General features: G+C 31.8%; 1 protein-coding gene and 1 long non-coding RNA gene across 3 annotated transcripts; both read left to right on the top strand.

Moving 5' to 3' along the window:
* The first annotated feature begins 9,906 nt into the window (after positions 1 to 9,906).
* LOC117925481 lies at positions 9,907 to 10,371 on the top strand. Its single transcript, XM_034844498.1, has one exon. It carries the CDS (start codon positions 9,994 to 9,996, stop codon positions 10,198 to 10,200), a length of 207 nt encoding a protein of 68 aa, XP_034700389.1. The 5' UTR covers positions 9,907 to 9,993; the 3' UTR covers positions 10,201 to 10,371.
* Positions 10,372 to 37,986: 27,615 nt separating this feature from the next.
* LOC117924661 lies at positions 37,987 to 48,340 on the top strand. 2 transcript variants are annotated; one of them, XR_004652848.1, is made up of 5 exons: positions 37,987 to 38,367; positions 45,390 to 45,553; positions 46,588 to 46,662; positions 46,799 to 47,094; positions 47,370 to 48,340. It is a non-coding gene; the product is annotated as an uncharacterized LOC117924661 (long non-coding RNA). The 2 variants fall into 2 exon arrangements; XR_004652847.1 differs by lacking the exon at positions 45,390 to 45,553 and having other exon boundaries at positions 37,991 to 38,367.
* Positions 48,341 to 62,364: the final 14,024 nt, after the last annotated feature.

Raw genomic sequence — 62,364 nt, 5'->3', positions numbered from 1 at the left:
TGAGCAAGAGAACTATTGCATTCAAAGCCTACCTACCTGTTCTTGATAAAAAAGCTCTCATTTTCTTTCTAAGTGCATCAAACCATCACTTGCATATTCTTAGTGCACTCTTGCAATTCATCCTAGCTTTCTCTTGTACTTAAGCCATCCTTAAGCTAGGTTGAGTGTTTCATCCTTGTGTAAACTGAGTGTGAAAGCCTTCAAGTGGTTCAAATCTTGAAGAGATTGTGTAAGAGCCCATTGGAGCCGGAATCCAAGTGTAAGACGATTAAAAGCTTGATTGAAGTTTCAAGTTAGTGGAACCCTCACTCGGTTAGGAGATTGAGGAGAGTGGACGTAGGCAAGGAAGGGTCGAACCACTATAAACCCGAGTTTGAATTCTCTAACTTTATCTATTTCCTTTATTTATTTTGTGCATATATTATTGTGTGGAAAAAAATTCTGAAAAACCCAATTCACCCCCCCCCCCTTTTGGGTATTTTCCTTAATTAATTCATAGCCTTTGTTTTATCAGCCTAACTTGTATTAAAATTTTATTTATATTATCTCCTATTATTATATACATATTATTAATTTAAATTTAAGCCTTTTACTTTTAAAAGAGTATAAGATAATAAATTTTGCCTTGGATTCAATTAAAATATTCCAATTTCATTGTATATGATATTGATTTTTTTATTATTATTATAAGCCACTAAGGTTGAACTTTGAAAATAAGGAAAGAAAGTAAAATTTGATCAATTAGAAAAATAGACAAAATTATAATGAAAGTTAGAAAGAAAAAAATAAGAACAGGTTTGTTTTTAAAAATAGTTTTTTATTTTTAAAAAATTAAAAATTTATAGTACTATTCGATTATTATTCTCTATTTTTTTGTCTTAAGTTTGTTTGATTTGGAAAAGATTATCTAATTTTTCATTTTTTACTTTTTTTTTTTTAAAAAAAAAGAAGCTTTATTTTCAATTTATGTAAGAAAAATTTTTAAATATTATATTCATTTTCTTTAAAAATAAAAAATAGAAAATAATGCATCTAAAATTTTTTATCGTTCATCTCAAAATGGGAGAAATGTTATCTTCAATCATTTTCCCAAGTTGTTCACGTTTGACACAATTCTCTCCCCTAACCCCACCCCCACCAACCACACCCCAAAAGCCCCCCCTAACACCATAAATTAAATAAAATAAAATCAATCAATTTCCTCTCTAGCATCTTCAAAAGTCTTTCAAAAATACAAAAGATTCTTAAATTTTTAATTAATTTTTATACATCAAACACACTTTTTCAAAATTTTAACCTTACTTTGATTTGAATCCTTGACCACATCCTCGAGTTAAAGCCTAATTGCAAGAAGCAAAGTTGAAATTTGCATGCATTAAAATTTGGACTTTTGCTCTTTGTCTCTCATGGGGGAGTGAAACTATATAGAAAATGTTAAAGACATTAGTCTTTATTTATTAGTGTGATGATTAATACAATGATTTTTTGTGGACTAAATTTTTTATCTTTTTAGTGAAAATATGTTAATTTAATTATTTTTATAAAAGGTCAGTATCATATTTTATAAATAGTTTCATTAATTTACTTTGATGATTATTAAATCAGAAGTTCATTAAAATATATTAATTTAATTATTTTCAATAAAGGGTCGGTGCTATATTTTATAAATAGTTTCATCGATTTACTTTGATGATTATTTAACCAAAAGTTATGAATATAATTTATCGGAGAAGTAATTTGGTAAATGATTTTAAAAATTAAACATCGAGTATGTCAAGTAAAGGAGAAAAAACATTCAAGTTTCAATTGATACTCTAGTCCATTAAATACAAGACTTTAAACCTAACCTAGTAGTAGAACAAGCATATTATTTAATTTTATAATATCCTATACAATTACTTAGTGAATAAGTAATCAATGATGCATTTTGAAAAATAAAACATTTATGTTGAAGATATGAAGTGAAACAAGTGGTTATTTGAAGTCAAATTGAACAACAAAGCTTGTTGAAAATGAAAATTCCAAAAAAAAAAAAAAAAAAAGGATTATTATTATTTATCTTTTTTTATTCTTTTTCACATGCATCAACTAGTGAAAGTAGATTTTTATAGTTAGGATTTTGTTTGAGATAGTTTTAGGCTATGTTTGGTTCCCTAAAAATTTGAAGAATAATGTCGAGGAAAGAAATAGATAAAAAAAAAGTGGGAGGAAAGAAAAAACAAATGAAAATAAAAAATAGATTAAAAGTTAATAAATTATTTTTATATATTTTTTAAATTCATTTCATTTATTCTTTTTAAATAATTTTAAAATGTATAAATTTTTAACAAATTTTAATTATATTTAATTTTCTTTCGTACTTTCTATAAAAAAAACTAAATATATGTAAAATAAAAAAAAATTTTAAACACTTTTTTTTTCTTTTTTTAATATTTCCTAAGAACAAATATAACCTTAAAGTTTTGTATTGAAGAGTTAAAAGAAAAAAAAAAGTAAAAGTAAAAGTAATTATTATTGTTCTAGGATTAAATTTTATTTTTGAGAGTTATTTAACTTATTTTTGTAATTTAATATTAAAATTTTATAATAAAAATATAATTAATAAAATAATTTAAAATTATTTAATTTAATATTAATAAGTAAAAGATAAAAATTTCAATATATATACAATGAAAAAGTTTTTAAAAATATATCATAGGCTATTAATATTTCCTGCAATATTTTTCATACAATTTTTGAAAAAAAAAATATAAATAAGGTATTTGAAATTATACTAAAATAAAAGAAGTAATTTTTTATTTTTTTATAGATCTATTTAATAAATCGGTTCTTAATTTGTTCTTTGGAAAATGCAAAGGCCATTTCAAAAAGTGTTATAATAATTGGGAAAAAAAAAAGTATGGTGACGTGGTGATATGACATTCGAAGAACCCCTCAATCATATTACCGAAATTATTATACAACGTTATATGAACAAAATTATTAATTCTTTTTATAATTTTTTTCATTATTTTACATTATCTTAAGCATGATTGGTTGTTAGAAAAGTTTTTTAATTCTTTAAAATAATTTATTATTTAAGATATTATATTATATTACCAATTTTTGTTATTTTCTTCATTAATTTTGATGTCTTAAGATCACTATATCTTCAAATATTAAAAAAAAAAATTAAAAATAAGGTCAAAATAAAAAATTGAAGTGGATGATCTTTGATGAATTCATTTAAATTATATATTGTGTATGTCATGAATTTTATTTTAATAGAATTAGTTCCCGATATTTTAGTTGGCTTGAAATTTTATCTTTTTTTAGTGAAAGAGAGCGTAAAAGAAAATAACAAATAAAATTAATAAAAATAATAAATAGGATATTTAATAAAAATTTAAATTAATAGAGATTAAATATATTTAATCAAAATCGGATAAGATGTAAGTGAAATTAATTTATATAATTAATATCATAAAAATTAATGTAATATTTGATCGAGTAATATATTAAAATATGTGTCATCAATTAGAAGGTGTCACGAGTAAACCCTGTGCTGATATATATCCCATTACTTTATATTTGATTCCTATTAATTTGTAATTAAATTCTTAATGTAATTGTTTATTATATTATTTTATATTTGCTTTAACTTTTTTTAATTGGATGTCCGGTATGTCACGTTGATTATGTACTTAATTTCTATCACTTTGAATCCCACACGTGATCTCATGGTCTTATTGTTTTATATCTCAATGTCATTATTTAATTATTATTATTATTAATTTATAATTTAATGTCGTATATTTACGTACCATCTTGTTAAAATTTTATCATATACCTAAAACATGTAGTTCGAAAGATAGATTTTTTTTTTTTCCTTAAAAAGAAAATGAAAAATATGATTGTTTCAAAAATTGGGATAGTGGTCCAATACCAATGTCCGTAAAATAATCAATTGTACACATCAAGCACGTGAATGGACATTATTAAAATATAAAATTAAGTTGGGAATGGAGAAAGCCTGTGCCACCCATGTGAGATAAAGCTTCCTCTCTGCTTCACCAAGTACACTGCCCAGAAACTTTGGGACTACACCTCTCATCTTATTTGAAAAACTATTCTAATGAATTAATTTATTGAAAAAGATATTTTCTTCCATACCTAGAGTGTGATGCAAGTTCAGCATCTTTCTGTTTTAGTGTACAAGATTTTTCAATGTTATTTTGTATAGGTGAATAAATTATTTGTTAAGTAGCTTGATATATACATCGATCTCAAATCTCGTAAATTTAAATTTTTAGAAAAATTGATAATTCAATATAATATTCAATATAATATTAGAATTTAGTTTCGTGAGAGGTTTCAACTCAACCCCATCTCAGCAATTCCCATTTTCCTTAGTTTATAAATTCAAATTTTATCTATCTGTTTATACCATGATCATTCAACGATTTAGAGGTTATTACATATTTTTATTGTCAATGTTACAAATTTTGTAAGGTTATCTATGGATATCTTAAAATTATGAAAAAAATTAATTTTCATGTATTAAACATTTACAAAAGTTATCCAATGGTTGATTTATTTTTCTTTTCAAGAAATGATTATATTTTGAAATTTAAATGATTTGTTTTCAACATGCTGCCCTAAAAAGTAATAATCAAATATTATTTTTCTTGTGTGATATGATTATATTTTAAAATTTGATACACTATTTTTTTTTCTTTATCTCTTTTCAATCAATATTCAAAATCTTGGTTTGACCTTCTCTTCGCAATTCACATTTCCTTCTGTTTATAAATCTAAATTTTGTCCATTTGTTTATACCATCATTCAACAGTTTAAATTTTACTATAAATTTTTTATTATTAGCATTATAAATTCAGTAAGGCTATTGATGAATGCCTTAATTTTTCTTAAAATTATGAAAAAATTAATTCTCATGCATCAAACATTTACAATAGTTATCTAATTGTTGATTTCTTTTTGTTTTCAAGACTGGATTATATTTTAAAATTTCAATGATTTTTTTTCAACACACTGCCATTAAAAGTAATAATCAAATATTATTTTTCTTGTATGGTATGATTATATTTTAAAAATTGATACATTATTTTTCTCCTACTCTTTTCAATCAATATTCAAAATCTCAAAATCTTGATTTGACCCACTCTCTGCAATTCACATTTCCTCTAGTTTATAAATCTAAATTTTCCCAATTTGTTTATACCATCATTCAACGGTTTAGATTTTATTATATAATTTTTATTGTCAATTAGAAATTTGGTAAGGCTATTGATGGATACCTTAAATTTTTTCTTAAAATTATGAAAAAAAATAATTCTCATGCATTAAACATTTACAATAGTTATGCAATAGTTGATTTCTTTTTCTTTTCTACACGTGATTATATTTTGAAATTTAAATGGTTTTTTTCAACACACTACCATAAAAAGTAATAATCAAATATTATTTTTCTTGTATGGTGTGATTATATTCTAAAATTTGATACATTATTTTTTTTTTCCTTTGGCTCATTTCAATCAATATTCAAAATATTGATTCAATCCCTCTTCGCAATTCACATTTCCTCTAGTTTATAAATCTAAATTTTGTCTATTTGTTTATACCATTAATCAACCCTTGAGATTTTACTATATATTTTTTATTGTCAATATTACAAATTCGGTAAGGCTATTGATGGATACCTTAAATTTTTTCGTAAAATTATAAATAAAAAAAATTAATTGTCATGCATTAAACATTTACAATAGTTCTCCTATGATGTCCCTACATCAAATATAAAAGAAGTTCATGAAAGTATATATATATATATATATATGAGTTCTTTTAACTTTGTAAACGTGTTTTAAAATTGTAAGAACCTCTTAAACTCAAAACGGACAATATTTATACGATTAGGTGTAGGTCATTTCATCTTTGATAGTTGATTTCTTTTTTCCTTTCAAGACATGATTATATTATGAAATTTAAATGATTTTTTTTTTCAACACATACCGGCATAAAATCAAATATTATTTTTCTTTCATGGTTTGATTATATTCTAAAATTTCATACACTATTTTTTTTCTTTGTGCTCCTTTCAATCGATATTCAAAATCTCAAAATCTCCCCCACCATGTGACTTTGTTTGGTAATTGTTATTAAAAATATTTTTTTTAATTCTTTAAGATTAAAAAGAGATTCACAAACTTTTAATTTAAACAATAGTTTATTGAGAATTCATTTTGAAAAAAAAAAAAAAGCTATTTAATTTTTTTTTTATAAATTATTCTAAGATATAAAGAATATTTTAAAATTTTTTATATCATATATAATTAAACAATTTCTTTATGAACAATAAAACAAGAAGATTGATTTTTACATTTTAATTCCTAAACATAAATTTTTTTCTAAAAATAATTAAAAATTGGGTTTACAAATTATTCTTAAAAATTATTATTCAAAATAACACTTTTATATTAGATAAGGATATGACATTGAGGTAGGTTTTTCTTAATATCAATCTCATTCCACCTCTAATGAGATGGATTTGATACGAATATAAATGAGTTTGAGATTCTTTTAAAACTTGAAATGTAAGTTTGATGTGAATTTTGTTATAATGTTTTTTATCTCAATATTCAATAAAAAACTATTTTGGTTTTTTTTTTTCATTTAAATTTTTTAACATGTATAAAATATTACTTTTCATAAAAACAAAATAAATATGTATAATATTTATTTATTTATAACCTGAATCTACGTTTAAGTTAATATTTTAAAAATAAGAAGATTGAAAGAAAAATGGAAATTTTTTGAAAAAAAAAAATTAATGGGGCCCACTCTATTGTCATCCCAAATACCGCATAACTTATCTTCTATTTTTTAAAAAAAAAAAATTAATTGTCAAATAACCTATATTAAACAATTGTTTTATTGTTTTAATATAAATTTTAGATACAACTTCTTCGTTGTGTCTTACGGAATTGTGGGATCAAATAGAAGTCGAAAATCAAGTTCGATACCATTTATAACGGTCGTACTCAACCATGTGAATATTGTTTATACTAAGATCGAAGAGGTCTCATAGCTTTAAACACGCCCACATGGTCGAAGAGTTCATAATTATATAGTATTATAAATTTTCTCATATTTAATGTGAGATATTACATTTAGAGCCCGATGATTTTAGAAAGCGTTTTTAATTTTTTTTTAATACTTAAAAATTTTCATTATTCAAGTGTTAAAAATGTTAAAAACATTTTCAATCCCGATCTTAAGTGTTTCCTAAAATGACTTTCATTAAATATAATTATAAACTAATTTAAAGAACATAAAAACTAAAAAGGAGTTGCTTTGAATAATAGTTTCACGAGATGTCTACTACTCAAATAAGCCAAATTGTTAAAAAGAGAGAGAGAGAGAGAGAGAGAGAGAGAGAACCATTTTTTTGAAATAGTTGCCAAACAGACCTCAAAACGAACCGTCTTTTAAAAACTTGATATGTTTGGTATTTGGAGATCTCCTAATCCTAAGTTGGTAGATGGAGGCAGCTGCAGAACTCATTGACAATTGAAAGCTGAAAACCAAAAGTGGAAAAAGATGATCCACCACTCATACTCCAAAGTCCAAATTTAGCGATGATGTCGAAATCAAATAAGAGATGATATCACCCGTACACGCACCCATGTTCCGAATACTAATTTAGTAATTTCAATAACAAACCCATCATCAGCAGAATGACAAGCTGTGGAGGTGCGTGCATTCAATGTCTGAGAAAAAGTGCTCTTTAAATTTGCTTTTTCAGATAAGTTACTAGGATTGGCTAAGATATAATCACACGTAATCACCACCGCCGCCACCAACTTCTCTATGTTTCGCTGCCGCTTACGCCACCAAACGGCGGCCCATGGCGGCGCCGCGTAGTTCCACGCGTGCGTTGGACCGCATCTTCTCATGAAACCTTGGGCGTCGGCCGTCGTTCTTAAAATCAGCTCTCACCCACAAAATATTTACCTTTTTGTTTTTGTACTATTTGTCTTTTACCATCTTTTTGAAGCACCGACTTAAAAAAAAAGTATAATATTTTATAAAGAGAAATAGACTTATTTTATATTTTTAAAATCACTTTCAAAAGTTGGTAAAACTTCTTTGAAAGCCTCAATTCTTTTAGACAGCTTTAAAAATTATCATCCTCCCAATTTAAATACCTTAAAGTTTTCATATCTTATATGGAAATTAATAATTATTTTAAAAATAAATAAATAAGAAGTTCATTTGTGTAGACATTTTTTATATACACACATATTGGATTATGAAGTTAAAATCTGAAAATTATTTTTTATTTATTGAATAATAAGTTTATCCATATTATATATTTAACCTTTTATGATTTGAGTTTCATTTTTTTGAGAGAAAAAAATTAATGTTACCACTATTGAGTAAAAATTTAGAGTTTTGATTATTATAACGCTTCTATTAATAGATTATTGAGTATTGATATATTCGGATGTAAGAATCGTATTGATTGTCAAGCCACATTATTAATATTTTTTCCTTTTATGGGTGGGTTTTATTATTATTATATTTTTACATTTATTCTTAAAATCTAAAAGCAAATAAGGCACATAAGAATAAAAAACAAAAAAAAAAGATAAAATTTTTAAAGTTGTTTATATGTCCACAAAGTGTACTAACACTCAATAATCCGTTAATCAAAACAAACGAGAAGAGTTATAATGGTAAAACTTTCGAAAAAAAACTCTTACGAATTAATTGGATAATTCGATTTTCGACATCCAAAATAAAACATAATAGACCTTACAATCTAATCTACTATACTCAAAAACAAAATAAAAAAATAAAAAATTAATGTGTGGTAGTTGGCATTTAAATTATAGATAACTGGGATTGGGTCATTGACTACTAGGCCATGCTATGGCCACAATGATTTAACTCAAGAATTAAAATATATATAGTGGGTTTAGTTTCATTGATAGCTCATATGATGTAAAGATGTTATTTTAAAAATTATATATCTTATTAATCATTTTTTTTTAGTTTATTGTGTGATATTCTTTATTTAAAGGAAAAAATTAAATTTTTTGAATTTTGAGATTTTTCTGAGTTTGATGTAAAGTTCTAAAGTTGTTTTAACCAAACCAACCTAACACAATAGCTAAGATAAAATTACTTTTTTTTATGCTTAATTATATCACAATTCTTTTTTCTTTTTCTTTTTTATTATTTTTTACAACATTGGCTTTTATTTCAACTTGTAGCTCAAGCCAGTAGAAAAAAAATTATTCTCTCCTTGATAATTTAAATTTATTATTTTATTTTTAATGAGTTTTAATAACTTTTTGAACAAAATCACAGACATTCCCTTAAAAATACATGGAAAGAAACACTAATAAAAAGAGATGGAGAGATGCTTAATGGGTTGGCATTAATTATTATATATTTTTTCTTTAAAGTACTCCATTAAAAATTAGTTTTTGAAATCCAATTAATTTTTTATTTATATATGTTTAATTAAAATATGTAAATTAGAAAAATATTCTTTGTTATAAATTTTAGAGAGAGAGAGAGAGGGGGAGAGGGAGAGAAAGAGAGAGAGAGAGAGAGAACTATGAACCAGGCCAAAGAGTATAAATTTTCAAACAAGTAATAAAGTCTTGTATTTATTTCTTTGCTTTACAAAATTTAATAATTTTTTCATATTTATTGAAGGTTTTAATAATTTAGAAAAAAAAAAGAAAAAAGAAAAAAGAAAGAAATTTAAATATACCATCATTACAAGTGTGGGCAGGTGGGCCACCAGCACTTTCTCCATCCCTCTGGGTCTCACCAGAGCATTTTCTATTTTTCCAAGCCTTTTTCTCTCTATAAAACCTCCAAATCTCTCTCTATAAATAGTCCCCCACATAGCCTCAAAAACCCAATTCAGAAGAACTGAAGAATTGAGGAAGAAGAAGAAGAAGAAGAAGAAGAAGAAGAATGTCTCTTGTGTTTGTGGGTAATTCAGAAGAGAAGGAGCTGGGGAGACAGAAGGCGCCAGGGATGTGCCCATACTGTGAAGGGAAGGTCACAGCCATGGATGTTGAGAGCCAGTTCAGATGCTGCTTTCTTCCCGTCTGCTACAAGATCAAGAGAAAGTATGTCTGCACTTCCTGTTCCAAGCAATTGGTTTTGTACTCTGAGTAGATGCTCTGACCCTCAAATGGGCCTCAATCTTTTCTTGTATTTTCCTTGGGTTTTTTTTTTCTTTTTTTTTTTTCTCTGTATATAAATTTCCATTGGATTTCTATGGAAGTTAGTGAGCTGTTCTCAGTTTTGAAGAACATAATCTGAAATTCCCATTTAAATTCTTTGATCTTTGGGCTTTTGTTTTTTCTGGGTTCTACCCGATTTGCATGACGGTGTGAGAGATCTGACCTGGGTGTGGTTCTGAATAGCCAAGAGCCATTTTTTTTGGTTGATTTTATTTCTTTACTTTCTCTGTGAAATACTGCAGATCAGAGGTTGGAGATGATTGATGAAAAGAAAAGAGAGAACTTGTGAAAGGCTTTTTGCTTTTCTATTGTGCCCAAAACGGCCAATTCAGCATCTTATTTCTTGAAACGGAAACAGGCCAATGCCATGGCAGTTCTTTTATTTTATCAAATTTTAATATATTATAATATTTTTATTTTTTATTTTTTTAGATTCTTTTAATTTCAATAATAAAATTGAAAAATGTTGCTTCACATTAAAGTTATTGTTTCTACTTGTTTTGGAAGTTATTTTTAAATGGAACTTTTATAATATTAATATATTATTTTAAAATTATGAGTTTAGTTTTCCATTGAAGTTTCACATAAATTAAAAATAATAATTCCCATTATACTTTTAACTTCGTAAAACTATTAGATAACCAACATTTATTTTTATGTTTTTATCTTTATATTACATTATTATTAAGGTTATGATCAGTCTCATAAATTATTAAGGAAAGAAAATAAGGGGTTCTTTTTTAAAATGGTTTTTTATTTTCTAAAATAAAAAAAAATATAAAAAACACATTTGACAACAAAAAATAGGGTGTTTTCAAATAACATCTTTTAATTGTTATCTATTATTTTCACTTGTTTTGTGAAGATTATTTTAATAAATAATTATACAAACATGTAAAATGATTAAAAATAAAATATTAAATATAAAAATTATTTTTAAAACATATTTAAAAATATAATTACGGTTTTCAAAATTTGTTCTCTAAAATTATTTTTTATAATTTTTTTCGAAAATAGTTACTTAGGCCTTGTTTGGTAACCCTTTTTTTTAAACGGTTCTAAAAAAATAGTATTTAATAATAATTTTTGAAAATTGTTATACGATGTTTTGCAAAACCAAAAGTTTGTTTGATAACTTAAAATTGTTTTTAAAAAAAACTGAAAACAACTAAAAAAATTATCTGAAAACACTATTTTTTTTTTCTGATAATAGAAAACAGTTTTTGATTGTTAAATATTTTTCAAATTTTTTGTTCTAAAAAACATAAAACTATTCTTAAAAATAGTTGTCAAATAAGGCTTTAGTCTATCCTAAATGTTAGGGAATTTTTTTTTGTATATTTAATTGTTATGCAAAAAACACAAAAAATTCAAATATAATTAAAATTATTTAGAAAGTTATGCATTTTTAAATTACTCAATCTATTTGTCAAATAATTAAAATATGTGAAATAAATAATATATAAAAATAATTTATTGATTTTATTTCTTTCAAATTTCCCGAAAACCAAACATAGGATAAATGTTTTTTTTTTTTTTTTTAAATGTGAGAATCAGTAGCTTTTTTAAATAGACATACAAAATAAATGCTAAAAGAAGAGAAAAAAATGTTGTATTTATTGCTATATTTTGAATTATACGGATTAGACTCATCCAGATCACTAGACAACAATTATTTTGATTAGATTGTTTTTAATATTTAATTAATTAAATAACTTTTAATAAGGTTTTGCTAAATTATTTAATTGTACATATATAATTATTTTTTTCTATATATATAATGGTTTTTTTTTTCATTTAAATGCTTAGTATACAAATCTTTGCCTCAAGATGGGAAGACACATTTTGACTATGACAGCTAGGTGTATGGACCATATTGAATGTCGCCCATTTTAGAATTGTTTTGCTTATGTTTTTGTGTGTATGTTTCTTATAAACATATAAATACACAATCTACCTTCCCTTCGTCGTTGCCTATAATAACAAATATCTGGTCTAAAGCATTACTATTTATTCTTGTCTTTTTTTTTTTTTTTTAATATATATATATATATATATATATACATTTTCTTCCAGAAATTGGGAGGTTTTTCCATGGAATCTACTTTTCGACTTTTCTGTTATATAAGTTAGTATTTTTTTATATATTGTTTTTATTTATTTGTAACTTTATTCAATGAAATAAATTGAAATACATGTCAATTCATTAATAAGTTTTATAAACAATTATTTTGGAGAACAATTTTCAATTATTCAAAACAAAAAATCAAAAAAACATATTTGGTAACTAAAACTTGTTTTTTTCTTTATTTTCAACTACAGAAAAAAAAAATGTTTTTAGATAATATTTTTTAATTATTTCCTATTGTTTTTACTATTTTTTAAGGACTGTTTTAAAAAATAATTATATAAACGTGTAGAATTATTAAAAATAAAATAATAAATATTAAAATTATTTTTAAAACATATTTAAAAATATTAAAAATATGGCAAAAACATTTTAGATTTTCAAACAAATTTTTGTATACAAAATAGAAGAAAACGATTTTCAAAAAGTTATCAAACATACCCTAGTATTTGTTTTTTGTTTTCATCATTTTTTAAATACAAAATAATTATAAAGTTATTATTTGTTTTTATAATTAAATATTGATTAGGAGTGAGTAATCCTACCCATATATTAGGGTAAAATAAATCTTATTAATTTTTCATTAATTTATAAAATTAGATAATAAAGTAGGATAGAAATTTAGGTGGGGGATTTTTAATATTTAATTTATAAGTGTGTTTTTGAAAACAATTATGAAAAATAGTTTTTGAGAATATTTTTTGAAATTGGAAAACCCTTCTCTGATTTTTGTAGAATAAAAATTAGTTTGAAATTTTAAAATATTTTTAACCTATTTTTAATATTTTTAAAAATAATTTTTATATCTAATGTTTTATTTTTAATAATTCTACATAATTATATAATTATTTCTTAAAACAATCCTTAAAAAACAAATAAAAACAACAAAAAATAAAAAGTCATTTTTTATTATCAAATACATTTTTAAATTATTATCAAATAATTTAAAAAAAAATATTTTTTGAGAACCAAAGATAGCATTAAAGGGGCATTTTGTACGAAGTGGGTGTAAACAAAACAAATAGAATAGAGTGGTCAAGAGCATTGTCTTTTTGTATTTATTTTCCAAATAAACTCTTTGAGGGAGATGGTAGCCAGTTTTGTGGAAAGTGACATGGCAATAAATTCGGAGTAAGTGGCGAAAAAAGGTTTGGCTACCGGAGAGAGCGGAAGGAATCATGCCTTTGTCAACACAAAAGAGACATAGAACGAGTAGATGCTGTGTGAAATGAATATTATCCCTTCCTTTTTTGACTTTTCTTCTCTTCTATCCTTTTATTTTTTTTTACATCATGTTGTTCACGTTTTTGTAATGGGATTAACTTTTGTTTAAACACATGAATAATTGAGTTTCAACTCAACAACTCTAACTTTCAAAATCGGTTTCCTTTCAAAAGTTAGGATAAATTATATAAACCGTTCTAAAATTTTAAAATAATATTAATTCTATTTCATACTTGTGAAGAACATGATATACATGTTGAACAAAAATCCGATAAATTTAAGTTATTAGAAAAATTCATAATTCAATGATATATCAAAATTTGGTTTGATTATAAAGTTTTTAAAATGTTTGGGATGGATCTTTTGTCTTCTTTTTAAAAATAGAGAATAATAGTAATTTTTATATAAAAGATAACATTTTTTTTTAATGAAAAATATCGATTTAGCTTGATTTTTAAAAAATTACTTTTAAAAATTTTTAATTATGAGGTAATGATTTTTTTTTTTTAGTTTTTAAAAATTATTACTTCTTAAAGATAAGTTTTAAAGAATTTTTTTATTTCATATAGAAGTTATTATAATTTTTATTTTAAAAAAATTAAGAAAAATATCAAAACTACATTAAAATAAGTCATTTTATTAAGAATTTTCATTAAAGAAATGGATTGCGATATTGGATAAATTATGCATTTTTTTAAGTATTACTTAAATTAGGAGTAAATGAGGCCGATTGTCAAAGAGGGGGCCACAAATATAATGTCGTAAATTTATAAATCTTTAGAAGAGTTAAGAATATTATACATTTTATTTGTGGTCCATAACAAAGACGTAATTCAAATTAAATTTGTGAATTGATGTTTGTTTCATTTAGTACATATAGGAAAAGTAAGATTTGTTAATTATTTTACATGCTCCTTCAAGCTAATTTCACTTATTTTTTCTCTTTTATATAAGACTAAATAATTTTAAAAATACATAAATATTTTTTATTAATTTTAATTATATTTGATTTTTTTTATATATCTTGAAAACAAATATGAGGAAATCATTTTTTATATAGTATTTTTCAAAAACCAAACATAATCTTAAACCTTTTATTATTTCATGTCTATTCGATGAAAGAGAAAAAAATATTGTATAAGGTCAATGTTATAAAACATTAATGAACCATTAAGGGAAGACATTAGAGATACAACTTGGATATATATGACTAAACCAATTCAACATTTAGATGAATTTGGATAATTATTTTTAATATTCGAATTGTTCTTAAATTAATTTTTTTTCATTAAACTCCATTTGAATTAAATAAACTTGAACTATTGTTCAAACCATTCATGTCTAACCTAAACTTGATTTGAGGTATTTAAGAATAAATATCACACTATAATTATATATATTATTTTTTAGAAAAATATATTATTATGTTTTATTATTATCTTAAAATTTTATTTGGTTATTACTTAAATTTTAATATAAATAAATAGAAAAAGTTTTTTAAAAGATATTGTGAATGAATGTTGAATATCCAACCGACCAAAAGAAATATAGGGGAGGATATAGTTCCAATTTGGATGAACAATCCAACTCAATCCAAGTTTAAAAATGTGATGGGGGAAGGAATCATGTCTTCCTCAATCAAATCAAAAGAAACATAGGAGGAGGATATAGCGTGTGAAATGAAGATCTATTTCTTTAGTCTTTAGTCTTTTTCACATCACGTTAATCACGTTTTTGTAATAAGATTAACTTTTGCTTAACCACCGAATACTCGAGTTTTGACTCAACAACTTTAGCTTCCAAAAATTTTAAACGTAGTTTCCTTTCAAAATCTCGTTAATCATGTATCTTTTTCTTTTCTACGTTTAAAAAGAAAAATAATAATAATTTTTATATAAATTTAAGATGCAAGTTGTGAAATATATCTTTTTGCATGTTTTACACTTTGCATTATATTCAAAACCCCAACATTTGCCTTCTAAATTTATGAGATACCAATACTTTACCCCAATTATAAATCCTTTAGAAATTATTAAAGTGATTTATCGTACTTTGATTCAAACATAATATGAAATTAACTTTAAATTAACAACTTGTGAAATTTCCCAACTGTCTTTAAAATGTGGTAGCTATCGGTTTTGATTTTTTATTTAAAAAAAAAACATTCTCATTATTATTCATGATTTTCATAATTTAATTTATAATACTTTTACATGTATTGTTTTTATTAAAACATATCTATAAAAAATCAATTATTATTTGAATATGAACTAAGAAAAAAATGTTTTTACTAGGTTTTAAAATAATGTATGATAAAAGAAACCAATTTTATAAAAAGTAATTATAAAGTGTTTATCTAAAAATTAGGGATGGTAATAAGGCAAGTTTGGAAAAGGTTGCTCTCATACCAACTCTTATTCAAAATAATTCTCATTTTCTATTCATTAAAAAAATTAAATAGGCTAGGGTAGGGCGGAGCAGGTATGCGAAATTCGCATTTTAACTTTTGTTTGAAATTTAATTTTTTTAAAAAAATATTTTTTACAAATTTTAATTATATTAAAATAAATATATTTTATAAACAATTAAAATATTATAATTTTTTTAGCTTATTTTATTGAAAAATATTTATAATTATTATTATTATTTTAAAAATAAAAAAAATAAAAATTAAATTAAATTAATTTTATATATAATCGATGCAAAACGAAAGAAAGAAATACCTGAACCTGCCTCAATCCCTTCCCTAGCTTAAAAAAAAAAAAAAAAATCCCAAATCAAACTTGGCCCATTAGGTGCAAGACCAAACAGGTACCCAAAAAACCGGTCTCATTATCATCTTTGCAAAAAATCACTTTAAATAATTTTATAGATTTAAAAAAAAAATTATGAAGTCTAATTTTTATAAAGAAATGTTCCACATATTAAAAAGTCATTTTAACCCTCAAAATCACTTCAAAATGATTTTATTTTTATTTTTTAAACCAATCCCTTAAAATTTAGTGAATGGCCTTAAACCTGGAAAATATGTATATATAAACATTGAAGAAAAAAAAAACATTAGATGAAAAAAAATGAGACTTTGGAAAATCATTGAGCTTGTTAGGTAGTATTTTTGACTCCTGTTTTCAATGATTTTTAATGGCAAATTTCTATTTGGAAACCATTGGGATAAAACAAAACAAATCGGCTAAGATGTGTCTCACCCAAAACTTATGATAGTGCCACTCAAGAAGTTAGAGCTGGCACGGCAATCAAGTATGATCGGCCACGTAAGTCGTAACCATAAGTGGACCCAACCATCGTCTTCACTCATAAAAATGTAAATTGACCTGCTTCATCTTCACCATAATTAAGGGTTGCATAATCATCATCACAAATTCTTGAAAGCAACCACCCCACATAAATAACGTACCCACCTCAAATATTAAAATAGTGTTTCTACATTTTTCTATTTAAAGTGTTTTTTTATTGAAACTTTTCGAGTTGGTAAAGTGATTTTTGAAAATTTTAAAAATATTAAAGAAACATTATAAATAATTTTTAAAAGTATTTCTTAAATTGTTATCAAATAAAATATAATAAATATTTCTTTTAGATTATAAAACTAGATTCTATTTGATATTTGCTTTTGAAAATAGGTTTTTATTTTTTAAAACAAAAAGTAAGAAAACACTCTTGATGATTAGAAAATAAAAAATAATTTTTTATTTAAAAAAAAAATGATAGTTTCAAGAAACATTAATTGTTTTCATTTGTTTGCTTAGTATTATTTTAAAAAATAATTATATAAATATGGAGAATGGCTAAAAATAAAACATTGCATATAAAATTTATCGTAAAATATATTTAAAAATATATAAAATAAGTTAAAAATATTTCGGGTTTTCAAATAGATATTTATTTAATAAAACATTAGACTATAATTTTTATAAATTGTTTAAAAAAATTATTTTTTTATAATTATTTAAAAAAAAATAATTACCCATGCAGTCTTATTTTTCTTTTCAAGAAAAATTACCAAACAAGTATGTTATCTCTTTGATTTTGGAATAAAACAAATATCATTTAAAATTACATGAAGATTATATTTGGTTCCGAAAAATACTAAAAAAAATAAAAATAAAAAATGTTAATGAAAACGGTTTTTCATATTTGGTTCACCATAAAATATACAAAAGAAAATAAAATGTAATTAAAATTTATCAAAAATTTATATAAATTATTTAATCTCTATATAATATAAATAAATAATTAAAATAAATTTAAAGAAATATATAAAAATAATTTATTAAATTTAAACCAATTTTTTTATTTTTCTTTATTTTTTATTTCCATCTATTTTTCCTTTTTATTTTCCTTTGTAAATTTTTTGAAAAATCAAGCATACTCAAAAGAATATGTAAAGTTTATATATATTGAATAGAGTGAAGTGATAGTCAATTTTAATTTTTTTTAAATATGGTTAATGTATAAAATATAAAAAATAATTAAAAATAAGAGAAAAATATGAATGAAAGGGTAGTATAAATTTAAAATAAAAAATAAAAAATTAAACTAAAAGATAAAAAATATTTGGATGAAAAATCCCAAAATTTTTATCATTGCTTATAATAAGAGTAAAAAGATTCAATATATTTACAAATGAAAAACAAAAAAACATTATTACTTTTTATTTGACATAAAATAGAAATATAGATTGAAAGAAAAAAAAATTAGAAATGGGTAATACTTAATAGGAAATAGAAAAAAGAAAAAAAAACACAAAAAAATTGAAATTCACACTTACTTGTACTTATATAAGGGTTAAGAGTATTTTAAGAATTAATAAAAGACAATATCTTTCATTTTAATTTTCATACTTTGTTTAAATTTTGGGCTTAAATATGCATGATATATAGACCAAATATTAATTTTTGAATCCAAGTGAGTCCAAAACACAATTATCAAGAGATTCATTTAGATTCCCACATTTAAATAGAACGAGGGGAATAATGGTAGTAGACAAATTGGTAATTGCATATCCTGTTGTGGTCCAGAGGGGCTGGTTTGGTCACATGGGTGTCCATTGCAGGCGCCTACAAATCTGACCACTATTTCAAGTACCCTTCCTGAAAAAGTGAATACTGAAAATTAAGTGAAGATTGCCAGACCATTCATTTTCGTTGTGCCACACTGTTAGGTCCTTTTGATAGAGACCCATCATCGTGTACTCTTCGATTTTCTGTTCACATCTTCAATCCGGAGAAAAAGGGCCATTCTATTTTTTTTTGGAAAATAACAAGCACTATTGGAAAAAAAAAAAAAAAAAACATTTGCTATTAATTTGTATTCAGAAAAAATATAATTATGCTTTTGGGTCACCTCGGTTTCTAAAAAATAAAAAATAAACAAAATAATTTGATATGAGTCGTTATATATATATATATTAAAAATGAGAGTACATTTTATCATTTAAACGATTTAATTGGATAGAAGTATACTTTCTCATCAAATTTGGACAAAAAACCGAAGTCTTTTTATTTTTCTAAAATAGAGTTCAGTTATGCTGAAAAATGTGAGATTTATATTTGAAAGTTTTATCCAACATTTTGCATCTTTAAGTCCATTTTAACATTTAAAAACAACTTCTTCAAACAATGGTATGGTCGATGAAGGGTCCAATGGTATATTTATGGGGAGTTCTATTCCCACTTCACATATGAAAAATTTATCATCAAGACAATCAAATCACATTACAGTCAAATGATCGATCTTCCAACAAGTTTCCCCTCAACTCACATGATTTTGGGATAGAGAAAATGAACTTGATTCACGCGCGAGCAAGAATTTTCACGTTCAATAGGAAGTTACTTAATCAAATGATTTGATGTAGGAAAGTAATAGGAAAGAAAGAAAACTTTTTAGTGATTCAATTTTTATATACTTAACCTATATGAGCAAACTTTGTTGGAAGGTTAAAATTTAATTCATATTCAAAATGGATGCTTACTAAAATCACCAATCTTCGCTAGGGAGGAGGAGGTGGTGTAATATAACTCGTGAGTACATTCATACCCCACACATTAAGTGTACTTCCTGTAAAATAAATGAAAAATGGAACTTGCCCATCCAAAGAAAAAGTTGAAGACAAAGGAGTGGATATGTAGGTGTATCTTGGGAAGTGATGCAGACAAGAAAACAAGAGAGTGGGCAAGCTGTAAACATCAAGGCAACAACATCACAGACATTGAAAAGATAGAAGCCCTTCACCACTCTAATCGACTTATTTGGGCATACTTCCTAAAAGCATAAAATATTTTCTTCACTAATGATAGTCTCCACTTAATTATTTTCCAAATAAATTATACTAATTTCATTGTATTTCATCAGAAAGCAGATTGAAGAAGCACTTTTTGAGATTTGACATTTGACATTTTTCATCTAAGGTTGCCCAATAAGTAGCCTCCATGGAGATCAAAGAAAATTATTCATGATGTTGTTCTAATCTAGAGAAGATGAACATTTAAATTTTTCATAAGATTTGATAATATTTGTTAAGTATCAATCAAATGAATTGTAATTAAAATAAATAAATTAATTACCAAGATATGCTAGTGTTGTTTTTGAGGTTGAAGATTTGTATGAAGTCTTTATAAGATTTGATTATAGTAGTTAGAAGGCTCCACAAAGAATGAAAAAAAAAGAGCATATGCATTCTACACCAAAAGTGTACTACCTCAAGAGAAGAAAAAGGGGCCAAAGAGTGAACTCTTATAAGAAAAAAAATCAAACAGGCCTAACCAAAGGAAAGATATGATAAGGACAAGGAGGGGGATTATTGGATTTTACCGAAAGAAATTGAAACCAAATTATTCTAAAATTGAAAAACATATTTAACAATTAGAAAATTGTTTTCTGTTTTATATTTTAAAAAATAAAAAATAGACTGTTTTTAGATGATATCTTTTAGTAGTTTTCAGCTATTTAGTTAGAATTGTTTTTAAAATAATAATAATTATACAAACATATATAATGATTAAAAATAAAGTTCTAGACATAAAAACTATTTTTAAATCATATTTAAAAATATTAAAAACATGTTTTCAAACATACTTTTGTTTTTATAAAACATTAAAGAGCTTCAAAAATTGTTTTTAAAAATTATTTTCAGAACTATTTTAAAAAACAATTACCAAATAAGGGCTAAATAAAGTTTTTAGAAGAATTAATATTTTCTTTCTTTCTTGATAAGTTTTGATAAAAACTAATCTAAGAGTTTATTTGACAACTATTTTTAAAAATAGTTTTCCATACTCTAAAAGAAAAAACTAAGAAAACACGTTTGACACTAAAAACCTGTTTTCTATTTTATATTCTTAAGAACATAAAATAAAGTGTTTTTAAAGAATATTTTAAAATTGTTTTCATTTGTTTTTTATGATTATTTTAAAAATCAATTATACAAACATATAAAATGATTAAAAATAAAACATTACACATAAAAATTATTTTTAAAATATATTTACAAATATTAAGAATATGTTAAAAATATTTTAGGTTTCCAATTAGACTTTTGTTTTACAAAATATTACAAAACAATTTTTAAAAACAGTTATCAAACAAATCCTAAATTCCCTTTATCATCCTGTGTGATATAAAGAGGCTTCTTATTTTTAATGGGTTTTGGAATAGCAAGTTGTTTGAAATTCCAAGTGTTTGAATGTGTTAAAGATTCCCAAGGGATCTCTAAAGGTGTCATTACAAAAGAGTGTTCTTCATTGGCTTGAAACAAAAGGATTTTTCCTTTTGTGGGCTTTAGCAGATACTTTGCATCTACTGATGACTGATGTGGTCATTGCCTTATAGTATACCCTATATATTATAAGAATGTTTTTGGCTCTAGGATCCATATCATAACCTTTGGTTTGAACATTTAGAGTTAACGCTTTTTGTATGAATAGATCATCTATACAACTTAACTTTAAATCAGGGAAACAATTGAAGTAAACAGGGTCATGCGTCATGTTTGATTCTATGATTCCTAATAAGGAATCATCAAAGTTATTGTGTCTTGCATCTCTGAGGCAAGCACAAACTGGTTTGTTTAACCCTAGTCTGGTTAAATGTTAGATTGCTACTTGAATGACTCTTATATGGAGAATTTTGAAATTTTCTTGCTTTAAAATTTCTGTCTCTTAGTTTTAGAAGTTCTATAGTTTCAGTTTCTGATCCTATAGAATGTGTGTTTTCTGACACTTTGATTTTGTAGGTTGTTCTAAAGTTGAAAGATCCTATTTGATAAATTTTATGTTTTTTTTGTCTAGATATTTCCCAATTTTTGATATATTTTTCTAGAACATCAATTGATACATTCAGTTGATTTTCAAATTTTGAAGTATTTTCTTTCTGTTTCATACCCCACACATTAAGTGTACTTCCTGTAAAAGAAATGAAAAATGGAACTTGCCCATCCAAAGAAAAAGATGAAGACAAAGTAGTAGATATGTAGGTGTATCTTGGGAAGTGATGCAGACAAGAAAACAAGAAAGTGGGCAAGCTGTAAACATCAAGGCAACAACATCACTGACATGAAAAAGATAAAAGCCCTTCACCACTCTAATCGACTTATTTGGGCATACTTCCTAAAAGCACAAAATATTTTCTTCACTAATGATAGTCTCTACTTAATTATTTTCCAAAGAAATTATACTAATTTCATTGTATTTCATCAGAAAGCAGATTGAAGAAGCACTTATTGAGATTTGACATTTTTCATCTAAGGTTGCCCAATAAGTAGTCTCCATGGAGATCAAAGAAAATTAGTCATGATGTTGTTCTAATCTAGAGAAGATGAGCACTTAAATTTTTCATAAGCTTTGATTATATTTGTTAAGTATCAATCAAATGAATTGTAATTAAAATAAATAAATAAATTACCAAGATATGCTAGTGTTGTTTTTGAGGTTGAAGATTTGTATGAAGTCTTTATAAGATTTGATTATAGTAGTTAGAAGGCTCCACAAAGAATGAAAAAAAAAAGAGCATATGCATTCTACACCAAAAGTGTACTACCTCAAGAGAAGAAAAAGGGGCCAAAGAGTGAACTCTTATAAGAAAAAAAATCAAACCCGCCTAACCAAAAAGGAAAGATATGATAAGGACAAGGAGGGGGATTATTTGTTTTTACCCGAAGATAGAATTTGAACCAAATTGTTCTGAAAGTAATAATAATATAATAGAAGTTTTGTCAAGAGTTTGTTTTCTAGAACAATTTTCTATTTTTTAAAAATACAAAAATTTAAAAACATATTTGATAATTAGAAAATTATTTTCTGTTTTATATTTTAAAAAATAAAATATAGAGTGTTTTTAGATGACATCTTTTAGTAGTTTTCAACTATTTTGTTAGAATTTTTTTAAAAAAATAATAATTATACAAGCATATATAATGATTAAAAATAAAGTTCTAAACATAAAAACTATTTTTAAATCATATTTAAAAATATTAAAAACATGTTTTCAAACATACTTTTGTTCTTTAAAACATTAAAGAGGTTCAAAAATTGTTTTTAAAAATTATTTTTCAGAACTATTTTAGAAAACAATTACTAAATAAAGGCTAAATAAAGTTTTTAGAAGAAATACTATTTTCTTTATTTCTTGATAAATTTTGATAAAAACCAATCTAAGAGTTTATTTGACAACTATTTTTAAAAATAGTTTTCCATGCTCTAAAAGAAAAAACTAAGAAAACACACTTGATAATAAAAAACTGTTTTCTATTTTATATTCTTAAGAACAGAAAATAAAGTGTTTTTAAAGAATATTTTAAAATTGTTTTCACTTGCTTTTTAGGATTATTTTAAAAATTAACTATACAAACATATAAAATGATTAAAAATAAAACTTTACACATAAAAATTATTTTTAAAATATATTTACAAATATTAAAAATATTTTAGGTTTCTATTTAGACTTTTGTTTTACAAAATATTACAAAACAATTTTTAAAAACAGTTACTAAACAAATCCTAAATATCTTAAAGAAGAGTTCATCTATACAAAATGGTATAAGAAAATTTTAGAGGATGAGAAAAAAAAAAAATAAATAAAAGGCAAAAAGGAAAACCATACTAAAAGGAAAAATATATACAACTAATATAAAATGTCCAATCCTGCAATTTATGCCCACGAAAAATTGTTGTTCCATATATTTCAATATCCTCCCTGAGATAGAAGATGGTTCAGGAGTGAACATGTGAAGTTCAACAACTCTACTATTAAGAAGGAATCTGAGATAAGGAGATGAAGTCACAATCTGTCTCCATATCTTTTGTCTTCTCATGAAAGACATCATTTTGCATGATTCACTATATTATTATAATATTTGTTAAGATTCGATCAAATGAATTTCACTTAAAACAAATAAATTAGTTCTAAATAAAAAATATAATATATGATATAATTAAAAATATACATGTAACAGATGCTAGTGTTTGTCCTTGAGATAGAGGATTCAGATAAAATTTGATGATAGTGGGCTCCATGAGAAGCATCAAATCTAGAACAGACAAATTAAATTATTCACAAGAAAAATAAAAAAAAATGTATACTCCAGAACAAAAGTGTACTACCTCAAAAGAAGACGAGTAAAAATTGAACTCTACTTGCCTCACCAAAGGAAAGAGATGACAGGACATGGGCTAAAGAAAGGTAGATTTTTGGGTGCTATTTGGGATGATTCTTTTTTTTCATCTTAGACTAAAGTCTGAAGTTGAAATCAAAGCAAGGGTATTTAAAGAAAAATATTGGTATGGCAAAATTTTTATTAAATATGACATTTCTTCTTATATAAGTTAAATAAAATTTTTATGAGAAGTTATATATTTCATATTAAGCTCTATTATAAGTTATAATCATTTAAAAAAAAAATCATTTAAACAAATACAAAAATTTTAATTGAGTTGAGACGATAAAAGTTTATTTATAAACTATTTTTTAAAATAATAAAAAATATAGAAAAAATGTTTGACAATTGAAAATTGTTTTATGTTTTTTATTCTTAAAAATATAAAATAAAGTATTTTCAGAGAACAATTTTTTTAATTGTTTTTTGTTATTTTCATTTGTTTTCTAAAAGATATTTTAAGAAACGATTATATAAACACGTAGAATGATTAAAAATAAAATATTTTATATAAAATTTATTTTTAAAATATTAAAAACAAGTTAAAAATATTTTTTAAAAAACTATTTTTTAAAATTATTTTTGAAAACAATTAACCATCAAGTTGGGATCTATAAGTAACAATTTAATTTGTTTTTTTTTTAAAAAGAAGACATGAGAGTGGGTAAGCTATAAACAAGAAGACAATAGCATCACTATCATGAAAATAGATAGAGTGGATCAAGTTTCCTCTAAACACTCCAATCGACTTATTTGAGCATGGTTCCTAAAAACATACCACCAAAGTCATAAAAAGTAGGCTAAAGCTAGTGACATTGATTAGCATAAAACAAAATTTTGAATTGCTTACATGGATAACTGGACAAACAATAGTTCATGCACGTAATAATTAATTCTGTCTAATGATCTCTAGGCATAAAAATAGAAATATTTAATGTCTAATTCTATCTAATTTATTGTAGAAATTTAAACATAAAAATACAAATATTTGAATATGAAAATATTGTTTATTGAAAATATACCTTGATTACAGAGAGTTGATGAATACAAGCTGGTTGATAGCAGATGGATGACTCAGAGTGATGAATACAACAGACTGAAGGAGGAAAATTACAAGAGAAAATTTTTAAACTCTCAATTTCTCACTATCTCAAGCTCTCACCAAACTCTCTTAATTATATAAACATGTAGAATGATTAAAAATAAAATATTTTATATAAAAATTATTTTTAAAATATTAAAAACAGGTTAAAAATATTTTATGTTTTTAAATCGATTTTTGTTTTACAAAAATTAGAGAAATTTTTTTTAAAAACTATTTTTTAAAATTATTTTTGAAAACAATTAACCATCAAGTTGGGATCTATAAGTAACAATTTAATTTTTTTTTTAAGAAAAAAGAAGACATGAGAGTGGGTAAGCTATAAACAAGAAGACAATAGCATCACTATCATGAACTCCAATCGACTTATTTGAGCATGGTTCCTAAAAACATACCACCAAAGTCATAAAAAGTAGGCTAAAGCTAGTGACACTGATTAGCATAAAACAAAATTTTGAATTGTTTACATGGATAACTGGACAAACAACAGTTCATGCACGCAATAATTAATTCTGTCTAATGATCTCCAAGCATAAAATAGAAATATTTAATGTCTAATTCTATCTAATTTATTGCAAAAATTTAAATATAAAAACACAAATATTTGAATATGAAAATATTGTTTATTGAAAATATACATTGATTACAGAGATTTGATGATTACAAGCTGGTTGACAGCAGAAGGATGACTCAGAGTGATGAATACAATAGATTGAAGGAGGAAAATTACAAGAGAGAAAATTTTTAAACTCTCAATTTCTCACTATCTCAAGCTCTCTCCAAACTCTTTTCCCAACTCTCTTAATTATATATACATGTAGAATGATTTAAAATAAAATATTTTATATAAAAATTATTTTTAAAACATATTTAAAATATTAAAAATATGTTAAAAATATTTTATGTTTTTAAATTGATTTTTGTTTTACAAAAATTAGAGAATAATTTTTTAAAAAACTATTTTTTAAAATTATTTTTGAAAACAATTAACCATCAAGTTGGGATCTATAAGTAACAATTAAATTTTTTTTTTTTTAAAAAAGAAGACATGAGAGTGGGTAAGCTATAAACAAGAAGACAATAGCATCACTATCATGAAAATAGATAGAGTGGATCAAATTTCCTCTAAACACTCCAATCGACTTATTTGAGCATGGTTCCTAAAAACATACCACCAAAGTCATAAAAAGTAGGCTAAAGCTAGTGACACTAATTAGCATAAAACAAAATTTTGAATTGCTTACATGGATAACTACTTCTCATTTTTTTCTCTTAAAGAAAGTCACTTAAATGTCATGAAAATGAAGCACCTAAAATATCCTTAATTATAATAAAGTGAAATGAAGCATCTAAAAGCCTACTTGGTAATGATTTTTAGAGAGATTAAAAGTGCTTCCTAATACTTGGAAGCCTTCCCTCATACAAATTTGGTGTTTAACAAATATTTATGATCATTTTTAAAAATTTAGAAAATAACTTCAAGTGATTTTTGAATAAGGAAAATATTTTAATTAGAATTAGTTTCAAATGATCTCTTAATCATCTTAAAACAAAATGAAAAAAAAAAATATAAAACCAAAAACAAAAACAAAAAAACAAAAATGACCCATGACAATAGACATGACAACTACTTCATGATTGAACATAGTTAAGACGTAAATCGCATCACATGTTTATTTTTGTAATTTATTGATCTTATATGTAAATCCAAAAAAAATTAAACTTTTGTGAAAATTAGTTACTCAATAGGTGGCAAACATGATTGTAAAATAAGAAATTCAAGAAAAAAATGTAAGAAAAAAAATTGTCTCTCTACACATGGATATACATGAGTACAAGATATTGAATTCAAAAGAAAAACCAAAACTTGGGAAAAAACCAAATTTAATGTTGGGTAACACACCAAAATTTTCCTATTGAACACATGAAAAGTGATAAGTTTAATATTTTTCGTATGAAAATTAATGCACTATAATTTAGGATTAATTTTATGAGGTTGAAATTTAATTATTATAAATGAATTTGAATCTGGTGTTCCTACGGATTTGATGGAGCGGATCAATTGCAAGGAAGAGAAACTTAATTAGGGATATTAAGAAATTAAGGGGAGGTAAAAAAATAAAGATTATTGAATACATGGTTGAGGATAAAATTGATGTATGGTGTTGTTGGGAACTCTAGATCACTTCATCCCTTAACCCTGAATCTAGTAGGATGTGTGCAACTATCCTTAGGGCTCGAAAAATTTAATACAACGGAAAAATGTGACAACAAAAACCATTATCATAGTAGATCTAGAGAGGATATAGTCATACTTGCAATCTAGAGGTTCCTAAATCGATTTCAAGCCGAAAAAGAAGTGGTAGAAGATTTCAAATCGTAGAAGCATTGAAAAGTTTGTCTACTCAGTATTTTTCCATCCAATCTCTCCTTGTATGAGACTAGGCAGGAGAAAAGTGTGGACTTTTCTCTCTAGATGATGACTAAGGTTTCTTTCTAGAAGTTTTCTAAAAGATGAAAACAAAAGTCTGAAGTCCTAACCCCTAAGGGGGTATTTATAGGTTTTCTTATAGGCTTCAATGACTTAGACCTAAAATGGGCTTGAGTCACTTAATCTAGTTCACATGAGTCCTAATTAATTAATTAGTCTTTATAGGCTCCAATTAATTAATTAATCTATACTGGAAAAACAATTCATAAGATCTAGTATGACATTTAATTTTTACCAAAAGGCCTTACACACATTTATGAACTAGAAACCCAAAATCCTTAAAAACAACATGCCACCAATAACTAGGAGGTCAAGCAAGGACTACTAGGACCTATAGGAAAATATTGGTTCCCTTAAAATCCAATTCGAAAGTTCATTCAATCTTCCACTAGAAAGAATCAACTACACTCTAGTATCCTTTGAAATTACAATGAGACAAGATTCAAGTCCGTGACCTACTAGCCAGTGCATGTAGATCTTCTATGAATTGACCTTCGTAATCTAATAAGGTAATTAATGTTATCAACCTATCAAGATTACTTCCTCAATCCTTGAGTTACAAATCCACTTATTATGTGATCACTTGATATACTCTAACTCCATTGAGTATATGCCAAATTTCCTTAAAGGAAATGTTATGACCATAGTCGTTGTGATACATGTCCTTTAGATTGCACAGAGGGACACACTATCTCAATTTCATGAAATATCATGGTACCTTCATTGAGATATTTGTTACCACTAACCTTTATCAATAGTAACCCAATTCGTATAAATGACTATATTAAGGTCTCATCCATAGGTCAAAGCTTCCTATTGATTTTGATATAAACTTAATATCTTCTTAACGTTGAAAGTCCATGTAATATAATAACTTGGTGAATCATGACAATTGATAGTCTTATATCATGATTCACCGTAAGTCTTATCTAATGTGTAACCATATACACTAGTGTACTTATCATGAGAAAATCATCTCAATGACTAAAACAAGTTATCATTTCAATTAGGAGGTAATGCACTATAATTTTAGATGGATTGTCCAAATCCATGAATCGACTGTGGATAACTCATCACTTTATAAAGAACTCATGACTTGGATCTTCCATACAACTCTTAATGCATTCAAGTCATGTACAATCCAAGTGATGTGAAACGTGTATGCTTAGATAACTAATTAATGCTAATAGGATAGTAAAAGGCAAACAAGAAACATTAATAAAAAAAAAATTATAGTTGAATATTTATTTGTTACATCATGTCATGCTTTCCGGGGCTCAATCCTAATAGTTCATAGCTATTACCTCATGAAATTATAAAATCAACTCATAGGGAGTTTGAATGTAGTGGATAGTAGGTCGCAAACTTGAGAAATTGATTAAATTGGATTTAATCAATTTTATCTGGATGTAATATCATAGGGTACTAAGTGCACTTGAGTTGTTTTAGTGGAGTGTTAAGTCAACTTCACAATTAGACTTTGAAAGAGATTATTTTCACATGGGTCTCAATAGTACTCATATGAGCTTATAGTCTTTATTAGCACAAAAATTTGAGGGAAATTAGGTTTAATTAATCATATGTGTGCACAAGGGCATTTTAGGGCACAAAAACTTATGATTGTTTATTTTGGTTTTTCTAGATTGGACTAATTAATTTATTGAAACCATAGCACCCCTCTAAGTCCCTAAAGTCGGGTCTCTACTAATAAAATGAAGCTGACGTGGCAATTGACGAGTAAATCAATGAATATCCTGAATGACCATGCACATATAAGAGTCGAGACACGCATAGACAACGATTAGAAGGAAAATGGGTACATACCTGGGCAACGAGCCGCCATGTGCTATCAATAGAGAGGGTTAGTGCACAATTTAGGAATAATCGCATATATGTCGGAAAGTAGGGTAAATCAATCACGTATGATAATCAAAGCAAATGATCAATCAATCAATCATAAAGTCACCCAGGTTGGCCCCCCACCAAAGCCCGTTTGTTTAGCATGACTTAATGTCCCCGGTTCCATTATTCTGGAATTATGAAAAATTCTTTCACGCATAGTAAAACCAAGAGGAGTAGAATATCGTTTGAAAGCCAGAGCAGAATTAAAACTATTTGAGAGAAAATTAGATTTTTGAAATTTAATTGAAAAATTGGAATCTCGAAGATCACTAGAAAATTGGAGTTTTAGAGTTTATTTGGATATTAGACTTTTAGAGATTGAATGTGAGAATGAGAATTTTTAGAAATTGAATTTGAAAGAGGTTGGAATTTTGAAAACGATTTGAGGGTTCGGGATTTTAAAGAAAGATTAAGTTGCGAGAATTGGGACTTTGGGAGTTGAATTTTGAGAGAGATCAGAATCGTGAGTTATTTGAGAAGTAGAAATTATGAAAGTTGATTTATGGAAATTGGAAATCTCGAAAATCATTTGAAGGTGGACTTTTTAGAAATGAACAAATAAAATGGTAATAAAAATAATGATGATAACAAATGAGTAACTGAGTAAATACGGTAATCGGAACATTAGGAACTGAAAATTAAGTTCGGAGATAGGACACTTGGAATTTTAGATAGCTAAATTTAGAAATCGGAATTTTGAAGAATTAGACTTTAATGATTGAGATTTTTAAGAGAAATAAATAGGTAAATATGGAATAATATTATTAATTAATCAAAACGATATTTGGACGGATGAATAGTGAACGGTGAGATTTGTGAGATTAAAAATTAAATTGGAAAATCGGTTTTTGACGAAAGTGATATTTGAACGGATGAAAGTGAATAGTGGGATTTTGAAAATTAAGTTTGAAAGTCGGATCTTTGAATAATTGAACTCTAATTATTTGAATTTTTAAAAGAAAGAAATAAGTGAACGTGGAATTTATAATAATGATAACAAAGATGATATTTAAATGAATAAAAAGTGAATGGTGGAATTTTCGAGTCTAAAGGTTAAATTTGGAAATCCGGTTTTGAAGAATTGAATTTTAATGATTGAAATAAATAAATAAATAAATATGGAATAATGATACTAAAAAAATAATGTTTAAACGAATAATAATAAAAAAAAAATAGTGGAATCTTTCTAATTGAAACTTTGAATTAGGGTGCTGGATTTTTAAAGGATTAGACTTTGAATAAATAGGTAGGTATGAGATTATAATACTAATTAACGAGAATAATATTTAGGCGAATAAAGTTGGATAGTAGAATTTTTGGGATTGAAGTTTTAATTCAGAAATTGGATTTTTGAAGAATTTGGCCTTATATAAATAAATAGATATGGAACAAGAATCCTAATTAACAAAAATAAAATTTAGACAAATAATAGAATTTATGGGATTGAAAGTTGAATTAAGACATGGGGTTTTCGAAATATTAGACTTTGAATAGGTATGGAATGATGATTCTAATTGATGAGGATAAAATTTAAACGAATCATAGAATTTTTAGGATTGAAAAATTAAATTAAAATATGGAATGTTTGAAGGATTAGACTTTAAGTAACTAGATAAATGTAGGATTATAATTCTAATTAATGAAAATAAGATTTAGTTGCATTGTAGAGTTTTTAGGATTCGAAAGATTAAGTTAAAACATGAAATTTTCGAAGGATTAAACTTTAAATAACTAGACAACTATGGGATAATAATTCTAATTAAAGGAAATAGCATTTGGACAAGTAGTAGAGTTTTAGGATTGAAAATTAAATTATGACATTGGATCTTTTTAAAGGATTGGATTTTGGATAAATAAACTAACATAGGATGATAATACCAATTAACGAAAATAATCACTTAAATCGAATAAAAAGAATAGTGGAATTTTTAGGGGTTTGAAAATTAAGTTAGGACATTAGATTTCTGAAGAATTGGATTTTAAATTAGTAAATAAATAGGGGATACTAACTCTAATGGATGAAAGTGAGATTTGAACCAATTATTGAAGAATTAAATTAAGACACATGATTTCTTTGAAAGCTTTAGACTTTAGATAGCTAGATAATATATGATAATAATTCTTAATTGATGAAAATGAGATTTAAACGGATTATTGAAAGATTAGATTAGGATATGGGGTTTTTTTGAAGGATTACTTAAAGACCTAAGTCTTGAAAAAGGAATTTAAAGTCAAGAATGTAGAAACTTCTTTGAGTCCAATATAAATTAATTTAGACAAAAGTTTTTCATATATTGGTGATTATACATAATTAAAATATAAATTATTTTGTGTTTCAAAAAAAACGATTTTAGAGATTTTTTTTTTTTTTTTAAAAGTTGGGGCAGCCAAGTGGGCTAACCCAACATGGCCTTGGGCCATGAGGGTGGCTAGTTTGAGGAACAATGAGGCTCCCCATCAATGCGCGGGCTGGGCTCCAAACCTAAGCCCAAATCCGAACCATGGGCAAGCCCAAAACAGCCATTTCCATTACAAACTTGGGCTTGGCTCAAATCTGGACCCGCCACCACCAGAAGAAAAACCCACATTACCGCCTTTGACACCTTGAGCCTGGACTTCGCCTCCTCATTTAAGCTCGTCACTAACGAATCGTGCACCGCCTTCCCCATCGAACCTGAAGACTCCAACTGCACTGACCGCCGCCCCCCCGACGCCGCCGGATTTCTTCACGTCGTCTTCGGTGATTGGCGCTGCACGTGACCCTATCGTCGGCTGCCCCTCCTTGTGCTGATTTCGCCGCTTAGACACGTGAAGGCCATTGCTGGGCTGGTGAGATGGGATTTGCATACCCATTGATAACTTAAAGTGGGGATCTACATAGAGGAAGATATAGAAGGAGCGAAATGGAGAAGTGCTTTAGAGAGAGAAAATGTGGTGATGGAGAGAGGAAGGGTGACGACATGCATAGGACTTTGTTTGCATGGGAATTCAAGAATGTGTGAGGGATGGACATGAAGATGAGTTGGGGGGGGGGGGGGGGCTATTGACAGCATAGATGGCTGGCGGTGATGGATAGTGACCTTGATGGAGAGTGGACCTCAAGGGAAGATGCTGGGAAAGGGTTGGAGAGATGGGTTTGATGGAGGCTCGGGTATGGGAAGGGTCGAGTCCAGTGTTACCACGTGGGACAATGACATCAATATGAGCAACTAATCCAACACGAGCAGGAGCTCCAACCTTGTACTTCGCCACCTCTTCGTCGACCTCCTTCAAATCACCCTTTGTGAAAATCAGACCCACATTACCCACGAGAAGAGGAACGAGATTGAGGAAAATCGGGTTTCCAGTCTTCTCAGCATGAAGCTTGATGGAGTGCTTCATCATGGCGAAAACAGAGAAGCAAAGAAAATAGGAAGGAGCACAGAGCATGGAACGTTTTACAAGCATGCCAAACCCGTTTCACTATCTCATCCATGAATCTAACATTTAGTGGATTAAAGTAGAAGATGCTTGCTGAGGTGAAACATTAAAATATAACAAGTTCTTTAAAGGTCAAACTGATAATCATAAAAAACACAGCAGCTCAACAAGTAGAGTTGAACTCACGGAGAACAAAACAAGGAGAAATTGAAATATGAGGGAGCCTACGAAAAAGCTATAAATGGTGATACCTGAAAATACCTGTCCTGCTTTGGCGACCACCGGGCTCCTTTTTCAAAGAAAAACCAGCCAAAAACCCTCTCCTCTTGCTATCTCTCTCTCCGCTTCCTGCCCCACTCCGTTCTCTTTTTTTTTTTCTCTGGCTACAGGTGCTATCTTCTTCCGCAAGCCATTACCTCCCTTTCCTGTTCATCACATCAGCAGCATGGCTCCTTCACCACCAGCATGGCCCTGCCATGCCCATGCAATTGATTTCCCGGGAGAGAAGGCCCCCCCTCCTCCTCTATTTCAAAAGGAAATGCAAAGGAAGAGAAAAAATCCTCTCTCTCTCTCTCTCTCTCTCTCTCTCTCTCTCCCCCCCCCCCCCCCCCCCCCCCCACAAAAGGGGTCTACACATATAATAGTAAGGTGTTTTATTGAATAAAATAATATATGTATACTAAATTCATAATATTATGTACAAAAATAATGATATATGTATAAATATTTTTTATTTAAATTTTTGATAATTTTATCTATAAATTTTTATTTGTTTTATATTTAATTATTATATAAAAATATAATAAAGTAACTAAACTTAATTTACTTTAATTAATTTTAATATTAATATATTGTTTACAAGATATGTATATATAAAGTGGTGCAGACCCTTTATATAATATTTGAGGCCTTGCTCAACTATTCATTTGATACTTTTTGTTTTTTGTTTTTTGTTTTTGTTTTTCCTTAAATAAGAAATGGGCCATCCTTAATCAAAAAGGTAAAAACCCCAAATGGTTATTTGATAGTTGAGCTTCCTACTAGCAAGTCACATAGAGGTGCCAGCTCAGGTGATATGAAATGGGCATTCTACAACTTAACATCTCACTAAATTCATTTTCTATAATATAATGGTTGACATGGCGTCGAAAAGTCGACAATAAAAGGTAAGAAATCGGTAACTTGTTGAAAAATCTGTAAATAATTAATGATATAATTGAAAAATTAGTTGGTTGAGATATTTTCGTCATTATCATAAGAAAATCACGACATTTTAAACTTTGACTCTACATACATGCTAAGGGTCAAAGATGGAGCCATCTTGTGTTAAAAGATATCAAAATAAAAAAGTATGCCTTTTAGCACCTAGATATAAGGTTTTAGGAAAAATCATATATGCTTCCACTTTTGCTTAGATCCCATAGCCCTAAGGTTTTCAATGCATGCACCAATGATGATCCCATCCTAACATATAGATGGTGTGAGGGATGAGCCCTTGTGTGTGTGCTTTCCCTATTTGTATGCAAATTGTGGGATAGGACAAATGTATGTGGAGGTAAATGGAATATGGTTTCTCTAGACGCTTAAACGATTGGAAGCTTCATGATGTGGAGACTTTTTTCTCAAGATTGCAAGATACATAGTAAATAAGGAAGAATACGATATGGTGTTTTGGATGGATTGGAGGAATGAAGTTTTTTTTGTCAAATATCTCTATTTTGTCTTGAATAGGAACACTCTTTTTCCAATGGGCATAATTTGGAATTTAGAGATCTCGTATAAAGCAACTTTTTTTGCTTAGGGAGCTAGTTAAAAGATGTTAACTTCAAATCAAGTTTAAAAGAAAGGGTGGTGGTTAGCAAGTAAATGTTTTATATTTAAAGACGAAAAAAAATCAATTAATCACATTCTCTTTCATTGTGCCAAAAAAAAAAGTTTTATGATAGTTACTCTTTTCTTTCTTTGGCATAGTTTGGGAGCCATATTTATTGGTAAAAAGACTTTTTTTTTTTTTTTTTTAAGTTAACATGATTCTTTTGTAGGAAGAACAATGCAAAAAAGGTATCGAAAGTCTCTCTTTTATGAATTATTTGAATAATTCGAAGGAAAGAAATCTGAAATCATTTGAAGATAAGGAGTAATCTAATTAAAAGTCGAAATGTTTATTTCCAAGTAACTTTATCATAAGTTAGGCTATATATATATGAAGACTTTATATCATTAATTGATTTGTAGATTGGTTAGAATCTTATTGAATGAGGGAGTTGTTTCTTTTATTATCTTTTTATTGGCATAGCCTTTTGGTGCCTATTGACCATTGTATATGTTTTGTGTACTTTGGTATACTATTTATTCACCATTATCTATAAAAATGAAGTTCTAGAGTAAGGAAAAGAATGGACTAATCTATTTTCACCATTGTTGAAGTCTGAGACTAAAGTAGTTAGGTGTTATATACAAGGGACAACCATGAATGAAGAAAAAGAAATATAATAGAGGTTTTTTATTAAACCCAAGTTAGTGGGTTGTATTAGGTAAACTAACATGGTGAAAAAATGGGTTTTCCCTTTCAAATCTTGTGTTTCTAATCCTTGAAGAGCCAAAGACCTTTTCTTTTAGCAAATAGATAGCTTATCTATATCAAAGATTTTTCCTTAGGGGAACATTTTTGACATTTTAAAAATTGGAGTTAGAGAACCAATAAAGATAATTTTGTCATTGCAACAACTTTTAGTGAGTTTATCACCAAATAATTTGCTAAAAATTATTTTTGGGATTGTTGGGAGGCTCAGTGATTTTGGCAAAAGGAGATTCATCAAATCTTTTCTCCGGTTGCACAAAGCAGTTTTATGTGTCTCCAAGAATCCAAATTTGAAAATTATGTCCTTTGATATTGTAATTAGCTTGGGATTGAGTAGGTTTGTGGAGTGAGGAATATTAGATGTGTTGAGTTACCAACTTTCCTTAAAAACTTAAGTTGTTAGGATTTAAGCCCATAATATACATCATGCTCTAATCCCCCAATATAGGACTCCATCTTCATAATGAGAAACATAAATCGAAAGAGCAACAAACAAATCACATATTTTGTGATCACAAATAGTTAGATAGGTATTTATCGAGAGGACTTGACTCCAAGACTTCCACTTAATTAGAACTTTAATACCATGTTAAGTTTCAATTTCTTAAAAACTTAAAGTTATTAAGATTTGAGTCCATAATTTGTATCATACTCTAATAAAGTACAAGGAAGCCGTAGGATGTATGATGATGCTTAGAGGGGTCTTTTTGACTAGGACTTTTGAGAGGAGTTTGAATAACAATTTCCTGATGTTAGTTCCTCAAACAGAGCAGACGATCTCAGAGATTTTGCACCTATCATCTTGGTGAGGGTTTGTATAAATGCTTGACAAAATATGATGAATAGGCTTCACATAGTTGTTGCAAAAGTGCCCTCAGATTCCCAAATTGCCTTTGTAGAGTTGGGTGTTGTACTTCTTTTGAGTGTGATTCAATAGACATGTTCTCATTTGAGTATTTATGCCATACATGGGTTATGTGGAAAAAAATCAATAGCAAAGAGAAAAAAATCAATCATCAATTATCTAAAGTTTTTTAATAACGAATATATGTCGGAAAAATAAATTAAATTTGATTTAGTTTGCTAATTTTCTACATAAAAAAGCCAAAAGAAAGAAAGAAAGAAGAGACCACTTTATAAAAATAAATAAAACAAAGAGATGAAAATGATTTCTTAAAAAAAAGAAATAAATAGTCTATAAATAGTAATTAACATGTTTTTTTTTATGCCTATTGTAGTATTTTATTTTTAATGGAACGAGTTTGAAATTAAAATATATGGATTAGGAATAAATTTAAGATTTTTTTTTTTTTTGCAAAATTTCATGTGGATTTGAATATTGTTGCATCCAATCTTGATAAATATATAATTAAATTAAAAATGTTTTAGTTTAATTTTTTTAAAATTTTCCTATTTTAACATGCATAAAATAAAAAAAATATTTTTAAAAAATAATTCATCAATTTTTATAACAGTTATTTATTTATAAAATAAATTTTAATTTATAATAAAATAAATTAAAAATTAAAAAGAAGTAAACATGGAGCATTTGTGTTTATTCTTGTTTAAATTTTTATTAACACAAATATGAGAATTAGTTTGTATAAATGGGATTGTTGTGCCATTTTCTTTAACACATTCATTTGGCTGGCCTATAGTATGGAATAATATATTATTGGGATAATTGATTAAAAATGATAGAAAAAACATAACATTATAAATTTAACCTCCTATTTTTTTTACCCAAAAAATATCTATTTTGAGTGAGAATACCTTCGCTTTTTTCCTGAAAAAATAATATTTTCATCTAAAGCGCAGAGGTAAATAATGAAAATATTGAAAAATATTTATATAAATATTGGGTTAATCTTCAATTTGAAAAATGAGAATAGCTAATTTTATAAATATGATATTTTTTCATCATTTTAATAAATTAACCCTACATTATTTAAGCTATTTCAAAAAAAAAAAAAACAAAAAAAAAAGAAAAGGGAGAACTATAAAATAATTAAAAAAATAAAATTGGAAGAAGTGAGGAAATTAATCAAATGGAAAAGTTGTGTTTTGGCATTCATGTGAAAAATATATGGTTCTGAAATCCAAATATATAAAATATGAGATCCAACTATTAATAGGTAAAATAATATATGTCCTGCAGATTTCCCCTGAATTTCTCCATATCATCAACAAATCCTCCCCGCAGAACAATTCGAAACTAATTCTCGAACCATAAATACAAAGAAACCCGACCCGAGAACCAAAAGTAGGAATCTCTCTCCGCTTCTGGTCAGTTTGCCCTAACCCCATCTCAGGTAATTCCCAATTTCGAACCTAATTTCAAATCTGAAGACGGGCGAACTGGGTCTCCCAAATAGAAAAACCCTGGTCCTTGTTTTACTACTGCCCTCTCTAAAACCTCGCTCCTTCCGATATCCCTCAAGGTAGTACAGCGACGTTGTTCGTTTCGAAGCTCTTTTTCTTTCGAAGCCCAGAGGATTCTCTCATTCCGTGGTTCGCTCTTTCTTCTGCACTGTGATTCCAGGTCATCAATCAGAGCTTTTCGTGGTTTCTGTACATTTTTGGTGAGTTATCTTCCCAATTCTAAACCGTAATTTGTTTTTTAATTTCGCTTTCTGTTTTAGTTTGTGAGGTTTCTAGTTATGTTATGGAGAAAAGAGGATCGATCTTCGATTTTCAGTTTTTGGGAGCCAATAAAAATCGTAAGCCTAATGCTCAGTGGGGTACCATCGGAGTTTATGATTTTCCGAGTCTCTCTATTTTGAAAAAACCGATGAATCCCCTTTTTATTTTTATTTTTATTTTATTTTTTATTTTTAAGTAGGAATCCGTTTTACTGCTTCGTTAGAAATTATGTGTGGCTTGCTGGTCTGCGTTTCAATAGATTGCTGTTTCGTATAATATTTTTTTGAGGTCTTCTTGTAATATGAATTCAAGGTTGTTGATCGGATATTTGCGATGTTGATTGGGTTTTGTTGATTTTTGTTCGAATCCTAAATCCTAGTTTTTTGTTTGTTTCCTTTATTTTTTTTGTTTTGGTTTCTGATGATTGGGTTTTTGTGTGCGGATAAAATTCATTTTGATTTGTTGTGAGAAAAGGTCTCCTATTTCAGTGTTTGGACCCATTGATTGGTTTGCTGCTGGAGTAGTTGAAGAAGGCGTTTGAGTTAGAGAGTTCCTTGGGTTTCATCAATAAGTTTAGAGGAAAAACAAGGACACATCCTTTGGAGGTATGTTTTGATAGTAGAGGAAGGTTCATCTAAGTTTGTAATAAATTGAAGATCTATCTTTATGGTCATTCCAGAGGGTGTTAGAAACGGAGGCTGGGAAAAGTTAAGGATGGGGATGCCATCTATGGTGGAAACCCCTTCCTATGCATCTTTGACTAGGCAACCGAGGGTGGTGTTCGCTAAGAAGAGACTGGGCTATTTTTGAGAAATGTAAAGTGTGCTCATATGCAAGTATCATTGAAGAGAAGGGTTCAATAAATTGAGTTATTATCCTATTGGGGAGGTGGGCTCCAGCTGGGGTTTGGGAAGTGTTGTAGGGATAGAGGATCGGTTAGAGGTAGGAAGAGCTATTGGAAGAATTTTGGGTGAGGGCTGTGGTGCTGATTACACCATTCTCAGTCTTCAAATGGTTGTTTTTCATGGATATTTTTGAAATACATGTTGACATCAAGAGATGGGAATGTTATTAGTGAAATAATATTCTACTATTATTTTACAACTATTGTTAGTAAACATGGAGAGTCACTGTTTTCTTGATCATGCATCCCTTCATTTTACAACTGTTGGGCCAATGTAAGTAATGTTTTATGCCCATTATAAATAGAAACACAATTTTTTACCTGTGGGTGTCTTGCAAGTATTGTAGTTGCTTCCTCAAGCTTGCTGCCTCCCTTTGTCAAAGCTAATGTACAAAAATCAAATTTAAATTTATCCAATATAATGTAGGATACATGGGACCAAGATATTCAATTGAAGGAATAGCTCTTAATAACAAATATTTTATAGTAATGTAAACCTTATGGATAAAACATTACGTCCAAAATCAGGAAATAAAAATTCATGATTGATGGAAATTTGGTGCTTGGTGATAGGAAAGGAAATACAGAATCTTATAAACTTGAAGTAAGTTTCATTCAATTAAAAATCATTTTTATTTTTTCTCATTATGATGCTTTTGCTAAAGAATTGTGAACTGCTTTTCATTAAAATTTCTATGCATACACTGCAATTTTGTTAACAAATTCGCCAATTAGCAATTACCTTTAGTAACAAATGATTGTAATCATTTACATGGTTGCAAACCCATATATAATCCATGTAAGTTTCTTAGCTAAGCTTGTGAGTTCTAAATTAATGCAAAAATCATTCACAAACTGAATACTAACTAATGAAGAAATGAATTATTTTGAAGATAAATAATATTTATTTGTTTCTTATTTTAGCTTATGATGTTCTGTCCAGTTGTTAATTTGATGGGCATTGTGATTTCCATTTTTTTGGCACTGTTTTCCAGTTACCACTATGACAATTAACAAGGAACATCTTCTATTTTCTTGATTCATTAGCTATGTAGAAATGCAATTAAAAAAATTACAAAGATGCATAAGTTTCCAATTTGATTGTGCTTAGGATTATCATTGTGTTTTTTTTTTTTGTTTATAACAATCAGATTTGCGTAAAAGGGTTCTGGATATTAATATTTTACTAGATGTGAATTGAGCTGCTGGTTTGGAAGAATGGATGATTTTAAATTCTACTATTTTTGTGGCATAAAAGTTTGGGATTAGATTCTTCAGGGCGTAAAGTTAGACCCCCAAACTGTATCTATTTTGGCCATTGAATTGATGAGATCAAGCTCAAGAAAAAAACGTCTGCCAAGTATCCAATTTCATGTCATGTTGAAGACATTTGTAATTTTGAACTTGGTTCCTAAATGTAGTACCTAGGGTCCTTTAAGGTAGTACCTAAAGGCCATTAAGGTAGTACCTAAGGGCTCTTAAGGTAGTACCTAAGGTACAGTCCCAAAAAACCATTGGTGGACCACTTGAGCACTCAAGAGAACCACATAATGGCATGGTCTAAGGGTCACAAAGGAAGGCCCGAGGCTTGGGAGAGGTTGAGTTCAGGTTTAGCTAAGGTAGTACCTAGGGTCCCTTAAGGTAGTACCTAAGGGCTTTTAAAGGTAGTACCTAAGGTACAATCCCAAAAAACCATTGGTGGACCACTTTAGCACACAAGAGAACCACATAATGGCTAAGGGTCACAAAGGAAGAGCCGAGGCTTGGGAGAGGTAGAGTTCAAGTTTAGCTAAGGTAGTACCTAGGGTCCCTTAACGTAGTACCTAAAGGCTATTAAGGTAGTACCTAAGGGCTCTTAAGGTAGTACCTAAGGTACAATCCCAAAAAACCATTAGTGGACCACTTGAGCACTCAAGAGAACCACATAATGACATGGTCTAAGGGTCACAAAGGAAGGCTTGAGGCTTGGGAGAGGTTGAGTTCAGGTTTAGCTAAAGTAGTACCTAGGGTCCCTTAAGGTAGTACCTAAAGGCCATTAAGGTAGTACTTAAGGGCTCTTAAGGTAGTACCTAAGGGCTCTTAAGGTAGTGCCTAAGGTACAGTCCCAAAAAACCATTGGTGGACCACTTTTGCACACAAGAGAACCGCATAATGGCATGGTCTAAGGGTCACAAAGGAAGACCCGAGGCTTGGGAGATGTAGAGTTCAAGTTTAGCGAAGGTGGTACCTAGAGTCCCTTAAGGTAGTACCTAAGGGCTCTTAAGGTAGTACCTATGGTACAGACTCAAAAAACCATTAGTGGACCACTTGAGCACTCAAGAGAACCACATAATGGCATAGTCTAAGGGGTCACAAAGGAAGGCCCAAGGCTTGGGAGGGGTAGAGTTCAGGTTTAGCTAAGGTAGTACCTAGGGTCCCTTAAGGTGGTACCTAAGGGCCATTAAGGTAGTACCTAAGGTATAGTCCCAAAAAACCATTGGTGGACCACTTGAGCACACAAGAGAACCACATAATGGCATGGTCTGAGGGTGACGAAGGAAGGCCCGAGGCTTGGGAGAGGTAGAGTTCAAGTTTGGCTTACCGAAACAGTATTAAGTGCACAAAAAGAATAATAGTTTGGTCATTAATGGACAAAGCCCATATTCCAGTTTCTTTGTTCCAAAAAAATTGGCATCCTAACATCTATACCAACTTTTCTTCCTTTCTTCCTATCTTGTTCGAAGAGATGAAACAACCAAGTACTCAATGAACTTTTCTAAGTAAAATCTATTTGTTTGAGAACTAAAGAGTAAGGCATTCCTTAGCTTATGTAAAGACGATTACACCCTAAATGATCATTTCAAAGAAATGGACAGTATGATAGGCTTAATATAATATTTATACATAAAGATATTATAAACTAGATTCACAAACCTTTTGTTTCACTATACTCACTAAAAATCTTTCAAACAAAGAAACTAGCACATCTCAACTCATCCACTTTCATTATTTTCTTACATTCAAGTGGCTCTTGATGGAAACGATAATCACAACTTATAATATTTTACTCTACCACTGGTCCATAAATATATAAACCGTTTTTGACAACAATATCTTGTAAGTACCAACACCGTATATCATTCGAACACTATCAACAGGTCCAACACCAATGTTTTAATACTACATTCTACACGTAGGCAAGAAAAATATTTTTTCCCCCAGTGGAAGCAATCTTATTAACATATTTGCTAGCTTCTTGGACCAGTTTCTGTCATGGGAACTGACTTACATCATTGCATATCAATCATCATTGAAATAAATGAACTCCTAAAATTCAGAAGTTCTCTTTCAAAGAGATGAAACAACTAAGTACCAAAAAACATTTTCTAGATTGAATACACTTTTTAGCAACTAAGGAATAAGCAATTCCTTTGTTTATGTAGAAAAATAGTGACTTGTAATCGTGTCAAATATGGAAAGCAAAATAAGCTTAACATATTATTTTGGTCACTAAGATATTATATACAACATGAAAAAACTTCTTGTTTCAACAATATGTATATGTTTCAAAATTAGCCTGTACCCATATTGGCAGCAAAGATCATCTTGTCAGATGGGAGGTTGTTAGCAGACCAAAGGAGTTGGGAGGTTTGGGTTTTGGGAAGATTTCTTTGAGAAATATTGCTCTCTTAGGGAAATGGCTTTGGAGGTTCCCTAGAGAAAGGAGTGGTCTTTGGCATAAGGTTATAGTGAGTATATATGGGACACATCCTAATGGATGGGACGCCAACATGGTGGTTAGATGGTCACACAGATGTCCTTGGAAGGCTATTGTTCAAGTTTTCCAGGAATTTTCCCCTTTTGTTCGTCTAGTGGTGGGCAATGGGGAGAGAATTCGCTTTTGGGAAGATCTTTGGTGGGGTAACCAATCTTTGTGCTCGCAATTTGCTGATCTTTATAGAGTTATTTCTGTGAAAAACCTCACTGTTTCAAATGTCCTTGGCAATTCCTTTCCATTGGCTTGGAATTTAAATTTTCGCCGCAATCTTACCGACTCAGAAATTGATCTCCTTAGAGATTAATGTCCTCCCTCAGTTCAGTGCGTTTCTCTCCTTCTTTGGCTGATTATAGAGCGTGGTCTTTGTCTTCATCAGGCCTGTTTTCAGTGAAATCTTTTTCTTGGCCTTGTCAAAAGTCTCTAATCCTATTTTGTTCCTTCCGGCCAAGTTTTTGTGGAGTTCAAAAGTCCCTTCAAAGTTAAGGCCCTTGCTTGGTTAGTAGCTCATGGGAAGGTGAACACCAATGACAAGTTGCAGTTGAGAAGACCTTACAAGTCCCTCTGTCCTCATTGGTGCATTCTTTGCAAAGGAAATGGGGAGACGATTGATCACCTTTTTCTTCATTGTCCTATTACCATTGGACTCTGGAACAAGCTGTTCAAGCTAGTTGGGCTGGTTTGGGTCCCTCCAAGGAGCTTTGTGGACATGTTGGTTATTGCTTTTAAAGGCTTGGGGAACTCCTTAAGAGGCAAGACTCTTTGGCAAGTTGCTTGCCTCACTTTGGTTTGGATAGTGTGGCAAGAGCGAAACAATAGGATTTTGAGGATAAGGGGAGATCGGAAGAGACGTTATGGGATTTGATTTTGTTCTATTCCTCTCTTTGGGCTTCTTGTTCTATAGCTTTTAGAGGAGTTCCTTTAAATGTGTTACAACTCAACTGGAGTGAGGTTTGCGCTTCAAAAGTTTGAGTTTGGGGGTTTCTCTTTGTTTTTAGCTATTGTTGGGGGTTTTTATGTTGTTCAGATTGTGTAGGAAGGACCTCTCATCCTTCTTGTGGTTTCTTTTGTTTCTTTTTTCTTTCTTTCTCATGTATCTTTCCTTCTATTAATATATTTCTCTTCGTTTCTGATCAAAAAAAAAAAAAAAAAAAATATTGGCAGCAAGGGATAAATATTTGTACTTCATCTAGTTGCTGACAATTTCACTTCAGTTTTACCAAAAATCATTCTTAGAAAAGAACGAACACATATCACCCCATCCACTTCCTTTATTTTTTAAAACCTAAAATAACACCAAAATATCAATATGAAGACAAGGAGATTTATGCATATTTTTCACCAATAACATTCATGGGATCATAAGAAAAAATCTCAAAGCATTCCACAATTGAATAGAAATGTGGAATACCTTTGACAATTATACCTCAATATGTCCCATATAAAATAAATGGTACCATAGAACTATGACTAGAATTTGAAATGGGTTTCTAGCCCTAGTGCTCATCAGGATTTTCCAAATTAATGAAATAAGCACAACAACAACAACAACAAGAAAACCATATCCCATCAAATTAAACAAACACAAAAGCAAAACAAAAGCACTTCTCTTTAGTATGAAATGGTTGCAGTCCATGGTACTGGAGTCTGGTCAGGAGTGAGGTTGAAAACATAGTGGATGAGTCCAACCCACAACACGAAAAGCAGAGCTGATGTTGTCCAGTCTCCTCCATCCCCACCATCTCCGTTCTCACTCTCCAATTTAGCTCAATTTTTAGCAGCTGGGTTTTCTGGATTCTGAGTGTTGAAGGAGCTCTGACAGATTTGAAGGCCACCCCTTTTCTGAAATGTAGAAATTGGGTGTTTGGGTTTACTGAGAATTGGAGGGTTTGGGGTTCTGATAAATGAGATTCTGGAGTTGGGGTTGCGGGTTTTGAGAGAAACGAATGGGAGAGCAGAGAAGTTGCAGGAGATGAGGGTGGTGTTGGTCAACATGCTGGGCCAAAGGTACGGTGAAATTCACACAATATTGGTAGGAAAAGTTGTTCGGGTCGGGTTTCTTTGTGCTTTGAGAATGAGTTCAAGTTTCAAATTGTTCTGCTGACATGGGAGGATTTGCTGATGACATGGAGAGATTTAGGGGTAATATGGGAATAGGAAAAATAAACAGTAGATAGTGCACGTTTTGGATATTACTTTACATATTAATAGTTATCTCATATTTTGTATATTTTGGTTATCAAAATCATATATTTTCCACATCAATAGCCCAAAACCTAACTTTCCCTTAATCAAATTATAAGCGGGGAGAAGAAAGAACGGAGAACGAGCAGAGGGGAAGAGCCGAGGACCATACCTGGACATCCCGTCGGAACAAAGGAAAGATGCAGAAGCTGCCTACGCCGGAGTGAACGGCTGCCGACGGTGTTGAGAAGGCTGATGTGCCGCCGCCGACAATCCACCGAATGTGAGATAAGAGTTAGGATTAGGGTTAGGGATTTTATTTTATTTCTTTATTTTGTGTTTTCTCCTCAAATTTCACTTTACATGAGCTCTTTTGATTCAAAGACAGCTTTCATTCTTTAGTTATTTCTTTATTTTTGGTGTCTAGCAATCACAGCAACAAGAACACGTCGGAGGCTTATGCCTCAAGCACTGTCCAATATAAAACCAAATTGGACAAAGAAGTTCTGATTGAATGAAACATGCTTCAAATGAGTTGTAGAAGAAATGAGAGTGAAACCTGGCTTAATATGATATATATATATATATATATATATATATATTTGTATTTTTCTAGCTTAATTGTTTTTAGCTTAGTTTGGGACTTGGACACTTGATACCTAAATTAAAAAAGCAAGTTCCAAATCACGTGCAATGAGTTCCCAAACATGGTTTATGTGGCAGTAGAATTATTGGAAGTAATAAGAATGAAGTTAGAGCCCATCCAACCATGTTGCGTGTACTTATGGCTAATGTATTTTAGCTTAGTATGTGAACTTAGGCACTTGATCCTCAAATGACAAAACAAGTTCTTATTTGAGTGCAACGAGTGCGCATGATTAGAGTTAGGTGAAAATACAGTGCTAGAAAGCAATCAGAGGGAACTTTGAGTCCATGTGAGGAATTTGGCATAATTGTATTTCAATGAATTGTAACTTTATTTTGCTAGTTAGTTTGAAATACAGTCATTTCTGTGAGCTAGTTATATTCTTGTTTAATTGTCTTGGAGGATGTGAATACTTGATCATTTGAGAGGATTTCTATTATGTTGTACGCTGGGATGATAGATTTGGCATGTATGTTAATGATAGATTATGTTGCCCTCCAATTTAAATGTGTTTGTATTATTTTAATTATAGTTGTTTTTGAGATTGAATCTAGTCATCCAGAAATATGTTTTCATTTCCATTAATTGTATTTAATGTTCTACAGGAGTGTAACAAGAGTCTAAAATATGTATGAATACATTCTATAAGCAATTTTTTTTATTTATTGCAGGAGACCACTTTCGATGGGCTTTTAGTGGTGGTCACACTTTGACTAATCAAATTAGTGGCAGCCTTGAACGGATTAGTAAGTGCCTAAGTGGAACTATACTGCAAATCATGGATTAGTCATTAGTGATGGAAACAATGGTTCTCAATTGGACACACACATGTTTTTTATTTATTTATTTTTTCATGGAACTAACTTCAGTGTAAAACTTCAGGGAAGTGAAGGGAATGAACTTGACCGATTTTGCGAATCAAAATACTCTTGTGAAAAATTGAAGTTTGGATATCAATTCAAGGTGTGGTTTAAGGTCTCTTTCCAATCAGAGTTTTCTGAATCTGAAACTGTGGTTGGAATGGAGTCTCTACTAGGTTCGACCAAGCATCCAGACATGATAACGAAGGATCACATGGCCAAAAACTAGTTCCATGGTTAAACTGGGAAGAATGGAACTCTGTGAGACAGTCTCTCTTCTCTTCTTCTCAGGACTCTGTTGGCTTTGCTCTTCGAAGAGTATGAAAATCACTTCAAGTTTCTCTTTCTTTGCTTGCTGAGACAGTAACGGAAAAGAAAAGTAGGTTTTGAACTCAGAATTTTTGAAAGAAATCTCCTCATAAATTATCCTAATGCAACTACTTGAATTCTAGACTTTTATAAACCAAAACAAGGGACACCACACTTAAAAACTAGAACTTGAAACTAGTATTTCATTTCTTTTCCTACATTTTCTCAGCTATCAAACAGGGCAATTTGTTTTTTAATATTGAAATCTATGTTTTTGGTTTCAGGTATCTGCATGGCGAAGCAGAGGATGTCTTCCAGTTGTGGTTGAAGTTACTGCTTCAATCATTGAAATTCAGCAACAAGACCCCTTTTTCAGGTATACGCGTGTGGTATATGTCCATATAGGCTGGTGCTCTTGATTAATTAGAAAAACCTATAAGACTAACAGTGCTTGTAATCTGGCATATTCTAGTTCCCTTACCACATTCCTGTACTTTCTAATATTAACTGCTTATTAGTCAGGTTTTATGCCATGTGTGACTGTGTGATAACTTTGAAAAATTACAAGCTCTCCTAGTTCAATGATATTGAATAAAATAATAGATTTGGATCCCCATTTGCGGCCAGAGCACTCAAGACCCATAGCCAAGCCTCTGTCCATGGCAAGGAAGCCTATCCTTCATTATCTATCAAATAAAAGATTTCATCCATGGGGCATAGCTCACTTTTCCAAATTATTTTTGGGCTTTGCTCTTGTTGTTAGACCCATTTGTGCCTACATTATTTCTTTCACATCTAAAATATCAAATCAACCACCTAGTTGCTTTTTCTGTGAAATAATCCTAGTATTTGAACCCTTCAGATTCTATTACTCACCTTATTTTGAGGATTGAATAATTCAAAGATTCTGGTCAGTCCACAGAAGATCTTTTGTCTTAGCTCAAGAAATGTTTTGTCTAGAAACCATGTATTGGATAAAAGAATTATCTTCCATTATCTGGGCACCATTGAATCCCTCCTTTATCACCTTATGGACATTTAGAATATTTTGTTTTTATTTTGTGATAAGAAACAAAAATGTATTAAACATGAGTAAAAATAACATAGAAAGATGAGGAGTCCTCCCTATAGTTACAAAAAAATTGATAAAAAATATGGCTAAACCCTTCCACTACACAATGAGACTTATCCAAATGGTTTAGTCTAAAAGAAATGCAATAGCATCTCCTTAAACTCAATCAAAACTCCTCTTGTTGCTATTTTTTTTTTTTGATAGGAAACGATAACGGAATATATTGATAAAAAGAAGATACAATTAGAAGGATGAGAAATCCTCCCACCAAAGAAAAACAAGACTACACGTAATCAAATATAAGAAATACAACGAGAAAAAGACTAACGACCTATTTACACACCGCTAACCAATCAAGTTGTAACACGTTAAGAGGTGTCCCCTTAAAAACCTTAGAACAAAAAGCCCATAGAGAAGCCAAAAAACGAATAGAATCCCAAAGATACCTTGAATTCCTTGCTTTATCCTCAAAAATCCTTGCATTCCTTTCCCGCCACACCACCCACATTAACGCGATGCACGCGTCTTGCCATAAAACAACCCCTCTCTTAGAAGATCCGAAACCATTAAAATTAGTAAAAAACATGTCAGATATGCTCCTTGGGGAAACCCAATCCATCTTTGCTAACTGAAATAATCTGTGCCACAACCCCTTGGTCAAAGAGCAATGGAGGAAAAGGTGATCTACTGTTTCTCCATGCTTCATGCACAACTTACATATGTCGGGACTAAGTGCTTTGTGGGGTCTCCTCAATTGTAGCAAGTCATTAGTATTAACCTTCTTGTGCGCCACCAACCAGACAAAGGACTTGACTTTGAAAGGGACTTGAGAATTCCAGACAAACTTAGTAGGGAACACTGGAGGCGACTCAGAATATTGGGATAAGGCCAGAAAGAAAGATTTGACTGTGAAAAGACCTGAAGGAGATAAGGACCATGATCTCTTATCTGGAACCGAAGGAGATATGTGTAGACGATCAAGAGACCGCATAAGGCTTTCTAAATCTTCTATCTCAGGATCAGTAAGATTTCTGCGAAAATTGAAATTCCAAGAGAAAGGGCGGGAATATCCGAGAATTGATGAAATAGGAACATTTTTATCCGTGACTACGCTAAGTAATCTTGGATATTGTATTCCCAAAGGTTGATCCCCCCACCACAAGTCATCCCAGAACCGAATTCTATCCCCGTCCCCTACCACAAACCGAGTAAATTTGGAAAACTCTTGGAAGACTAGTGCAATGGCCTTCCAAGGACAACGATGAGACCATCTAACAATATTGTTGACATCCCAACCATTGGAGTGAGAACCATAAATGCTTAAGATAACCTGATGCCACAGAGCAGAACCCTCCCTAGGATATCTCCACAACCACTTCCCTAAAAGAGCGACATTCCTCATAGAAATCTTTCCGAAACCCAAACCCCCTCTCGACTTCGGTTTGCACACAACGTCCCAATTAACCAAATGGTCTCTTTTGCCTTCCCCTACGCCTGACCAAAGAAATTCTCTTTGCATTCTCTCAATTTTTGCTGCCACAGAGGCGGGAATCTTAAAAAGGGAGAGAAAGTAACAAGGCATATGGGTTAGACAAGATTGAATGAGAGTTATCCTACCTCCAAAAGATAAATACGCCTTCTGCCACCCATCTAATCTCCTTGATATCCTCTCAATCACAGGATCCCAAAAGCCACTCGCCTTAGGATTCCCTCCCAGAGGAAGACCTAGGTAAAGTATAGGCCACCCAGAAGCCTTGCAGTCAAGCATCTCGGCCAGCCTAGAAAGGTGATTCTGTTCAATATTAATGCCATAGATGTTGCTTTTGTCAAGATTAACTTTCAAACCGGAAATATATCCAAACACTAGCAGAACATTCTTAAGCGTTATCATATCCTCTTCTCGAGTACTGGAGAAGAAAATGGTATCATCTGCAAATTGTAAATGGGATACCCTTGTTCTGTTCCTACCCACCCTGAATCCTTCCAAGACGTTTCTCTCCTCAGCTTTCAATAACATCCTACTTAATACATCTGCCACTATAGTGAACAAAAAAGGTGATAAAGGGTCGCCTTGTCTTAAACCTCTAGATGCCTTAACCCACCCTTTCGCATTACCGTTCACTAGGACTGCATAAGAAACCGAGGATAAGCAACCTCTCATCCATTTCCTCCATCTAAGACTAAACCCTTTCATCTCCAACACATGATCCAAAAAATCCCAACTCACATGGTCATAGGCCTTTTCAAAGTCAATTTTGAATACAACTCCTTCCTCCCCTGTTCTTCTTTTCTCATCCACTATCTCATTGGCTATGAGAACTGCATCCAAAATTTGTCTCCCTTGCACGAAGGCTCCTTGAGTGGAATGAATAGTCTCGTGAAGTACCCCTCTTAGTCGCCCTGCTAACACTTTGGCTATTATCTTGTAAAGACTAGTGATCAAGCTAATGGGTCTAAAGTCTGAGATTCTCCTTGACATGCTTTTTTTGGGTAACAAAACTATAAAGGAAGCGTTGGTGCTCTGATTGATAATTCCGCTCCTATGGAATTCTGCAAACACTCTCACTATATCCTCCTTTATCACCTCCCAACAGTCTTGAAACACTGCAATGGTAAAGCCATCCGGCCCAGGAGCCTTATCCCTATCCATCTGAAAAATGGCCTTATAAATCTCTTCTTCAGTAAAGGGGGATTCCAATCTAGACGCATTCTCACCAGAAATAGGGGACCAATCTAAGCCTTCCACTCTCCTCGATTCTCTAGAAGGACTCGCGTAAAGCTTTTCGAAATACCTTAGGATCTCCTCTTTTATACTCTCTGGATTATTCAACATTAGACCACTTTCATTCTCCAACTCCTTGATAAATTTTCTATTTCGCCTGCCATTGGCCACCTTATGAAAAAATTTTGAGTTGCAATCCCCTTCTTTTACCCATTTCACCCTAGCTTTTTGTCTCCAATGTATTTCTTCTCTCAAAATCAACTCCTCTAGCTTCCCTTTTCTTAAAGCTCTTTGGACTAAAAGTTCATGGGAAAGTCCCCCTTCTTGCTCCAAGGAATCAAAGTTAGCTAAAACAGATAATATATCTTTTTTCTTTTTACTTAGCTCTCCAAAAGAAGTCTTATTCCACTCTTTCAATTTGGCTTTAACGAACTGTAATTTCCTCATGAACTTGTGTCCTTCCCACCCATTTCCTTGAAACTCTCTCCACCATCTTCCAAAATTCTCCTTAAAACTAGAATGTTGCAACCACATATTCTCGAACCTGAAAGGCGTTGGTCCCCACTTGAATGGATTGGTTTCCAAAACAATCGGCCAATGATCCGAAGTCCACCTTGGCAGTACTCCTTGAAGACTTTGAGGAAATACTTGTTCCCACTCATTTGAGTACAAGAAGCGATCTAATCTCTTGCATACTGGATTCTCTTGCATGTTTGACCAAGTATATGATGCGCTCCTTAAAGGTGAATCTATCAATTCGCAATCTCTTATGAAGTCATCAAAATCCTTCATGCTTGGGGTTAATCTAGAACCACCCAATTTTTCTGAACTTCTCCTTATAACATTAAAGTCACCGCCCACACACCAGCGCGGATGAGAGAGCCCAGCAATGTCTGAAAGCTCTACCCAAAAATCCTTCCTTAGAGCTGAGTTGTTTGGGCCATAAACTGCAGATAACCACAAAGATTCGCATCCATCCAACGCGAACTTGATTGAGACCGAAAATGAGCCTAACACTATTTCCTCCCTACGCAACTTTTTAGAGTCCCATATGACCAAAATCCCACCCGAAGCCCCACTTGCCGGAAGAGCTGCCCAATCTTTATTTCTGGCTGACCAAACACTACCCACAAACCTTCTGTCACACTCCTCCTTTTTAGATTCTTGAATCATCACTACATCCGGCTTTTCTGATCTCAGAAAATCCTTAACCACCCTTCTCTTTTTCTTAGAACCCAAACCCCTAGTATTCCAACTGACTATCTTCATATAAAACTCTCTGACCCTGATCCCGGACCAAATCCAGTTGGTCTCACAATCCTGTAGAGCATCTGCTCTTCCTCCTGGAATATACCTTGATATCCAGAGACTTTAAAACCTCACGTACTTTTGCCATTTTCCTAGGGGATAGTCCTTCTATTTGGAATTCGCCCGGAGGAGAGTCCGCAATGGCTCCCAGATTAACTGCAGCCTGACTGGAAACTGAGAGAGGGTTGACGCTCTCACACATCTGGTTGGGACAAGCAGATTGGGTCACCTCCATTTCTGAAATAGGGATATCAACAGGATTTTGACCTTTGAAAGCATCGTTGACTCTTTTGAAAAAAGAATTGGAATTTACTCGGTTTTCCATAGGAGCCAAAGATTGAGAAACTGAAACGGGAAGCATGGGTGTAGAAGGACTCATAATGGGGATGGAAGGGTTCAAGAGGAAATTAGTGAAGCCACTAGAAGAGGGAATAAGTTGCTGGGAAGACTGAAAAAGTGAAGGAGTTACCTTCAGAGACTCCACAACCATCGAACCACAATTCCCCATCAAGTTAGGCCCTTTACCTCTGGTTTCTGGCGAAGAAGGCATCACCATGGCTGCTGAGCCACGAGGAACAGATCCCACTCGGCCCAAAAATCCTTCCATATCTTCGTCAGATGAAGCTTTGTTCGAAGTCTCTTCCTTTCTCGGCTCCGAAGCCCTTTCCCCTAAATTTTTCTTGTGAATCCTTGGAAATCGAGGAGAAAAAAGAGAGCTTGCCCTTAAATCTCTTTTCGCCTGAGATTCGGCACCTGAATCTTCTGCCCTTAAGTCCTCTTCGCTATCCACCTTGGTTTTTCCGCGCGAAATGGGCTCGCCGCTGCACCGTATTCCCCGTCGGTGCTCTGAGCTTGGGGGAAAGAAAGTTGCCCACAGCTTCCTTGAACCTTGCATCGCCTTCTTCTTCGCTATCCTGCTCGACTGGACCTCGAGGAGTCCGGGGTCTGATTTCCCCTTCTCGTTTGCAGAAGACGAGTCTTCTTCCTTGCGTAACGAAGCCCCAGACACAAATGGAGTGAACCCTTCTGGGCTTAGGCCCAACCCCATTGGGCCTTTAAGCTTGCAGCCCGTTGTATCTACTTTAAGCCCAGGCCTTGCCAGCGACCGGGCCCTCCTCTCACAGGCCCGACAGCCCACACCGTTGATATCTTCGTCTTCTCCGGCCCACTTTTCTCCTGCTACTTCGATCCCGTCCATCCCATCTGTTTTCAAACAAGACTGAGACGGGAGCTGGTAGCCCTTGTCACATTTGCCGGCTGAGGTAAGCATAGCCTTACCCTTTTCTCCCTCCTTCCTTTGTCTGCTGTCTTCCCCGACACGATATCTCTCTTCCGCCGTTGATCTTCCACTCTCCCCTCGTCTTCCTCCACCTGTCCCCGAGTGAGAAGCGACAGCCACCCGAGTCGACTCACCTTTTTCGCCACCTCTCCTTCTTTCTTCATCTCCGACCACTACGACGACGACTGTAAACACCCAATCCCCATCGGACACTTCTATCATAGCTGGAAGGATTGCCCTATCCCTCATTGCGATCTTTAACCTCGCCCTTCTGAGATCGAACAGCTTCAACGTGCGCCAATCGATTTCATTTACTGTCCCCCATTGCTCCACAATCTTCTTCAGGTGTACCTCCGACCATAGGTGAAATGGCAGCCCCCTTAATTCGATCCAGCCTTCTCTGAACTTCCCGTCTATTTCCGCGTTCTCCTTCGGCGACCATCTTCGCAACTGGATGAAGTTCCTTTCCCCAACCTTTATCATCCTCAATTCATGGAGAAATATGGCTTCCTCGATTGTTTCAACAAAGAATACACCATTTCTATCTGAAATGGGTACAACCGTTACAACGCCTTTCTTCCCTAAGCTTCTCGCCACTGATCTTCCAACGTCAGCCCAATTCTCCCTGTCAAACTTGCTTTCACACACCACAGCTCTCGCCCATCTCCCAATTGGAACTAGACCACCTCCTCTTGGTCCTTCATCACTGACTACCTTCGCAAATGATCTGTGCATCGATCCTTCGTACTTGTGAGACCAGCTTTCCCCTCTTATATTCCTTCCCTTTTCTATTACATTCGGATAAGGGGCCATCAACAGAGACAATAACGCATTTTTTATATTCTCCCAACCTCTGCCCTTGTCACCCTCAGGAATGATCAGAATGGAAGGCTTTCTGTTGGTAATAAACTCCGTGATCCTAATAAACCTTCCATGGTTGTTGAAGCCAACTTCCATAAGATGCACCCTGCTTTTTCCTCTGAATTTTTTGTTGAACCCCATATGACTCTTCAAAGTTAAAGCTTTCGTCAAGTAATCAACCAACCACCCAACAACTTCCCTTTCAAAACCTAATGCGAAAACAGAGCCTCTACTTCTCTCTGTTATCGAGCACCATTCGCCTCCTTGCTCGCCTTCCAACCTGATTAGAAAAGTCTTCCTCTCAACCAATACCTTCATCATGGGAAAAAACCTAGAACCTCCTCCTTCCCCTTGTTGCAGCATATCTTTGAATATCTTTTTTTTATTCAATACCAACAATGTGGCTAGCTATAAGAAGAGTGCTCCTTGCTCTTGTAGGTGAGTTTGCTTCCCTTGGCTCCATGCCAAGCACAAGGAATCAATGGAATACGGTCTGATGACTCCCCCTTCTACCTACGTAGAAGGTTATCCCGATATCGAGTCAACCCCATTCAATCCAATGACATTCAACCCCTCTTGTTGCTATTCAAACCCTTTTGTTTTGCATACTGAGGATGAATCAAGTTGAAAAACTATGAGAGGAATGCTTTTAGAAGTAGATGTACAAGAGGCTTAGAAAGAGGAATAAAGGTTAATTAGATCCCTCAGTATCTCAGTTGTACCCCACTTCTCCTCAAAGGCTCTAACATTTTTCTCCCACCACACAATCCACATCATGTTTTTTTTTTTTTTGATGGGTAAATAAGAGGAATATATTAAATGTGCTTGCAAAATGGCGCTATAGAGTACACACGAAGTATATAACAAAGGCCATAGGGCAAGCAAAACCCAAGAACACAAAAACCTCCACTAGGAATACAATCTAAACAGAGCCACCCTGGAAACCCAACCAGAAACAAGAACTCTCCAAACACCCACCAGCAATCAAAAGAAGACTGTGACTTCACATAACAGGTTCTGAAACCCCGTTACTCCTTCCTTTTCCTCTAACAGTCAGAGGGGAACTATTGTAGTTCATTGAGCACTCTAATTTTCGGAGTTCCCTCTTGATGCAAGCAGCGGAAGGAGAGTATCTCTTTCTGCTTGAGACCTTCATCCCCCGCCTTTTCCTTGCCTCCAAGCCTCCAATTTCTTCAGCAGGGAACTGATTTCCGTTTCGAACCCCTCAACTGGCATCCCCACAAAGCTGCTAAAATTGACAAACTTAGAGGGGAGATTATCCATAACCTCCTCTTTTGCAGTGCAGACAAGCTCTAGGGCCTTAGGGGTCTCTAACTTTTTAGCCCTAGCCCCCCTCACCCTTACTAGAAAAAACCTTCTCTATGCTAGCTGAAGTCTCCACCAAACTCCCATCAAGAAGTAGCATCTTTAACGAACGACACCTAGATTCCAAAAACCCCAGAGAAGAAGCGGAGCTTGGAAACTTCTTCGCCTCTACGACTAGGGCTTTGTTAGTGAATGCCACATGGGAACACACGAAAGCCGACACAACTGACATCTCAAGCCCCTCAACAACATCCTCGATGCACGCTCTCTGCACAGTCATCTAACTCTCTGCTGAGAAATCGCCCCCTTTGTAACGCCCTAGAGGGCCATTCTCTCCCACAACCATGTTTGAAAAGTCACAACCCTCTCTTAAGCCCACCCCCTTAGCCGTATAAAGAGAATTGTGGGCCTGGCCCAAACTTAAATCCTCTCTTTCTACAAAAACTTAGGCTAATCAGGCCTTAATACCATCCAACCCATTAAAGCCTTGGGCCTGATTGGAAACACAACACTTAACACCTTGGGTCCCACCCAAACACTTGCCGCCCATAAATAGAGATCCTGACCATGCTCTGCTATAGCTGCCTTGTCCACAAGGGTCAACTAAACAATCTCCTACAACTAGTACGTCTCAAATCTTTTGCGACGGACAAGTGTCTCTTTACCTGGCTGAGTGTTCCTGTTGAACTGTTGCAACACATCTCCGTCTGCAACCAGCCAAGCTCACCCCTTCTTTCCCACTCTCTTGCTAGCGCGTGGTCCTCCCTCCACATTTTCCCCTTCCTCCAGCCCGCAATCACCATTGTTATTGTATCTTGGAACCAGCATCGAAAAACTGGGGGGAACTTCCCACCACAACTGAATGGAAAAGCTGGAAGCCCCCACTACCACTTGCAACGAGCCAGGCTTTACTCTCCCACAAGACCTAACCAAGATTCTCGCCGATTGAAGATGAGACAACATCGCAGTGTCGTCATCCAAAGAGACAAACCCCCACAACTGTCCTAAAGCACCTCCCTGCTTCATAGATGTAAAGGGAGACCCAACACCCTCACCTAGACTTCCTTAGGGGACCCCCCTTCAAGCAAGCACCCCACCTCGGGGGTCCACCTTACCAGATGCAGAACTTTGTCTAAGCATCTTCTAGAACCTCTTGAGACCACCCTCTTTGCCTCCGAACTCAATTCAAAGTCAAGCAACAAAGGAAACCTCCAAAGACATGAATTTTCATCCCCCTTTCAAAGACCACAACCTAGTCACCGCACTTTGCACCAACGATAAATCTGGGAAAGGGTCTGCAACCTCTCTAAACCACCCTACCAAGCACCTCCTTGCACTTCATCTCACTTTCCCCCAACTGTAGCCAAACAGCTTCTCCCACCCCACCTGGTCCTTTCCTAATCGCGTCTGCAAAGGACCCTCAAACAGTCCCCTCCTTTGGAAAACACCTCGCCTCTGCCCAAAAAACTACTCCCCTAAAATTTGCTAATGGTAGGACTCCTAGAGCACGAAGCTTCTTCGCTAGTAAAGACCAACCACTTTAGAGGTTCCTCTCTTCATGGAAAATCAATGAAAACCTCTTCGCCTCCTTAGTCACCACTGAACAAAATAGAAACCTTCCTGCTTTGTTCTACCTGCACTCCAACTTGAACTTCCTCCCCTCTTCTTCCTATTCATAACTCCTACCCACCAAATCTTCATCTCTATATCAAGACTCCACCCTAGCCAACAAGCGTAAACTCACATCCCCCCAAACCTAATCCAAGCTGAAAGACCTCTCCCTCTTTCCTCAATAAAGCCTCTCGACTTCCCCCCAACTTCCTCTAGCGAAAGGTTGAAGGACTTAAGAGTCCACAGCAAACCAGCTTCGGCCTCCCCTTGTCAACATTTCTCCGAGCTTCAACCCATTCTCCCTTCTCTTCTAAGAATTTCTATCTCTATTCTCAATACTTTGACAACCCTAACTAGTTAAAATCATGAAAAACACATCCGTAGCTCCAGATTGACAAGAACTACTTGTAATAACCAAGAACCCAATTGATGAAGTTTAACCCCAGTCCTTGTATTGCTGAGCCCCCTTGTACATGTACATTTCATCAGTCAGTCATCAGGGAAGATTGGGTTTTTCTAGTTTATATCACAATCCACACTACGTTAGACAAATGATTTGTTAAAGGATCTTGCTTTTAAGGTTACTCCCCAAATCGTTATATGAGGTGACCATCATGTCACATATGGTTGTGGGTGGAACCCAATCCATCCTAGCTTGTCTGTATAGATTGTGTCATAACCCCAAAGTAGTGAGATAATTTAAAAAAGATGATACAATTGTTTCTCCACTCTTGGTGCATAGAATGTATGAGTTAGAGCTAAGGCATTTTTAAGGTCTTCTCAATTGTAACATTTCATTGGCATCTACCTTCTTATGTGCCACTAATCCAAGTAAAGACCTTGATCATAGATGAGACATTAGGATTCCATACAAATTTGGCTAGAGAAAAGGCACCTGTATCTTACAGATTGGACAAGGCCATAAAAAAGGATTTTATTGAGAATGAACTGGAGGAGGATAATTACCAGTCTCTCGCATCTAGGATGGCTGATGACAAATGTACACATTTGAGAAAAGAAATGAGTCTTTCAAGTTCCTCGATCTACAAATCGGTGTGGTTACGACAAAAGTTAAGGTCCTAAGAAGAAAAGGAAGAATTGCCAAAGATAACTTAGATATAAAGGTTTTTCACTATGACAACTTTGGAAAGTCTTGAAAATTGATTACCAAAAGGTTGATCCTTCCACCCAAATCTTTCGAAAAACGAATTCTCATCCATTACCTATCACAAAGCTAGTGTGTAGAAAAATCTTGAAAAACCTATGCAATGGCCTTCCAGGGGCACTGTGACCATTTAACTAGAATGTTGATGTCTTGTAAATGCTCAAAATAACTTGATGCCAAAGGGTGAAACTTTTCCTAGGAAACCTTCAAAGCCACTCCCCTAAGTGAGCATGATTCCTCAAAGAAACCTTTTTATTTTTTATTTTTTTATTTTTTTTATCAGACTTTACTCAAAGAAACTTTCCCTAACCCCAAACTTTCATACACCTTAGGCTTACACAATAGGTCTAGTTGATAAGATGATCTCTTTTACCTTTCCCAATCCTTGACCAAAGAATTTCTTTTGCAATTTCTCATCTTTGATGCCATTGATGCTATAATTTTGTAAAGAGATAAGAAATAGTGAGGAATGTGTTCCTTTTTGGCGCTTTTAATGCTTCTCTTGTTTACCTATATTAAAAAAAATAGCCAGGAATGTGGGACAAGCTTGATTGGATTTGAGTTATTCTTCTGCTTAATAAAAATAAAAGAAGCTTTTTTCCACCCATCCAATGTCCTCAAAAATTTGTCTATTGTAGGATCTCAAAACATGCTTGCCTTTGGATTCTCCCTCTAATGGAAGACTGATTTAAGTTAAAGGCTACTATATTTTACATTCAAGCATCAAAACCAAACTGGAAATCTGATCTTGACTCGTGTTGATGCTTGAAAGAGTATTCTTTTCTAAATTGATCTAAAGTTTTGAAACATGCCTAAAAAACAAAAAGATTAGTTTGAAGTTTCGTTGATTTGTCATAGAAACTCTAGAGGAAAAGATGATGTCATCTGCAGATTATAAATGAGATACTCTAGTCCTACTTCTATACTCAATGAAGCCCTCTAATAAATTGCTTTCCTCTGCTCTTAACAACATTATACTTAAAGCATTAGTTGCAATGGTGAATAGGAGTTGAGAAAGAGGATTGCCTTGTCTTAAACCTCAAGTTTTCCTAATCCATGGATTTGTTTGTCGTAGACAACATTACTCAGATATATATTTTTTTATTTGTGAACTTGTGAGAATGTGTCTTGAGGACTCATTGAGGATTTGGACCTAAGAGACTTTCCCTTGTAGGGGGGCCCTTTTACTTGGAGTGGTGGGATGAATGGTTTGTCTAAGTCAAGATTGGACCGATTCTTGGTTTTTGAGGATTAGGAGTGTCACTTCGATGGGGTTGTGTTGAGTGTTTTACCTAGACTATTGTTTGATCATGTCCCCATTTTGTTAGATGGGGTAGGGGTGAGGAGAGGTCTCGCTCCTTTTAGATTCGAAAACTTGTGGTTAAAGGAGGAGGGGTTTAAAGAGCTACTGAAAAGCTAGTGGTAGGGGTTTAATTCTTGTGGCTCCTTCAACTTTATTTTGGTAGCAAAATTGAAAGCTTTAAAGGCCAACTTGAAAAGTTGGAATGAAGAAATGTGTGGCAAAGTTGAGGTTAGAAAGAGTTTGGCTTTGCTATAAGTGACCTTTTAGGATGAGAAAGAGAGTTTTTGTGCCTTAATGGTGGAGGAGGTGGAGGCTAGAAAAGAGGCAAAGGAGGACTTCGTAAAATGGGTCCTCTTAGAGGAAATTTCCTAGGGACAAAAATCAAGGGAAGTGTGCTGAAGGAGGGTGACACAAACACTAGTTTTTTTCCACAAGATGGCTAATGCTCATAGAAAGAGGAATTGCTTAGCCAAGATTAAAATAAATGGAATATGTTTTTTAGAGAAGAATGAAATTCAAGATGGGGTGGTGTGGGCATTTTAGGACATGTTGACTAAACCTAAGGATTGGCAACCTAGCGTTAATGGATTGGCTTTTGATGGGTTAGGAGGTGAGGATGCTATAAGGTTAGAGGAGTTGTTCTCAATTGAAGAGGTCTTCTTCGCTCTGTTGGACTTTAGCAGGGATAAAGGGTCGGGCTTTGTTGGCTTTTCTATGGCATTTTGATAGTTTAGTTGGGATTTTGTGAAGGATGAGGTTATGGGTTTTTTTTTTAGGGAATTGTATGAGCATGACAAATTTGTAAAGCGCTTGAATGCAACTTTTCTAGTTTTAATTCCAGTAAAAGGGGGTGTTGAAGATCTTAGATATTTAGGCCTATTAGTTTGGTGGGTGGTTTGTATAAGCAGTTGGCTAAAGTGTTAGTGAATAGATTAAAGGAGGTAGGTAAAGTGGTGTCCCTATCCCAAAATTCTTTTGCAGTGGGTAGACAAATTTTGGATGCAGTGTTGATTGCAAACAAGGCTATCAACTTGTTATTGAAAAGTAATGAGTGGTGTGCTTTGCAAGCTTGATATAGAGAAGACGTATGATCATGTAAACTGAAACTTCTTGCTTTCTGTGTTGCAAAATATGGGTTTTGGGAAAAAGTGGATTGGTTGGATAAAGTAGTGCATTTCTATAGCTAGGTTCTCTATCCTTGTCAATGGCACCTCGTCTGACATTTTTCAAAGTTTTAGGGGTTTGAGGCAAGGGGACCTTTTTTTCGCTATTATTCATGATTGCTATGGAGGCTCTTAGTTGCCTTCTAAATAGGGTTGTGAGAGGTGGTTTTTGTTGGGTTGTAGGGTGAGGGAATGAGTTGGTGTGAGGGTCTAAATCTCATATTTGATGATACCGTTGTTTTCTGTGATGCTTCACAATACTAGATGATTTATTTAAATTGGTTGCTAATGTGGTTTGAAGCCATTTAAGGGTTGAGAATTGATTTGGATAAAAGCGGGCTACTACCGCCGATGGGGAGAGTGGAGAACTTAAATGATTTGGTCTTAGAGCTTGGTTGTAAGGTGGGAGTTCTCAATTCCTCTTTCTTGGGTCTTCCTTTGGGTGCCCCATTTAAATTCGTGGCAGCTTGGTATGAGGTGGAGAGGTTTTGCAAAAGGTTAGTCATGTTGAATAGACAATATATCTCAAAAGGAGGGAGAATCACTTTAATCCGAAGCACCCTTTTTAGCATGCCTATCTACTTTGTCTTTGATGTGCATATTAAGGTTGGTTAGATTGAGATTAGTGTAGATTTAGAGGGACTTTCTTTGGGGCGAGGGGGCTTTTGTGTGAAAGTCTCACTTAGTAAGGTGAGCGATTGTTTGTTAAGATAAGAGGAAGGGTGGTTTGGGCATTAGATGTCTTTCTTCACTCAATAGGGCCTTGCTTGGTAAATGGTGTTGGTGCTTTGCAAATGCAAAAAGGACTCTTTGGAAGCAAGTCATTAGTGGGAAGTATGGGGAAGAAGAAGGGGGTGGTGCTCTTGTGAAGTGGGAGAGGGGTATGGAGTGGGGTTTTTGAAAGCTTTAAGGAAGGAATGGGATCTTTTGAGTAGTAGGATTTCATTCTTAGTGGGTAATGGTTAAAGGGTGAGTTTTTGGAAGGATAAGTGGTGTTGTGACAATTCTTTGTGTGCTTCTTTCCCCTGTTTATTTGCCTTAGTTGTTTCAAAAGAGGTGTGCTGGTAGATGTTTGGGACTTGACGCTTGAAGGGGGTGGTTGGAATCCTTGTTTCTATAGGCCATTCAATGATAGAGAGGTGGAAATTGTGAAGTGGTTCCTTTTGAGAATTCAAGAGAAGAGGGTGTCTAGATATGTCAAAGATGGGGTGCTTTGGATAGAGTTAAAGAGCGAGAAATTTTCTATCAAGTCTCTATGTTGCCTTAGAGCCAGGAAGTTTGGTTCCCTAACATCATTTAGAGCTCTTGCGTATCTCCTAAGGTAGTTTTTTTTCGCTTGGGAGTGTCGTGGGAATGGCCTTAACATTGGATCAGGTTAAGAGGAAGTGGTGGTCCTTAGCAAATAGATGTTTCCTTTGCCACAATGAAGAAGAAACTATTGATCACTTTCTACTTCACTGCGTAAAGGC

The sequence above is a fragment of the Vitis riparia genome, chromosome 11, assembly GCF_004353265.1.
Source record: "Vitis riparia cultivar Riparia Gloire de Montpellier isolate 1030 chromosome 11, EGFV_Vit.rip_1.0, whole genome shotgun sequence".
Taxonomy (NCBI): domain Eukaryota; kingdom Viridiplantae; phylum Streptophyta; class Magnoliopsida; order Vitales; family Vitaceae; genus Vitis; species Vitis riparia.
Note: the sequence above shows the minus strand (reverse complement) of the source record. Positions and strands in the feature narration are given on the sequence as shown.

Coding starts and splice junctions, on each gene's coding strand:
- LOC117925481 (XM_034844498.1), top strand. CDS start 9,994: ATGTCTCTTGTGTTTGTGGGTAATTCAGAAGAGAAGGAGCTGGGGAGA.